This window comes from Parasteatoda tepidariorum, chromosome 9 (genome assembly GCF_982258835.1).
Source record: "Parasteatoda tepidariorum strain Cologne lab strain chromosome 9, Ptep-v5.0, whole genome shotgun sequence".
NCBI classification, from domain to species: domain Eukaryota; kingdom Metazoa; phylum Arthropoda; class Arachnida; order Araneae; family Theridiidae; genus Parasteatoda; species Parasteatoda tepidariorum.
The window spans coordinates 92,827,155-92,898,770 of NC_141763.1; the positions used below are offsets into that span (position 1 = coordinate 92,827,155).

The 71,616-nt window shown below is 31.6% G+C and overlaps 2 protein-coding genes across 2 annotated transcripts in view; both read right to left on the minus strand.

Annotated features, from left to right (window-relative positions):
• The window catches only part of LOC147804339 (uncharacterized), an 8,707-nt gene extending 4,807 nt beyond the window's left edge, over window positions 1-3,900 (minus strand). The window contains exon 1 of the mRNA XM_087152361.1: window positions 3,631-3,900. The gene's annotated coding sequence lies outside the window, so the exon portion shown is untranslated. The remainder of the gene's footprint in view (window positions 1-3,630) is intronic.
• A 24,900-nt stretch (window positions 3,901-28,800) lies between these two features.
• Window positions 28,801-56,181, minus strand: LOC107440138 (pancreatic lipase-related protein 2). The gene is made up of 7 exons (XM_087152362.1): window positions 55,900-56,181; window positions 47,927-48,183; window positions 44,317-44,463; window positions 39,872-39,980; window positions 35,950-36,066; window positions 33,329-33,421; window positions 28,801-29,118 (listed from the first exon to the last, which is right to left on the minus strand). Exons 1-7 carry the CDS (start codon window positions 56,006-56,008, stop codon window positions 28,868-28,870), a joined length of 1,083 nt encoding a protein of 360 aa, XP_087008488.1. The 5' UTR covers window positions 56,009-56,181; the 3' UTR covers window positions 28,801-28,867.
• Window positions 56,182-71,616: the final 15,435 nt, after the last annotated feature.

Consider the following 71,616-nt stretch of genomic DNA (forward strand, 5'->3'; position numbering starts at 1 on the left):
TTATTTGCTTTTCTGTAATCGTAAAAATGCATATTTAGATCCTAATGGAAAATAACATGCATTAGTTCCAATCGTAATGCCGGCCAGGTGGTCGAATGGTTGACTGCGAAGTCAATGGCTGAGGGTTCGAACCCCGCTCTGGGCATGGATGTTTCTCTCTGTGTGTTGTCTTCTGATGTGTGAATGTGACCCACCCTATGAACGGGTATCTGGGGCAGTGTGTCGTAGGTAATGTTGCTCGCCTCCGTTACTTTAATTCACAGGTGCCCACTGGGTATCGATAAAAGAGCAACACTTCCAGCATCTTCTAAGGCGAAGAACGAAAGTTCAGTGCCTGCAGTTATTTAAAAAAAAAGTTCTGATCATATTAGAATGCAAAATTTGTGAGCAATTACATTTCTCCAAAAACTAATGGTTTAAGCTTGCACTTAAAGAAAAAGAGAATAAAAGAACAGGATGACCTAAAAAACTGATTCCGACAGAAAAAAAAAAGACTTTTTAGCTTAATTTTTATATTTTTCATTAAATAATAATTAAATTAATCATAAATTCCATTAAATAATAATAAATAATTAAAACTGCACAGAAACTAAGTCATAAACTTTAATCCGTGAGCTATAGGTTGAGCATCCCTTTGGTAGGGTTTTTTTTTTAAGAAATCCTAGCAAAGATACATTTACGACAGAGAAAATGCATTAAGAAAAGTGAGTTTAATCTCTTTTTATGTGCTTATTTTTGTTCTATTTTTCACAAATACAGTAGCAAATATTACATTTTAGTTGACCTTTTATGAAGGAAGGTATTGAAAAGTTGAATAAAAACAAATTTAGCTGAATGCAATTAAAATAAATATATTTTAAGAAATGCTTTAAAAAAAAACCAGTGTCTTTCTCCAAATATTTTTCAACATTATAAATTATAACTTTCCACTCCGCTATTTTAGTTTATGAAGATCAGAAGAGACACTGATCGGAATTTTTCAAGGGATACTTTTTAATAATTTGGTATTGCACTCTACTCTTTCAAAAAGATGGTTTATCTCTCATTAACTAAAGCTATAAGATTCTATATCAATCTACCAAGACTCATGAACAAAACTCAAATTTTTCTTTCTCCACCTTTTCTCTAAAAAGTAAAGAAACAGACTTTATTTTGAATATTTCTTATTATTTTATACTACTTAAGTAACATTTGCGTGATAAAAGTCAATAACCTACAAGTACTCTTAATGTATAGGAATTCTTAAAAAAATTACACATTGCATGCACAAAAGTGCATTTATTTTGTAATTTAGGAATTTTATTTTGCATATTTCTTATTTTACACTACCTTTGTAACAATCAATCTAAATTTTTTTTTTTTAAATATGTATTTATTGCCCATGTATTTTAATTTGTTAATTTGGGCTTTCAACTACCTGTATTTAAATTTTTTTCTTCTTTTTTCATATCGAAAGAGGTGAGTCGTATGGAGCATTCACACGATAAACCTACAAATATTCTTAAAAGAATTGTTTTGTTTTTTTTTTAAAAAATACACGCAAAAATATACATTTACTTCATAATTTTTTGCTTATTTCCAAAAATTTTTTACTACTTTAGTAAAAATCAATCCATAAAAACCAGCAATTGGCAAGTACTTTTAATTTATAAGAATTTTAAATATATCTATATATATCAATCATCTTTTAAATTAATCTATTTTTATCAGATGTTAGTATGTGTTTTCAACTATCTTATTCTATTTTTTAAATGAAAGAGGCGAGTTGAATGAGGACAACGGTTGAAGTTTCTCAACCGCATTGATCAAAAAACTGCAAAATATCTATGTACTAAAGAAGTAGGACACTTATTTATATGAAATTATGTTTAAATGACAAATTACTTTATCCTGAAGAAGGAAAATAATTATTCTTCTGTGACAAATATTCAATGAGTTTCATAGCTTTTGATATGCTAATCAAGATGGCAGCAAACAAGCTCTTTCAGCAAAAATATAATTTCTTGTAACTTTCAAAGCTTTTTACTAATTCGAATATTATTGATATTTTGGAAATCAGCATTAAGAATCCTTTAGGTTTACAAATCTTCCTCAAACAGGGTTGCCACTCAAATCTGTAGAAAAAATTTCCTGTACTTATTATGCAGAATATATTAAGAGAAAAAACACAATCACTTTGCCAGAGCTCATTTTAGGCAGAAAAAAGGGCAGGGTGCAAAAGTTTAAAAAAAAAAAGGGCATTATTATTCTAAATAGGCAATAATTTCATTCTTTGGGCTTTGCACGTTCCGTTCTATTAAAAAACATTGTCAATTTTATTTTTTTACTTTACTAAAAGTACCAAACCAATCATATAAATTACTAATTTTTATTAATAAATTAACATATATATAAAGTCAATGAGCTAATTAGCTTAGTAATTTATTTAAAATGCATGCATATATTGATAAAATAATAAATGCATGTTTTTAAATGTCTGTAGTTGTGATTTAATAATTAAAATGATTAATAACAATAATTTTATAATAGTGAAGTAACTGCAAACTTTCAAAGACAAGTGCAACAAGGGGGTGTGATGGCTATTTTTCCTTTCCCATATAAATCTATGTATTGACAGCAATGACAAACTAAATAAAAAGAGTTGAAAATAATGAAGGGTTGGGGAAGGAAAGGGAAAAAAGGGTATGGAGTCTATTACATCAGGGCACTAATTTACTTCAGGGGCAACAGGGTGGATTCTTTTGACTAAAAGGGCAGCAGGGTGCTGCGCTATGTTTACCCTGCCTAGAATGAGCTCTGCACTGTGCAATTGTATGAGTCGTATTGGGCTAACTATACTATTTATAATTGCTGAAAAAACTTAAGAAAAAATGGAACAGCTGAACATACTTAAAACAAATATTGCTATAGTAAATGAACTAGTTTAATATAGTTGAAACATCATCGTTAAATTTCCCATAGATTGCACTGTCAGTGGTTACCCTTTCTTAAAGATGAAAATATGAAACAAAAATCCCTGCATTTTCCCAGTTTCTAAAGAAAAACTCAAAAGTCACATCATTTTCCCAGTTAATTGATTTTTAAATTCCCTGTATTTTTCAGGTATTCCCTGTGGAGTGGCAACCTTGTCAAAACCTGAGATGGAGGGTACCATTTTTGAAAAACTATCATTTGACGTGGAAAAAAACCAAAAGGAATCTTATTTTTGCTATGAATTTATTTTTATAATTTTTCTTAGTTTTAATGTAAGGGGAAAAATATTTAAAAAGTCAGTATGGGAAAAACAGTAATTCTTTATAAATAAAAATTCTTAGAGTTAATATATATACCTTGGCGATTGTAGCTGAGAAACATATATTACGAATGCATTTCTAAGGAATATAAAAACAAAATTTTCGTTTTACATGACACATAATGTACATATAACACTTGTAAAAATTTTACTAAATCATCACAAGCAAACTTGAAAAAGAGAGAATCAGACAACAAACTTTCAAGATGAGGGCTTTTAAAATAATTGACACACATTGCACGAATAACTTGTCATAACTTAAATGCTAAAAAGTACTCTTAAACTGTTTTTTTTTTTAATTTTCACATATAGAATTACACACATGCATGAATACTCACCCCTACTTTTATAATGTAGACGATATTGTTTCCTTATTTTAATTGCTTTTTTTCTTTACACATTAATGAGGTTTTCTTTCAGCACGAAGAAGATAAAGTCATTAATTAATTTGTGAAAATTTGCTTATTCCTCTACGGCTTAGGATGCTCCTTCAGATTGTAAGTTTTAAAATAAGATGATGGTTACTCTTGTTCAGTTTTCAGAGCTCTTTGCAGTATTTTGCTTATAGCTCGCTTATGAATTACGTAGAGTGAAGGATGAAGTTTATTTGTGATCACAACGCTCTAGTATGCCATCTGGGGAACACACCGGTTCCATGTCTTAACCCTCCCCCTTTTCCTCTCATCCTCTTCTTATATGTATTGGAATGTACTTCGATATTTTCCTTTTTCTTAATTTTTTTTGCATTTAATTTTCGCAAATAATTTTTAAAATTTCTTTGGTGCTTCTTTTAGAACTATGTTCAATATAGTTTTCAGTTCCATGATGTATCCTAACTTGAAAGTTCATAATCTATTTGTAAAGCAAGAGAGAAACTGACGTTTCTCCACACGCTAATTTATATAACATATCTTCTAATTTATCCAATCATCAAATTTATATTATATATATCTTCTAATTTAAAAGATTGATACATGAAAGTAAACAAGTGCAAACCCGTTTCAGTCGCGTAAAAACAATAAAGCTGTATAGTATCACATGACAATTGAGATTTCACATAGAATCTTATAGTCTAATAATTTGGCCATGGACTGTATACATACTTTAACAAAATTATTTATTGCGAATAATTTCTATTTCAAAAAACGCATGCAGGCGAAAAGAAAAATTACTTCTAAGTTCTTTTTAAAGTTCGCTTTAACGGTTATGATTATTGATCCATGATCAGTGGCGTATCTAGGGTATGGCAAGTATGGCGAATGCCATGGGCGCATTATTTCGAAAAGGCGCAAAATCAATCAACATCGACGATTATTTTTTTATTAAAAATTTCACAAATTTTTTTTTTTTTCAAGTTATGGCAGAATTTAAAAAAAAGAGCATACAACATTTAACCTTTCCTCGTGGGCTCGAAAAGAAGACATCGAGGTCTTTTGAGGAACTCTTTTTTGTAACTGGGGGAGTGAAGTATGAAAGGGAACCGCTAATAATAAAAACAAAGTAGGTGACGAGCGTTAAACAGTTTTAGTCTCCCACTGTTTTAATTTCTTTCATAACTTCGTTTAAAAACTCATGGACCATCTCAGTTAGGGATAATAGGAGGGCCAAGGTTTCCAGCTCTTTTGCATAACTCGAAAGGCGCGAGAAATCTCCTTCGGTTGTTATATTATATTCCCCTTAGGAAAATTTGCCATAGAGAAGCCTATGGTAATCTATGGTAATCTATGGCAACCTATGGCTACCATAGAAATTTGTATGGCAAGATATCATACGCCTATGGTTACCAGAGAGATTTGTATGGCACAACCCCATAAGCCTATGGCTACCATAGAAATTTATATGGCAAGATACCATACGCCTATGGTTACCATAGAGATTTGTATGGCAAAACCCCAAAAGCCTATGGCTACCATAAAGATTTGTATGGCAGTATACCATAGACCAATGGTAACCATAAGGATTTGTATGGCACGTCACCATTGGCCTATGGCAACCACAGAAATTTGTATGGCAGTATACCATAGGCCAATGGTAACCTTAAAGATTTGTATGGCAGTATACCATAGAGAAAAGCTGATCTAGATCTCCACCAACGAAACAACAACTTCTATGGAGTCCTCAAAAACATCTTCTAAAAGAAATAAATATCCATTATTTCACCCCGAAGTTAATTAAATTCAACATGTAATCCCGCAACGCATTCCTGGTGAGTCTTTTCCGGCTTCCGGGTGGCCAATTTTTCTATTTTTGAGTGTTTGAAATCCGATGTTCCATTCTTTTAGGCTTAGAGTATCAGACCGCCATGTTAACGTGTCATCCACTTCAAGTGGAATATTTCGCTAACTATGGCGACTTATTTTAATATTTTTTCAATCTCATTCTTGGTCAAAAACATTTTATTGCAAACGCCTATGCGATTATTTTTCTGAATTTATTAAGTTTTTAATTTCCGGCAGTCTGGTACTTTTATTATCTGTATCTTTTCAAAATATGTCGCGATTGGGTATAGGTTTTCGCTATGTTAAATTTTGCCATTTGTTGACTTTGTACACTTTAATTAATATCTTGCTGTTTATATTTTTATCTAAATTTTTTATATTTCTTTTCCCTCAACTGTTTCTGATTAAACGACATCTTTCTTTTTATTTTATCCCCTCCCTCTGATTTTATATAAATTTTTAAAGTCACATCACTTTTCCATTATTAATGGTGTTCTATTCCCCATAGCAATTTGTAAACTATCTTCATGATGAAAAACGCGGTTAAGTGCTTATGATCAAGCCAGATCATCATTTCTTTAATAATTAAAATTTTTTAATTCTTTTAACTTGTTCGGTGATAATTTCATTTTATTGCTGTCATATATCAATATCAAAGTCAGTGTTTACATTCTTATTAGTTTTTGATTTTAATTCCACTTTGGTTCTTGCAATGCTTTTTTACATTATCTTACATACGTTAGGGCTTTATATTTTTATTTTGGGTTTAATTTTTGCTTGCCATTAAATTGTTTTTATCATGTCTCTGTGCTTTACTATCTTACAACTAATATTTCTTAACTATCCACATATATTTGTACAATGTTCTGATACATATTTATACATGGCTTAGGGTCATCACTTAACTAGATTTGCTGGATTACTGGTTGAAAATTATTTTGCTTCAATATTATCAACCCTGGCCATATCATCTGCTGCTGTTACCAAAAATGCTTTTAACAATTTAATCGTTCCTTAAGTTTACAATTTTTTCGTCATAGCGATGCCCTATACCCAATAAATTTTTATTTACTATCCCTGACCAAGTGTCAATTTGTCAATGGCAATTATTAATTTTACCAATTTTAATCATGTCTTAAACATGTTTTGTATTTACCAATGTTTCTATATTGCGTTCTCTTTTCTAACCGTGCTTAACACAACTCAACATAAATTTTCTGAGTTTTATATCCCTCACTAGTAGGGGATCAACTAATTTAGCCTGTTTTCTATTCTTAGCTTTTCATAGTCTTATACCATCTTTTTTGTAGATAAAATTTTGTTCACATGCCACAACTGGTTGCACCGTTACATGTTCGGCTTTTTTCCCGTTTGGTCTATTTTAAAGTAATTTTGCTTCGACCACCAGCCCCACTCTTTATCTTTTGAGTTTTCATAATATTTTATTGTTTTAGTTGTCTGTTTAATTTTTAGCTTAGTGTAACATATCAAAATTTAAAACAATTTCATACTCGCTCCGACCATCGGGCCATTATTTTACTTCGCTTTCTTTTAGGTTCCTCTAATATCTGACGCTTATCTAACTAATTTTGATACCAATCGATCAAATTAACGTTTTTTATACTCGCTCCGACCTCCGGACTCACTTTCCATTTTCTTGTTTTTTACAGCTTTAACAAATATTGGTTGCCTGTACTCAATATATTTTGTTCCTAATCAATATAACCAATATTTTGCCCTCTCGCTCCGATCACCGGACCCATTTAATAACGGTTAGTACTAACCGTTTAAAATTTATTTGAATAAGAACAGCATTCAGAAAGGATTCTGCAAGTAAAACAGGGGAAGTTTATCAAAGAAATTTAAAAAAAAAAATCTTTCTGGATATATATTTATTCTACAATTATTAAGTTTTGCATTTTTAATATCCATTGAGAAAGATTTTTGTAAATAACTATTTTTTGATGTATGGTAAAATATCAACGAGAAATGTTGCCATAGCTGTATGGCAAAGGTGTACCATAGCCTATGGAAAAATATTTCGTCATAAGCTGTAGCACATCTTAGTTTTATGGCAAAAATTTGCCATATAAAAAAATGCCATAGGATATTCCTATGGGGTTTTGCCTATGGTAAAATTTTGCCATACTCTTTTGCCATATACGTATGGCAAAATTTTGCCATACATGTATGGCAAAAATTTGCCATAAAAAATGCCATAGGATATTCTTATGGGGTTTTGCCTATGACAAAATTTTGCCATACACTTTTGCCATATACGTATGGCAAAAATTTGCCATATAAAAAAATGCCATAGGATATTCCTATGGGGTTTTGCCTTTGGCAAAATTTTGCCATACATGTATGGCAATATTTTGCCATAGGCAAAACCCCATAGGAATATCCTATGTCATTTTTTATGGCAAACCTATGGCAAATTTTCCTAAGGGTCAACATTAAAAAAAATGGGGAAATAAGAAGAAAAAAACATTCCACATACCAACTCTTTTTGAACGACTTGACGTCTGTGTGATAACAATTCATACACGCTTCTGCATTCATTCACTAGACACTTTTTCTTTCATTATACTTTCAAGTTAAGCAACAGAGGATTCGCAATAAATAAAAAATTTTAATGTTCATGAATACATTCACGATAAATACTAAAATAAATCAGTAATAAAATGTAGTTTTTTCTTTTCTACTATTATATTTACGACGATTTCGGCAAAAGCCAAATTTTAATTATAATATCGTAATTTAAAGAATAATGCAGAGTTTTTAATAATTATAACTCTTACTCTCTTTACTAACTTTTTGATACACTCCAATAAAAATATTTTTAATATCAGAGAATTTCCTAAGCAATTATCATTTAATGTCCATCAAAATCCTTTGACAAAAAGACTTTTAACCCAGGGGTCTGTCCAGATATTTTGTGAAAGATCCGTTTTTCGTGAAATTGTGAAAAAATTACTCACATTCTTTCAATCAGGGTCCGCTTTTATGAATTTGTGCAAATAGGATCCGTTATTGCAAAAAAAAAACTTTTTCAAGGAGTTTTTAAATTGTAAAGACATACAAGATTATGCTCAACACTGTAAAATTATAATTAAAAAAATTAAATTTTAAAAAATAAACAACAATTGCTGCTTCTAAATTACAGATGCAACATACAAATATTTGGTATTTAGTCTATACTACTGAATGCAGAATATTAATTTCGGACGAATAATGGAAGAATCGTCTGCCGAAGACAAAACTTAATTCCTTTACATCCATCTTTCTTGTTTTCTGCCCTGGAAAGGGTTTATTCTATTAATTAAATAATAATGAAGATAAACAAATTTTTGAAGGGTCCGATTAAAAGAAAAATCATTTTGTGAAGGGTCCGTTTTTAAGTTAAAATATTTTGTGAAGGGTCCGTTTTTATGAAAAGATATTTTGTCAAGGGTCCGTTAACGGACCCAAATTTCTTTTAAACAGACCCTTGTAACCCCATAGTTAATTTTATAACCGTCGTTGAACAGCCGACCCAATTCCGCAGCCTTGTAATTTTGAACCCAATCCAGAAGACAAGGGAACTCCAGTATCGAGTAATGGGAGAAATTTGCCTTCGTGGAGGGATTTTTGGTGGAGCTAACGCGCATTTGCGTTGCATGGAGAGGAAGACCACGAGAACCTCCCACGGTTAGCCTAACGGCAAGAGGACTCTAACCCATGATCCGTCTACAATTGATGATATTTCACATCAGCACTGTGGTTGGTGCAAGCCGGTTGCGGAATTCGTATCAACTGGGATTCGAACCCGGTTTCCCTCATTGGAAGGCGAACGCTTTATCCCCTGAGTCATCGCGGCTCCCAAATTAAAAATTAAAAGGAATTTAATTTTTCTTCCCTCTAAAATGTAGCCTCTCATTGCTTCAGGATATGTCAAAGCTGTAGTATAAAAAATTCAAGCTATCGCTGATAAAATGAAGAGACAAAATGTAAGCTCATTATTCATTATAGTAAAATTACAGGGAATTTAATTTTTTTCTTTTTTTAGCGTATTATGAATTTCATTTTTTCTACTAAAAACGAAGAATAAAGCACAAACTTAAAGTAAAATTTATTGAGTAAAACGAAAAGAAAAATATTTTTTCCATGTATAAACGATGATAAAATAAACAGTTTAATAATGTTCATTCAAAAGGGTTATTCACGGGTAAGAGTTATAAATATTTAAGTTCCGAATCTTATAAACAAACAAGACATTATTTATAAGACTTAATTGAAACTGTAACTCAGAGTCAAACTATAATATTGCACAAATGAAGAAAAAAAAACACTAAAATAGCCACAAAAAATCATGGTTATATATAAAAATAAAATAATTAACTAAATAACATAATTTAGATTACAAAAGTATAGATTATGTACTAGCATTCAGAATGTATATTGTAGAATTGAGTTGAATGTGTATTGTAGTACTATGTATGATGTTATAGCTCTTTAGTAGCAAATATATTGATATAAGTCACTGCCTTTTTCCTCGGCAATACATAACGTATTTATTTAAAATCGTGTCCTTTTTTATAATAAGAACAGAAAACAAATCCTAAAAATAATATTTATTGATTTCGTTTATTTAAACTAGTTTACTTAGACATTCATTTAAATTTAAAATAATTTACTTGGAAAAAGTGCTTTTCTACTTAGGTTATTTGATATTATTTATGTATTTGAAAATGCTATCTGTAAAATTAAATTATAGTAATATAAGCTGAATCTTTAAATTTAAAATATTTATCTATATGAAAAAAATTAGTAGTACAACAGACTAAAAAATTGAAAGGCGAACGAAAGAAACTTTGGAAGTTCTAAAGTTGGTGAGAAATGTAAAGAAATTTTTCTCCCCTTGGGAGGAAATGGCTGGAACCCCTTCAGGCAGAAAAACCAGATGGCCAGATGGTGATGACCAGAGGGATGACTTGAGAGATGTGAAAACCATGGGGTGTTCCAGTCTAGCTTAGACTAATTATTCTGTAGTGAAATGCTTGTAAATCTTCAATTTTATCAGGGGTTAAAATCTCTTTGAAAAACGTTTTCGGAATCTGCTGAATAGATTTCAAATAGAACCCCTTCTATAAATTAGCGTAAATCCTTCCATAACAGGAGATTTTTGCCACCCATGGTGGGAATCACCTCCACTAAAGTGTGAAATACTGAAAATAGGAGGTTCCTCTGCCTCGCTCAACAAATAATTCAATGAAACGATTTCATAATGAATACACCCCACTATTTTGAAAAATAAAGGACAGGCGTTATAAGTAGTTAGGCGCTCATACAAAAAATTCTGCTCGTTTTAGTTAATGTTTCAAAATGTAAGACAAGAAAATCAAATATTTGAAGTCTTTAGATTTTTATAATCTATTTTGATGCTGCTCTGGGCTTTTATAGTTGATTCATTGATTTAAGTGAACAACGTGTACTACAAGGATTTTCTTTGATTGTAAGTAATTATTTCCTAAATATTTAAACTAATGCATTATACTTTCCCCTATATCTTTTATTTTATTTCAGATTATAATTTTCTTCCTTTAAAAAAAAAAAAAAAAAAAAAAAAAAAAAAAAAAAAAAAAGAGATTAAATAATTACTTTTTTTAAAATTTTATAAGTCTTTTACAATACATATCACTTACATTATATTTATATCACTACATATTATATTACTTGAAAAAAATTGTTATACTGTTTTTAAAACAATACAGTATTTTTCCTTGCAAAATTACCTTTTCTACAATATAGTATTTTTCCTTGTTAAATTACCTTTTTTTAAAACGATGTAAAAAATGTATACCTCACAATTAATTTTTTCACGATTATAAATAAAATAATAAATATTTACGAAAAGTTATTTTTTAACAAACGACCTTTATAATTCTGGGAATTTTTTTTAAATTCTATTGGAAAGCTCTCGAGTTACTTCTCCTATTGCGGCTACCCCCAATACTTAGGGGTACAGAAATCCAAATCAGTAGAAAAAATGGCATGTTTATTCAGAAAAAGTACGTTTTAGTGTCTGATTTCGTAACTTGAAATATTGTTCCTGCATTTATTAATTAGCATTGTCACCTCCTTGAACCATTGACATGAGAAGAACGTGAAGATCTGATTATTATATCAAAACTTATCAGGGTAGTCCGTTTATTTATTTTATTTTTTTGCGCACTGAACGTCTAAAAACTTATAATTCAAATCTGTTTAATTTTTTTCCTGCTTTTTCTCTTATTTGTTCCATTCTGATGCGAAGAGAATTTTTATATAATTTGATTTTTTTTTTTTTGGTCTATTTCTTAACTTTTTGCCTTTTTTTTTCCAATTATTTCTAGATATTCTTAAACTAAGACGACAACTTCCTCTATATTATTTCTCATTAAAGAATGTATTATTGTGGCTATTTTGTCTAGAGTTCTGTATTTAATTATATTTATATTTTTTCTTATTATCGGTTATTATATAATGTTTGTACTACAACTTAATTATATTAAGAGCATCGGTTTTTTGTAAATAAAAAACTAACCAAATTATAAAATTTGGTATTTTATTTGTAATTGTCATAACAAATCTCAATTATTTACACTGTGATCTTTAATGAATTTAGTATATCGCGATGATTTTATTGTTTTGGTATTAGCAAAGCATGATTATGTTTAAAAACAATCAATTTCATTCAGTTTAAATTTTGGAAATGGTGGGTAATAATCCGGTTATGTTACAGTTCTTCTTTAAACCAGAGACATTTGTTGCGTGTGAGTATTTTTGTTACCTAATTATATTTGTTGCTTAATTAAACAAATTGTTAGAATTTTTATTGATAGTTGAAGAAACGCAAGAGAATCTTCTTTAAATATGATAAAGGAGACTTTTTTTATTCCTAACTAATGCTAATTTCGAACACGCGTGAATGCATTACAATTAAAAAGAGATAATTTTATTGTTATAGTTAATTTTTATTTATTTATTAATCTATTAAAAAAAAAAGATCGATTTTCTGTCTAAGTTTGGGAATGAAATAATATTCTTCGATTTCCTTTTCCGTATATTTAATTCCTGAATGTCCTTTCTCATGAGCTGTTCTTATAATTTCGATTTGCATATTTTCTGGCACAACCACCAATTCTTTGCCATCAACAAATTTATACAAAATTCCATTTCTATTGCAATAATCTTCATAATTCGAAATTTTAAGTAGTTCTTTTATAGTCTTAATTCCAGTATCTTTATCTTGGGCTGATCTGAGTCTTGGTAGAATATTATCGACTGTAACACAAAATACATTAATTGGAGATCGACTAAGGGCGTCTACGTGAGCCATCTTATTTCCAGAACGATGCTCAATTAAATAGTTGAATTCTTGCAGCAAAAGTGCCCAACGAGCTACACGAGTTGACAAATCTCGTTTTGACATAGTCTTTTCAAAAGCAGCACAGTCAGTAATTATTTTGAATGGAATACCTAACAGATAGATGCGAAATTTTTTAAGGGCTTCTACGATAGCAAGAGCTTCAAGTTCGTAGCTGGAATACTTTTTTTCAGCATCAGTCGTTTTTCTACTCATATAGTAAGTGGGGTGAAAATGTTTTTCATCAGGGGGTTTTTGCATTAAAATGGCAGCATATCCTTCTAAGCTGGCGTCTGTGTGTAATTCAGTTTCATATTTAGGGTTATATATTGAAAGGACAGGATTTTGGGCTAACAAAGATTTTAATTGATTAAAGGCTTTCTTTTCTTCAATGCTAAATTTAAACTTACGATCTTTTTTTAGCAGGTCACTCAACGGTCTAGCTATTATAGAATAGTTCGGAATGAATTTTCTGAAGTATCCGGTCAATCCCAAAAAACTATGAATTTTTTTCAAATTTGTTGGCTCTGGAAAGTTGAGAACTGCTTTGGTTTTTAAGGTAGATGGGAATATTTTTCCATCCTCTATCACATGACCTAAAAATTCAATGCGCTTCTTTAAGAAATGGGACTTCTTAAAATTAATATCAAGTCCATATTCACTAGCAATATTCAACACCCGATTAAGCCGTTCAATACCTTCTTCAAGGGAGAAAGACAGAATTATAATGTCATCTAAATATGGTAAAACTATACCCTCATTAATCAAAGTTCGGAAGATGGTGTTTATGAATCTTTGAAATACGGCGGGAGAATTGCAAAGTCCAAACGGAACTTTAAGAAATTGATATTGTCCTTCATGTGTCACAAAAGAAGTGTATTTTCTGCTATCTTTATTTACATCGACATGTAGGAATCCGTTCTTAAGATCAATCGTACTGAAAATTTTCGAACCTTGTAGTCTATCTAATATGTCTTCAATCAATGGGAGGGGAAATCTATCTTTGACAATTATCTTATTCAATTTTCTATAATCTATACAAACACGAGGAGATCCGTCTTTTTTCTTAACAATTACAACGGGGCTACAATATTCGGAAGAACTAGGCTCTACTATTCCTTGTTTCAACCATTCAGCGACTTGAGCTTCGACAGTCTTTTTTTCAGAAAACGGCAATCTACGTGGCTGGTGAAATATCGGTTCCTGATTTTTAACCAAAATGTTCATTTCCACATTAGTTGTCTTAAGTTTATCTGGCGCATAATCTAAAACTAATTGTTGTAACTTATTTTTTAAAACATTAGGAACACAAGGATCTATGTTAATTTCAACCTCATCAGATATAGTAAGATCAATTGATAAAATAGGCAAATAGTTTTCTTCATCAAAACACTGAATTTTATTTTTAATTGTGATACCCTTTTCATTGATAATTGTTTCACCCTGCATTAAAACATTAAGGCCTATAATAGCGTCATAAGGCATCATATCATTTTCTACAACACATATTTCAGAAAAACAATTGAAATCATCAATTTTAATACTTTCTTTAAAATAACCTAATGGAGTCACTATTGATTTACCAAATCCGTTTAGAGTAGAATTAAATGGAAATAGTTCTTTAGAGTTTAATTTATTGAAAATTGATCTTTTGATTAAAGTGGCTTGACTTCCTGTATCAATCAAAGATTTCACATTTAAGTTATCAATTATTACCATTTTAAACAACTTTGGCTCTACGCTAACATTTAAAGTAGCAACTTCCGTTTTAGCATTTGATTTTGGACATTGCGAAGCTTTGTGTCCAAACGCTTCACATTTAAAACACTTTAAACCCTTATCTTTATGTATGCAATATTTTGAAATATGATTTTTTGAACCACAATTGTAACACAATTTATTATTAAAAGTTTCAACATCAGTATTATACCTTATCTTTCCATTATTATTTTCATATTTATTTTTATTCCTATTTGAAACATCTTTTCTTACATTATACCTATCATCATATTTTGCTTTTGTTCTATCATAAGAATTATATTTACTATCAAAGTCATGTTTTGTTTTGATTTTATCGAAAGCACTTTTACTCTTTGCAGAATCACTTTTTATTATTTCATAGACTTTAAGTTTCTCTTTAAATTCCGACAAATTTTTGCAGCCATACAAAACAATTTTGTTTTCATGTTTATCATTAATCCCTTTAATTACATAATGCATAAAAGCAGCATCATCTATTTTTCCGAAATTACAGATCTCTTTCATCTTTAAATAATATTCTAGAGCGGATTCAGAATCCTTCATTCTACGTCGATTCAAAAGATCATGCAAATTAGCAGAATTAATTTCAAAAGAAAATTCATCAATCAAAGCTTCTTTTAATTTTTGCCATGAATTTATTTCCGGGACAGTTCTGACAAATAAAGAGGCGTTACCACCAAGAGATCGTTTCGCAAAAATAAATTTTTGTAAATCAGACAAATTAAACAATTTTGAAATATTTTCAAAATGTTCGATCCAATGAACAATATTTTCATGCGATTCTGCATTATACTTAGAAATAGTACTTTCGATATCAGAATAATTAATAGCAACATTTTGAAATTCAAAATTTCTACTGGCATTATTTTTATCTCTTAAACAAGAATCAATGTTTTTATTTTCATTATTGCACAGCATTGAAAAATCATTCTCTTTCTTCTTAGTTAAAGTTTCACTTTCGTTTTGATTGTTTATGTGTTCCATGGAGTCTTCGTCTGACTCACAGGAGCTAGACGCGTAGGCGTCGTCATTAACGATCTGAGAGAGTTCATTCAAATCAATTAACAAGGTCAAAATGTTTGTTGCAATTTCTGTTTTATTGCCTTCATATGAAATATTTAGAATATTGGAAACAGTTATTAACTGATTAAGAGTGAATTCTTTTTCGATATTTTTCAATTTATTTTTAAATTCTTCGCTATCCAAAATAAAACTGAAACCATTAAAATTTCTTAATCGTTTTCTGTTTGACCGATCGCCTTCTACATCGAAAATAAACTTATGTAGAAGTTTTATTTTGTCAGTCTTAAAATTCTTCAATGCTTTGCTTACTTGCTTAATATCGTTAAGAATCATTTTAAATCAATGAAAAAAATGTACATACCCCAATTGTTGTTGCAGATATGAGCTTAAACAAGAAACGAAAGTTTCATCACAACGTCATTCGGTTAGAACGAAAAGCATTTGTTTCGAGGAAAATGAAAATTGTTTTCAATTCAAATTGAAATTTCTTCACAGTTCAATTTTTTCACTATCTATTTATTCACAATCCAGTTTTTTCATCACCAATTTTTTCATTCATCAATTTTTTCCTGAATCTCACTTTTTCATAATCCATTCTTCATCAATTTTTTTTAGAATCCAATTTTTCGTGAATCAATTTTTTCGCGAATCCCACTTCTGATAATTGTGGGGACGGCATGAGTGGACGTCTTAAATAAAAGACACGTTCTTAAACAAAAACATATATATTGAAGATTAAATTTACACACGGAAGGACGATTAACAATTAACGATTAAATAACAAAAAAATAATAAATGAGAGTTCGTCTTTAAAAGTTTTGTATAATATGACTTCTCTTTGAAGTGCATATCCACACGTCTTTTTCGGTTCGTTGACCATCCCGCTCTTTCTCTGGGAAATCCCTACTGCTTCCTCGTCGTGCACAGGGATGAGTTTTTAGCTTGCATTGACTTGCGGGACTTCTAGCTTAAGGCGACTTCTAACTGACGGATCTGAGAACTGATATCGGGTTACAGCACAGGAACTGACACCACAGATAGGAACTGGCACCACAGAGAACTGAGATCGGCTTTGTGTACAGGAGCTGGCACCACACATATATATATATATATATATATATATATACATGAACATACAAATCAACAAAGTTGTAGGTAATAAACCGACAAAATTAGTAATTAATAAAATATGAGCTTCTGGAACTGAGGCAGAAAATAAATAATTATTTTCTATTCTATAATACAAAATGTACATAATTGTTTATTAATAAAATACAGTGAGACATTTAAATGAATTTGTGAACTCTGTGGTAAATTATGTTTACAAATTAGTAATGATCATTATTTAATTATATTATCCTGGAGTTATTAAATAATAAGTGAAGGAAGCTGTCGAATAAATATTTATTATCAACTTCATAAATACACTAAAATCAAAATTGATATACATTTTTTGTTTAATTCTATTTTTCTCATTTTCGATATTATTTCCTACTTTAACTGTTTTATTCCTTCTTTTAAGAGGCCTCTACCCTTGCCATCTTGGATTTTAGGTCAAATTTTTCGTTTTTATGATATTTTTGCAACTTAACTTTTGATGATATACAAGGCATGGTGAGAAAACCCGGACAATCACTTTTTAATGTAACTTTATTAAAAATAAAAAATTAACAAAGTATAAAAAAATTTTAGCGAAGTGAATTTTTATTTATAAATAATAATTTTTATTTATAGTGCGGCGTAGATTGAATGTATGTCCGAGGGAGTTATCTGTTATCTTCTTGTAATATATTTGTAAGTTTTTAGAATTTAATTTTATCACAGTTTAGAGTTAATACAAAACAATTTGGAAGGTGCTAAATATTTCATATACATAAATTACACAAAAAGAAATATTCTTATCAAAAAAAAAAATTACAACAGACATATTGCAGAAGTGGATTAATGAAATTTTGTCTGAAAAAATCTACACTGCATGCTTTATATCTCAAATTTCTGATTTGCAGACGGCCTTGTATCTTACGTGTATGAGAAGATGCTACCAAATGGAGAAAAAACCGACAATCAGCTTATTTTCGAAAATTAAATAAAGAGGATTAAAATTATATTTAGAATTTTCTCTTTCCATCTCCACGTCCCGCAGAAGACACGGTTCCCAGCAGATCACCGCCAGAAGTCCAACATCCCTTAGGAAAATTTGCCATAGGTTTGCCATAAAAAATGCCATAGGATATTCCTATGGGGTTTTGCCTATGGCAAAAATTTTGCCATATACGTATGGCAGAATTTTGCCATACATGTATGGCAAATTTTTGCCATAGGCAAAACCCCATAGGAATATTCTATGGCATTTTTTTGAATAGCAAAATTTTGCCATAGGCAAAACCCCATAGGAATATCCTATGGCATTTTTTTGTATGGCAAAGTTTTGCCATAAGTGTATGGCAAAAGTGTATGGCAAAATTTTGCCATAGGCAAAACCCCATAGGAATATCCTATGGCATTTTTTTATATGGCAAATTTTTGCCATAAAACTAAGATGTGCTACAGTTTATGAAGAAATATTTTTCCATAGGTTATGGTATACCTTTGCCATACAGCTATGGCAACATTTCTCGTTGATATTTTACCATACGTCAAAAAATAATTACTTACAAGAATCTTTCGCAATGGATATTAAAAATGCAAAACTTAATAATTGTAGAATAAATATATATCCAGAAAGCTTTTTCTTAAATTTCTTTGATAAACTTCTCCTGTTTTACTTGCAGAATCCTTTTTGTATGCGGTTCTTATTCAAATAAATTTCAAACAGTTAGTACTAACAGCTAGAAAATGGGTCCTGTGGACGGAGCGAGTGGGGAAAATATTGGTTATGTTGATTAGGAACAAAATATATTGAGTACAGGTAACTAATATTTGTTAAAGCTGTAAAAACAAGAAAATAGAAAGTGGGTCCGGAGGTCGGAGCGAGTATAAAAGACGTTAATTTGATTGATTGGTATCATAATTAGTTAGATAAGCCTCAGATATTAGAGGAACCTAAAAGAACGCGAAGCAAAATAACGGTCCGATGGTCGGAGCGAGTATGAAAATTCTTTAAATTTTGATATGTGATACTAAACTAAAAATTAAACAGACTACTAAAACAATAAAATACTATTAAAACTCAAAAGATAAAGAGTGGGGCCGGTGGTCGAAGCGAAATTAGTTTAAAATAGATCAAACGGGACAAAAGCTGAATATGTAGCGGTGCAACCAGTGGTGGCATGTGAACAAAATTTTAACCATAAAAAAGATGGTATTAGACTATGAAAAGCTAAGAATAGAAAACAGGCTAAATTAGTTGATCCCCTACTAGTGAGGGATAAAAAAACTCAGAAAATTTATGTTGAGTTGTGTTAAGCACATTTAGAAAAGAGAACACAATATGGAAACATTGGTAAATACAAAACATGTTTAAGACATGATTAAAATTGGTGAAATTAATAATTGTTATTGACAAATTTACACTTGGTCAGGGATAGTAAATAAAAATTAATTGGGTATAGGGAATCACTATGACGAAAAAGTTGTAAACTTAAGGAAAGATTAAATTGTTAGAAGCATTTTTGGTTATAGCAGCAGATGATATGGCCAGGGACTGTTCAGTTGATGATATTGAAGCAAAACAATTGTCAACCAGTAATCCAGCAAATCTAGTTAAGTGATGACCCTAAGCTATGTATAAACATGTAACAGAACATTGTACAAATATATGTGGATACTTAAGAAATATTAGTTGTAAAATAGTAAAACACAGAGACATGATAAAAAACAATTTAATGGCAAGTAAAAATTAAACACAAAAAATAAATATAAAGCCCTAACATATGTAAGGTAATGTAAAAAAGCATTGCAAGAACCTAAGTGGAATTAAAATAAAAAACTAATGAGAATGTAAACGCCGATAAAAGTACCAGACAGCCGGAAATTAAAAAACTTAATAAATTCAGATAGATAATCGCATAGGCGTTTGCAATAAATTGTTTTTGACCAAGAATGAGATCGAAAAAATATTAAAATAAGTAGCCAAAGTTTGCGAAAGATTCCACTTGTAGTGGATGACACGTTAATATGGCGGTCTGATACTCTAAGCCTAATTCAATGGAACATCTGATTTTAAACACTCAAAAATGGAAAAATTGGCCACCCGGAGGCCGGAAAAGACTCACCAGGAATGCCTTGTGGGTTTACATGTTGAATTTAATTAACTTCGGGGTGAAATAATGGATATTTATTTCTTTTAGAAGATGTTTTTGAGGACTCCATAGAAGTTGTTGTTTCGTTGGTGGAGATCTAGATCAACTTTTCTCTATGGTATACTGCCATACAAATCTTTAAGGTTACCATTGGCCTATGGTATACTGCCATACAAATTTCTGTGGTTGCCATAGGCCAATGGTGACGTGCCATACAAATCTTTAAGGTTACCATTGGCCTATGGTATACTGCCATACAAATTTCTGTGGTTGCCATAGGCCAATGGTGACGTGCCATACAAATCCTTATGGTTACCATTAGTCTATGGTATACTGCCATACAAATATTTATGGTAGCCATAGGCTTTTGGGGTTTTGCCATACAAATCTCTATGGTAACCATAGGCGTATGGTATCTTGCCATATAAATTTCTATGGTAGCCATAGGCTTATGGGGTTGTGCCATACAAATCTCTATGGTAGCCATAGGCTTATGGTGTTGTGCCATACAAATCTCTATGGTAACCATAGGCGTATGGTATCTTGCCATACAAATTTCTATGGTAGCCATAGGTTGCCATAGATTACCATAGGCTTCTCTATGGCAAATTTTCCTAAGGGATCACTGTCTGCGGTCAGTGTGCGGGTGGGTGACCACTTGGATTAGTCTGAGCAGGGAACGAGGGAGGGTGTGCGGTATTGGTCCTCGTTTAACTGTTCGACCGTAAAGTGCTTGACTTCGCGTGCAGCTCGTCACGCTACCGAAGCGGGGATGCCATCCCCTCTGTAGAGAATCAAAATTGTGATGCCATATTTTCGGATCATTCTCGGGGATGCTTCCCAGACCGTCGCCAATAGCCCATTGTGGAGTTCTAGTGAAACGTAAATGAACTACAAGAACAACTTTTCATCTTCACCACTTTGACAGTTGAGTTCAATTGAGAGAAGAAAAAAAAGCCTCTCTCGGTATCCTCATTCTTTTTATCTCTCTTATCGTTTGCCTTTCTCTTATTTGCAGAAAATATCCATAAAAATAGTTCACGAACTGTCCACTTCTGAGATGTTTTTTTTTCCTTCTCTTTCTACTACCTGATGACAGAAGGCATGTTCATGATAAAACAAATAGATTTTCAAATTTTAAAAATGATTTGTTAATAAGTTGATAACAGTATTAAGAATCCTCTTAATCGTTAGTCATTTTCCTATTTGCTGAAAATATCCATAAAAATAGTTCACGAACTGTCCACTTCTGAGATGTTTTTTCTTCTTCTCTTTCTACTACCTGATGACAGAAGGCATGTTCATGATAAAACAAATAGATTTTCAAATTTTGAAAATGATTTGTTAATAAGTTGATAACAGTATTAAGAATCCTCTTAATCGTTAGTCTTTTTCCTATTTGCAGAAAATATCCATAAAAATAGTTCACGAACTGTCCACTTCTGAGATGTTTTTTCTTCTTCTCTTTCTACTACCTGATGACAGAAGGCATGTTCATGATGAAACAAATAGATTTTAAAATTTTAAAAATGATTTGTTAATAAGTTGATAACAGTATTAAGAATCCTCTTAATCGTTAGTCTTTTTCCTATTTGCAGAAAATATCCATAAAAATAGTTCACGAACTGCCCACTTCTGAGATGTTTTTTCTTCTTCTCTTTCTACTACCTGATGACAGAAGGCATGTTCATGATGAAACAAATAGATTTTAAAATTTTAAAAATGATTTGTTAATAAGTTGATAACAGTATTAAGAATCCTCTTAATCGTTAGTCTTTTTCCTATTTGCAGAAAATATCCATAAAAATAGTTCACGAACTGTCCACTTCTGAGATGTTTTTTCTTCTTCTCTTTCTACTACCTGATGACAGAAGGCATGTTCATGATGAAACAAATAGATTTTAAAATTTTAAAAATGATTTGTTAATAAGTTGATAACAGTATTAAGAATCCTCTTAATCGTTAGTCTTTTTCCTATTTGCAGAAAATATCCATAAAAATAGTTCACGAACTGCCCACTTCTGAGATGTTTTTTCTTCTTCTCTTTCTACTACCTGATGACAGAAGGCATGTTCATGATGAAACAAATAGATTTTAAAATTTTAAAAATGATTTGTTAATAAGTTGATAACAGTATTAAGAATCCTCTTAATCGTTAGTCTTTTTCCTATTTGCAGAAAATATCCATAAAAATAGTTCACGAACTGTCCACTTCTGAGATGTTTTTTCTTCTTCTCTTTCTACTACCTGATGACAGAAGGCATGTTCATGATGAAACAAATAGATTTTAAAATTTTAAAAATGATTTGTTAATAAGTTGATAACAGTATTAAGAATCCTCTTAATCGTTAGTCTTTTTCCTATTTGCAGAAAATATCCATAAAAATAGTTCACGAACTGCCCACTTCTGAGATGTTTTTTCTTCTTCTCTTTCTACTACCTGATGACAGAAGGCATGTTCATGATAAAACAAATAGATTTGCAAATTTTAAAAATGATTTGTTAACAAGTTGATCCAATCCCTAAACATAGTTCACCAACTGTCCACTTCCTGAGATGTTATTTTGCTATCTTATGACGGAAGACATGTTTACTATAAAACAAATAGATTTGCAAATTTTGATAATGATTTGTTAAAAACAATATTAAGAAAGCGTTGATAACAAATATTTAAATTATGGCCGTTATCTGGATTTTCATGCAATGGCAGAGTTACGTTAGACTATGACAAATAGCTATTTTCGTCTGTAAGACTTAAGAATCCTTTGTGAATTTGACCTCTAAAACTTGAATAATCATATCAAAATAATCTATGTATCAGACAATTAAAATTTTAAGATATTTGTGATCCGTTCCATTTTAACGGTATTTTTTTTATTTTTTATATTACCATAATAATATAATATTTTGATAATGACTAATAGACTAATAAAAATTAATATTTATCTCTTTGATATATTTATTTACATACTAGCTAAATACCCGTTTTTCGCAAGGGGGCGGGGAGACAAAAAAATAAGTTAAGAATCAATTAATCATTACTGAGGAAACCCTACGAAATCATGACTCAAAACTGAAAAGCACATACCGACACAATTAAAGAACTTAATAGGAGAACCAGTGACATTTTTAGGGGATTAATGAATTTTAAAAAAATAACTAAAAGTGGTTGCATTATTATGAGTTTCTTTAATGTACTAGAATTATGTTTGCCTTCACTAAAATCTTAACATAACTAATGCACATCAGTTTTTAGTATGTTTGCATTGATTTTTTTTTTTCAAATAAGGCTGTGGTAAATAAATTAAGCAAAGAATTATAAGTTCCGCATCCTAATAATTTTGTAATTAGTTCAGATACAACTTTTTTTCGTTCTGAAATCGTCACTTACTTGGTTTTTAGGTTGGTTTAGTTAGGAGTTTTAAAATGTAGAAATTGAAGAATTTCATCATTTTCAGGACTAGGGTGTTTCATTTTTGGTAATTCTTTTTACTTTATGGAGCAACGTCTATAAGTTTTTAATAATTTTTTTTTATTTAGATTTTTTCCCTTTTTTTAATCAATTTTGATTAATAATTTTCATAATAAGAGCCTTTTGCCTACTGAATAATTTTTTTTACAAATTACTGCAAATTTTACATTGAATTTTGTATTCTAATTTATGCTCCAATAACGAGTGTTAATTTCATCTGAGTTATACAAGATATAAAGACTTACTTTCAAACGAAACATGTTCTTTCCATTTTAAATATGTTATATAAAACCTTTAAAATATAATCCAATTCTGATGCTCTTAAATATTGTAACTGAAGACTAATAAATTACTATTTATCCTTATGATATATTTATTTACATTCTTGCTAAATCCCACTTCTTCGCACGGGGTGATCAAAAAATAAGTTAAGAATCAATTAATCAGTACTGAGAAGCACTACGAAATCATGTTTAAAACTGAAAAGCACATACCGACACAATTAAAGAACTTGATGGAGGAACCAGATGACTGAAATTTTTAAGGGATTAATTAATGAAAAAAAAATAACTAAAAGTGAATGCATCGTTATGAGTTTCTTACTAGAATTATGCTTGCCTTCGCTTAAATCTCATCATAACTAGTCCACATCAGTTTTGAGTATGTTTGCATTGATTTTTTTTCTTTCAAATTAGGTGGTGGTAAATAAAATAAAGCAAAGAATTATGAGTTCTGCATCCTAATAATTCGGTTATTGGTTCGGTAATTAGTTTGTAATTGGTTCAGATGCAACTTTTTTTCGTCCTGAAATTGTCACTTACTTAGTTTTTCCACTAAGTCTATAAATTTAGAAGAATGTCTAACGTTTTTAACCAATCAGAAAATTCTATTTCATTATCCCACTCGAACGGTTCGTCCTAGAATGTTCTAATGTCAGCAGTGACATTCCTTGTGCTTCAAACTATCTGTATATTGAATTTCCTCGATTTCTGTTTAATGGCTTATATGCGTCTATAACGGACACATCCACACACAGATAGACATTCATTTTTATGTATATAAATTATTTCATTCGTAAATTGTATATTTATTTTAATTACTACAATGCTTTTTATTAAATTTATCAACAGATCTGAATCTACCGATTCGAATCAGTATTAGTGATTCTTTTCATATCCGATATTCACCTCGATAATTCGCTTTACCCAACTCTAATAAAATTGTTGCAACGATATTTTGTTCATATTATATCAGTCTGTGTTTATATGATATAACCTAGGTGTGGATAAAAACCCAATGAAGCTGTTAACTTTCAGCAGGCCAGTATATGGCAAAATTAAGAAATTTTGCTTCTGCCCAATGTCCACTTGCCGTATATTTTACAGTGGCTACTTTTTCAAAAAGTAAAAATTTTAACTGATTAAAAAATTATTGATATTAATAATGTAAGACATTTCTTTTGAAACATATGGCCATTTTTAAGACGATTAAAAAAATTTTGATATTTATAAAGTAAGGCATTTGTTTGAAATCATATGGCCACTTTTCCAAAAATTTTAAACTATTAAAAAATATATATAAACTATTAAAAATATTGATATTAATAACGTAAGGCATTACTTTTGAAACATATGGCCACTTTTTTAAAATTTTAAACGAATAAAAAATCGTCGATGTAAGGCATTTCCTTTGAAGCATATGGCCTTTTTTTTTCAAAATTTAAAAGTATAAGCTATTCAAAAGATGTTGAAATCTCTAATGTAGGCAAGGGTGTCAAACCAATACCTCCTAGAAGTAGAAAGGCCTCAGCACGGATCAATTTAGTAGTCCGATGTGATGAAGTTAACTGAGCAGTAGACGAAAAATAAGAAATATGTCATTACGTTAGGGGTACTAAGCTGCGCAGTGGTTGAAAATACAAAATATGTCTACGCTTGGACTACTAAGGGATATTTATGGTAACCCGTGCTGAGGCCTGTTCTTTCTAGGAGGTGTTGGTCAAACTCTAGGACTGCCACTAATATTAGGGAAAGAGAGAAAAGATTGGCCGACTTGTGCCAAGCTAAGATCATTACATAACTAGTCATTTTCACTCCACACCCCTATCAGAAGTGACTTATCCTCGTAATCATAGTTCCCGCCACGACGCGAGACAGGTGTCTGAAGATCTTCTCCTGAAAGTCGTACTATACTTTAATTATTTATTTATAATTTTTATTTAATTTCTATTTTAACTGAAAAACTAGTAAATATTTCAATAACTAGAGGGCGCCTTCAATAAACACATTTATATTTAGAACTTAGTAGCTATTTTCATTGACTAGATGGGGCTACGGGTAATAAATGACGTAGTTAAAACTGAACCACCTATTTCGCCTGTATATTTTCAAAACCCGAAACCTAATTGAGTGTTGTCATCTCTAAATAACTAATCTAAACTAATGAGTTTTGCCACCGCTGAGCATATAATACTAAAATTAAAGCTAAAATCATACATTCAAGAGGGTAGAAATAGGAGACATGTAACTTGTTTTAAAACTAAAATTGATTTAGGTGTTGCCACCGGAATTCAAAAATCTTGGAAACTGAAACCAAAACTAAATTAGGTGTTGCCACTAGAATTTAGAAATCTTCGGTACCGAAACCAGAACTAAAGCAGGGTAATCAACTAAACTCGAGCACCACCTAAGCCGCCTGTGCAGCTCCTATCGTGAACTCGGGGGGAAAGTAGGGAAAACTTTTAATCTTTATACAAATAAAGTGAGGAATGTGAGTTTGCTTTTCCTCATTTATATTTTCCTAAGTAGCAAGAAAATTCTTGCCTAAAATAATAATTTTACTCATAACAATAAATAACAGCTCACCAAAGAAAGGAAGAAAATGTTTTTCCAAAATCTTTCATTCACAGAAAATAAAGTTAACCATTAAAATATTCATGTTTTCAGTTGTGTAATAAGGAAATTTACATATATAAAAATTGTGTTAAGCTAGGTTTTGTTTTTAGTTAGTTATACTACAGTTATGTTTTCAGTTAATTATCAGTTAATTATTAGTTATTAGTAATTATCACTTTCAGTTAATTATTAGTTAGGGTTTTTTTATTTTATAACCGCCGTTGAACAGCCGACCCAATTTTGGGTTTACGACTACTAATGTTCAATTCCCTAGTCTTGTTATTTTGAACCAACCCAGCAGACACGAAAACTCCTGCATCTCTATTCCCAGAGGTATTGATTTGTTATGGAAACTTGGAGAACTCGACAGTTTAAACGTGCATCTGTCACCATTTACTACACGGGAGGTCTTCAGCCTGTCTGGGATCGAACGCACGAACTCTTGGACATGGGCCCAGTGCCCTAACAACAAGGCTATCCCGTTCCACTTAATGAGTGGTTGACCGTGTAGCAGATGGCGCTACCGGTTAAAATTCGCCGTGAGACTTTCTGGTTACTACTTCCGGCTGATTTTTAAGCCTTAGCTTGAAAAAAAAAAACTTACCATCCACGATTATTATGCTTGTAGTGTTTTCAATATAACACGATCTTTCAACGAAGCAGATAACAAATGAATTTGAAAGATTTCGCATGCTTGCTATGATAATACCCCCCAAAAAACGGCTAGCTACTTCCTAGAATATTAAGCCTGTTCAAATGCTGCAGCATGACATTAGCGGAGGGATACAGCGGAAGTTTTTAAAATTTCTTCCAGTCTTACGAAGCATGTTTTTGTTATATATAGTCAACAATCGATAAGAATATTCTTACCTTTGATTTCTGTAAACTGCATTAAATATATTTGCAATCTAAAATTTCAATCCACTCCTGTTCTGTTAAGCCTAGTTCTAATTTGTCTTAATATTCTCTCTGTGCTGAGTGTATGTCTGATTTACTAATTAATTTTATTTAAAGAATTAGTGTCTGCAACCTAAATTACTGATTCGTATTTTATATTGTCTCTCAAAAATTATTGAACTGGTTCTTATGTTTATGATATCTTACTGTAATTATGAATTTCAGTGTTGTTGAATAAAACAGGGTGGTTGGTGGCGACTACTCTACACATCGAGTAGCGTAAAAGAACATTCTAAGTCTCTCCTTTGCCTCCGAAAGCAAAAATTATTTGAACAAACTCGAGCTCTGGATTGTACATCAGAAACTAATTCTATGCCTGAAATGTGTAATAGAGGATTTGGGTGCAAAAAACGGTGTCTTGGGATATTCATCCACTTTTAAATGCACCTGGATAATTTTTTTTTTAATTTTTTTCCGCACATGCGCTGTATAAAGCAACTACTTCAATTACTCTAATCTGGCACAGTTTTTATTATTTTTTTTTTATTATTAAAGCAATAATTTCGTTATCAGTTTAAAACTGATTCAAACGCTTTGTTTCATTTTTTTTTTTTTAAATATTTAAGTTATAGCAAAAGTGGCACTAGACCTAGTATATATTTCGGACATTCACCAAAGGTCTAGTCATACTAAGTCTGGTTAAGTGCCTTTGCCCGGTAAATCCGACACTGATGTTTTTTAAGGTTCAGTGCCACTGCCCGGTATACCCTACACTGATGTTTTTTTAAGGTCAAGTGCCACTGCCCGGTGTACATTTGCCCGGTATACCCTACACTGATGTTTTTTTAAGGTCAAGTGCCACTGCCCGGTATACCCTACACTGATGTTTTTTAAGGTCAAGTGCCACTGCCCGGTATACTCTACACTGATGTTTCTTTAAGGTCAAGTGCCACTGCCCGGTATACCCTACACTGATGTTTTTTTTAAGGTCAAGTGCCATTGCCCGGTATATATTTGCCCGATACTCCAAACACTGATGTTTGTTCTAATCTATCGTCAGTAAGTAATAAAATATCGAATAAATGTAATTATATCCACGAATAAATTAATATCAAATCGGACGTAATAAATATTTCGGACTTTCACCAAAGCAACTAATTTGATTGTCAACACATTCACTGGTGAAAGTCAACAACCACTGATTTCGGTCATTCACAGTAACATGCACATCATTTACATGATAACCTCATCAGGACGATTATTTCATACTTTGCCTAAATAGCATCCGGCATTTCTAAAAATAAAAATAATTGGTTTTGTTGGCGATGATCTCGTTAGGCGATAAAGAATCATGCATAGTACAGGTAAGGAAGATATTAACCTCGAAGGAAAAGTGGATGAATGCCCCAAGGAACCGCAAAAAACTGTCTTGATCCTTTTTTTTTTTTTTTTTTTTTTGGTTTTTGTTTATCTAATTTTCAAAAGTTCATGATTCAGCTTTGAGATTTCTGAATTTCGAACAAAAAGACAAAATAATCAGAGATTTTCAAAATATTGTTTAGATTTAGTGGTGTGACAGCTGGCCGTATAAATTAAGGAAGAATGCTACTGAAATAAATGCAATCTACTTCATAATTTAATGAGGATTCATAACTACATAACAATCAGAGGATTACAGAAATTATTTGGCTTCACAGTAGGGAGCCTTACCGGTGGTGTCCAAGAAATAATTGAGCTGATAAGGTGGTTTGACAGCGTGGAATCCCATCCTGTTCGTGAATGGAGTATGATTACAGGCATCTTCCCTAAATGCTTGGTAGGCGATGCATGCATATGAAGTGTAGCGACAAGTATTGATGGAAGACTGAAAATATTCTATAGATTTTCTGTGGCTGCATAGTTTTCCAACCGTTTGAGCAAAACAGCCACGAGCTATAAATGAATAATAAAAAAAAAATTCTGATTAACTTTTGTATTCGCCATATATCAAACAAATAAAAAATATTGAAAAAAAAAACTTCCGAAAGTCGTGAGATCCTCTTCTGACGTCACAGCATTGACGTAAGTACTTGGAATATTCAGTTGTTCTAAATTTAATTTTGATGTCGTATTTTCGCAAAAAAATATTTTCTTCGTATTTTAAAATATCAGATGACGGTATGAAAAAAAAAGTACTTTGGGATATTATCCTATATTGATATGCAATTACCAGATCGTTGAGTTGTGGATTTACGCAATTTAGTTTATATCAGAGGAAATTCTTCTACCTTAGACTGCAACAGAAAGTTGAAAAAGCTGCCCCCTACCGTTGAAGACGTGCAACACAGTCGGGAATAAGGTGAATCATACTCCGTGGCAAGTTAAGGAAAGATCATTGCGGTATAATCATCCACCACTACATATAGTTCCGTTTTATTTAGTTATCAAATTATACAACTGTGCTTCCGAAAACAGTATAAAAACTTTTAAAAGTTAAAAACGTCAGCCAAATTTAATCTTTTACGATATATATATAATACAAAAATTATAGAAATTACTTTTGTATTAATAAAAGCATTAAAACTCTTTTCATAAAATGTCTGTGGTAAAGAATAGGTGTAGAGATATTCTATTGTGGGACTTCAAGGCTAAAAACATACCAATGAATTATAATTAGATTTATATTTCAAAGGAGGAGTTATTTTTAAAATCTTCTCCCTCTTTCACTTCCATATTAGGAAGCATTAAATGATTTTCTATGATGCGTAGGGTTACAAGGTATGCAGCGACTGAGCCTTTTTTCCTCCTTTGCTGTTAGTAAATAATGCAGGAGCGATAGTTTTTGCGTGTTTCTTTCAACATGATGTGATCCTGAAAACTATGTCGGAATTGTCCGAGAGTGCTGTCCACCCCCCTCCAGTGTGGAGAAATGGGTGCGAACTATTACCACCAACAGCCTATGTTTAAATAAAACTATTGAAGAAGTATTTTGGTTCATGACTGAATTATTTGAGCTAAATACTACCCATAATATCAGGGATGTAGCCCTGATATTATGTATATATATAAGTTCAAAATGAAGATAAAACAAAGGAAAATTACAGACACATGAAAAAATAAAAATGAACAGAAAAATAAAAATGACAAAAAACTGGAAAATAATAATAATAATGAAAATCCGAAGAAATGAAATTGTTTTTTAAAAATCCGGAAAATAAAAAATATATTCTTTTCATCAGCCCACACGATTATATCCGCAAAAAGGAGTGCTTTCTAATATTGTATCAATATAGCCAAAGCAAAATATATCAATACAGTAGTGTGAGGAGCACTCAAAAACTTTTTGCAAAAATTACAACAAATAAATAAAATAGAACACAATAAATAAAAATAACACGTAAAAAGAGAAAATAAAATAAAATAAAAAAGAGCATAAAACATAATCTATAAAGCGAGTAGCGAATTCAAATGTACTTACATGAACAGGAAATTTTTCAAGAATGATTTAAAATATTTTCGTAACAAGATTGCCAGATTGCAAAATATGAAAACAAAAGCGCAAATTGTGCGTAACCAAAGGAGTTCTGTTTTAAAGTACGTTCTTACTGAAGTGCGTTTGATTGTTTTTCTTAATTTTTTTTTGTATTTATTTATTTTGCTATATATATATATAGCAAAATTAATACAAAAAAACACGAAGAAAATTAAGAAAAACAATAAGTTTCATTTATTGTGCATAAGTTGCAAGTAAACAGAACTCATAAGATAAGTTCAAAATAAAGATATAACAAAGGAAAATAACAGACATGTGGGAAAAAAGGGGGGGGGGGAAGAAAATATTAGAAGAAATAACAAACAACTGGGAGAAAAAAATGATTAAATTTTTTTAAAAAACCGGAAAATTAAAGATATAATCTTTTCATCAGCCCACACGATTATATCCGCAAAAAAGAGTGCTTTCTAATATTGTATCAATATAGCCAAAGCAAAATTAAATTATTTCCTGTTTTTACGCGTTATTTTTACTTATTGTGTTCTATTTTATTTGTTCTAATTTTTGTAAAAAAAATTTTTTTGATTGCTCCTTACACTATTGTATTGATATATTTTGCTTTGGCTATATTGATACAATATCAGAAAGCACTCTTTTTGCGTATATAATCGTGTGGGCTGATGAAAAGACTATATCTTTAATTTTCCGGATTTTTAATTTTTTTTATTATTTTCCTTTGTTTTATCTACATTTTTAACTTATATATATATATATTTTACGCGTTATCTTTTACAATATATGTCGTAGATTTATTAAAAAAGGGTTATTTTTTCGTAGTCATACTAGACTCGGCGATATATTTTCATAAATGAGGAGAACATTCGTACTTGGAAAGGAAACAACTATATGACATTACAAAAGCACTGGATTTGATTGGTTCACTAAAAATAGTGTGTCTAACGCTGACATACCCTTAACAAATGAAATACAAAATAAAAAATTTTTACTTTTTTTACACTGCAGAAGAAAATTGTCTGCAAGAAACAACATTTATTATTCTTTAATTTAGAGTTGACAATGTTTATATATGTTCGAGCCGGGATCTTGGCATATATTTGGAGTTCAAACAGGTTCTCCTCATAAGGATAATGGTTCTTTTTAACCTTGCAACAGAGTATAATTTAGATATTCGTACAGACATTTTTTTTAAAAATTTTCTTAGAAGCTTTTAATCCACATTCATTACCAGCTAAGGAAGAAACTATGTTTTCTACCGATTTAAGATACTTTTGTATGGCTGTGATTGGCCATAAAAGTAACAAAAAGAAATACAGTAGGAAACCGATTATCCGGGACCATCGATATTTCGGATAACTGATTTTTCCGGTTTTCTGAATCGCTACAAAATGCCGTTTTTTTATAGTTAAACCCAACTAAAAAAAAATATGAAAAATAATCTTAAAAAGAAGAAAAAACGATTAAGTAATACACTAATGATTATTTCCAAAATGATGGTAAGGTAAACATCTTTCAAAAAATCCTAAAATCTTATGAGGAAAAAAAATAATTTTTTTTTAAAATGGTGGGAAAATTAATCGAATTTCGTTCCGGTTTTTTGGTTTTCTGATTTCCGGATAACGGGTTCTGTACTGTAAAATAAATTAAAATAAGAAAGTAGTTACAAATTTGTGACTAAGTTAAATGATGACATTTATTTCTTGCATTTAAGTCTTTTTGACTTGTGACTTGGAAATAATTGATATTGATATTGGAAAAAAAATTGCTTAAAAGGTAGTTTTTCTTTCTAACTGCCAAATAAGATAACCAATAAACTTCAATATAACATGTTTTAATGTAACATAACACAAATATTTTTTATATCACTTTTTCCTTTAAATAGTGTATTGAATTCCTTCACTGAAATATAATTTTTAAATGAAGAAATTGAATCCCCACTTCCTTCATTTTTCATGTTACAAATAACTTTTAAAAAATTGACTCCTCATTGTTTCGGAATAAACACTTTCAATAATTTTTTAGTTTGTTTGTGGATAAAATGGCTCTTTAAAGAGATAAGATAATTTATATGCATTGAAGGGAAAATATTATTTCCTAAAGTTTGAAGTTATGTACAAAATTGTGGAGTACATTCACTAGAAAATATTGAAATGGTTAATATAGGAAAATGTTCGCAAACAAGAAACAAAATAAATGTATGCATCATCCAATAATTATAACCGTCATAGAACAGTCGATTCAATTCTGAGCTCACCAATATCAATATTCAACTCCGTAGCCTTGTAATTTTGAGCCTATTCCAGAAGACAAGGACATCCCTGTATCAAATACTGGGAGAAATTTGTCTTCGTGGAGGACTTTATGATTGAAATAACACCAGGTGAAAACCTCTTACGATGAGCCTGACTGCAAGCGGACTCTAGTCCATGATCCGTTTACCACTGAGAATATTTTTACGTAATCACTGTGGTCGGTGCAAGCCTGGGGCGAAATTCGTATCGATCAGCAAATTGCTGGGATTTGAACCCGCTTCACCTCATTGGAAGGCGAACCCTCTGACTCATGTGCCAACATGGCTCATTCACTACTTATCATACAAATTCCAAACAGAATGAAATTGATTAACCAATAAGTATTAAATTGAAAACTTACGACGTGTGGTCGGTGTGTAATGGCAGCCTGGTTGACGATTACCACCGTTGGGGGAGAAGACGGCATGTCCAACCATTTCATCTAAGCTAGCACCTTCAAAAGCAAAATTAATATATAATAGAATAGTTTAGCACCACGTGATATGGAAGAATTTACCCCGACCCGCCCTTATTTAAGGCATGCGGGTAAATGTTTATTAAAATCAAAAAAAATCCAGAGAGCAGTACAAATATAAATTACATAAAATGCACATCAGACATGGCAACAGCCCATGAACATGGCGGGCGTAGAACAGCTAAAATCATGTAAGGTGAAAAGCATTAAAACAGCAATATATTAAAAGTGTCAATTAAAAGAATAATTTAAAAGAGCAATTTAAAAGATAAACGTGCAAAATTTACAAGATAACAATATTGTAAAACATTTAAAAACATTACTCTTAAAACCAATTAAATAGTACAAAAGTAAATAACAATAAAATTGGAGCAAGTAAAAGAAGAAGAGTTTATAAAAGAGATAGTAAAAAAAATGAGACACCCAAGCTGTAAGGAACAAGTTCCGAGACATTAAAGACCGTCCCCCAATACATCCTCTAAAGTTTGTTTAATAATCTTTTTTATGATATTTCTACAAGTCAGGTTAGCATAGCATTGATGTTGGCCAATATTATTAAAATTATTGCCCCGGATTGTCTGGAATTGAGAACAATTCATTAACAAGTGATCAATAGATTGATATTCACCACAGTAATTGCATTCTGGAGTTTTGTGGAATAATTTATATTGGTGTTCTCCAAACACTCCGTGGCCTGTTAAAAATTGATTCAGATAGAAGTTTGCTTGTAGTCTATTTAATTTCGGGTCTTTGAAAAATTTGAATGTCTGTCTCCCTTTCTCGGAACTCCGCCATTCCAGCCCCCAGCGCTTCATGCTATATAATTTAACCTGAGTATTAATTTGGGCGATGGAGCTTGGGACCTCAAGGGCAACTTGGCAGAGATCGGTGGCTTTCTTAGCTGCTCGATCCGCCTCCTCGTTGCCTTGAGTACCTATATGAGCTTTAACCCAATTGCAGAGTATATTAGATAGCCATAATTGTTTAGTGTTTTCAACAATTTTTGAGCTTGATACTGGGTTTTGTAAGGCTTGCAACGAGGAAAGCGAATCAGTATAGATAGTGGCGTCTGGATATTCTTTTTTAGAGAGCCAGAGAAAAGCATTATTAATTGCCACCAATTCTGCCATGTAAACACTACTATTGTTTGAGATCCTGGTGGAGGTTGCCTCGATTAAAGTACCTTGCATTTTAGTAACAATGCCGAAGCCAGTTCTATATTCTGTGGTATCAGTAGCGGAGTCGGTAACCTCCATCCTTGATCCATCAGTAAAAATTTCAAGGCCGCTGTTTGTTGGGAGTGATATATAGGAAAAACAATCAACATTTTTAGAGCAGTTTATTTTTGCTAAACAATTGAGTAAATCACTTTGAAATTGGGTACCAGGATCAGTAGTGACTGTTTTAAGTACATGGATATCAAACAACTATATAATAAAACTTCGTAAAAAATCACCATAAAAAAGGTGATCGTAAAAAAAAACTATCAATACAAATTAGACATTGTGTAAAACCATTCGATCACGTCATCCCCTTTAATCGATTCTTGTATGATTAAAGGAATTTTAAGGTTTAGTATACACGTCCAGTTACTTTATTCTTTTGACTTGGAGATGCAACCTCTAGCTCTTTCGAGATAATAGTTGCAAACTCGCATTTATCGCTGAGGCAAGGAAACTCTGGTCAGAGCAGGATGGTTTTTACTGTTTAGTTCAAATCCCTGAAATTAGCGAAAGATGAATGCCTATGTAAATATAACGCTCTGTAAAGTGGATAAGCGACATATACCTGCATATATTTTTTATTTACATTATTTATATATTACATTATCTATATTTTTTATTACATTTATTTATATACTTAAGTTTTTTTTAAATACGTTTTCCCAGCTCATGTAACAACCGTGGAAGAGGAATTAACCAGCACGGTTGTCTAAATTATTCTCAACTGAGATGCACGACTAATGGGTCCTTCAGATCTCCAGACCTGAATTCAATAGAAAACGGTTGTCACCTTAAGACTAGCTTTATTGAAGGATTTTTTTTTCACGCTTGAAAACCCTATGACAACCTCGTTTTAAGGTTGTTAGGTAGAAGGTTGTTTTCCAAGGTTTTGGATGAGGGTAATGTGCGTAGATTGTCACAGATCTCGTTTTAAGATTCGAAGGTTTACACGTAAACCGCATATAAACCCATTTTAGGTTTACATTAAAAGGTTTTTGCTGAGGGAAAATAAACCTTATTTCGCTATTTGGGATAGGTGTTGCTTAAAAAATATATATTTTCCCCATGCAAACACAGGCAGTCCTGAGATACCTAACCGAATTTTCCTCTTCGACGTCGTATTCACTTTTCTTCAATACAACTCAACTCGTCTCAAGCAAGGAGGGAAAATCTAATCTTTCAGGGTAAATGAAATCTCATTTGGGGTAAAACATCAGCGGTTTAATTTGTACTTCTGGATTACTTGTGACGTAGGAAGTAAAATCTGAATTTATGGTACTTTACCCTCAAAAAAACTTCTTCCACGGTTCGTCTGTATAATATCAACAAAGATAGCATCACTCCTATCTAAACGAACTTCTTTGGGTGCATTATCATAGTATGGACCTGCTATATCCAAGCCTACAAAAAGGTATTAAAACAAGTCATAAAATTTTATGTAAGTGTTCGAAGTTACCAATTTTTATGAAAGTGTAAGAGCAATTGTTTTAATAAAGGTCGTGAACGCATCAAACTGAATTGAAAAATAAAAAATTGACAAATTTTAAAATATAAGAATTTATTAATTTTTGTTTTTAAAAATGCATGAAATTATCAATTTATAAAGTGCACAGATCTTATCAAAATTTATTAAATTATAGAAATACAACAAATTCAATAGAAGGGCAGGAATTTTTATAGTTTTCTTAAAACTTACGAATAGACCTAAAAAATTTAAATTTTCTGTTAGAAACCGGAGGCCGGTAGACTCTAATAACTTAGTTGTCACTTTTTCCTCAAGCCCAATGACTTAAGTCACTTTTTCCATAGGTCAATACCGATTCCTATGGGGTCTTTTTACGTAATAGTCAATTTTGGTTTTCCTTTACTTGGATTAAATTATATTTTCTTAAAAATTTCCATTGGAAATAATCAGTTATAAAATGTAAATTCAAACATAAAAACGCAATGAATATGTGACAAAATTTAGTTAAACATACTGAATTGACTTCTCCAAACTAGAAAGTACGATGAGCAACTGAAAAGAAAAATATCGAAAAAGAAGTGACTGGCTGTTCATTTAATTTAAATCGCCACTTTTATCAAACTGAGTCGCCACGTGATAAGTAGTTCTTTCCAGGTCTATCTACGAACTATCTATGAAGGCCGATTAAAAATTGTGCATTTTTTGAAGAAATTCCTTACGATTTTTTTTTATTTCCAATGAGCTGCACAATCGGTCTTGCCGATAAGCAGACCTAGTGCGTTCTCCAGAGGTGGTATGCACTCTTTCAGGACCACCACAATGGGTGAGATACCGTTGGTCATGTTAATTTGGACGTCTAGTTTCTGCCACACTAGATGGCAGCACCAATTCCTTACGATGTCAGAAGATTTCATACGGAGTGGTGGTGGCTTAGGTGATAGGGTATTCGCCTTCCAATGAGGTGAACCGTGTTCGAATCCCAGCGATGGCTGGTCGGCTCCCACCGACCACAGTGCTTACATAAAATATATTCAGTGAAAGACAGATAATGGGTTAGAGTCCCTTTGCAGTCAGACTCACCGTGGGAGGTTTTCGTAGTTTCCTTTTTCATGTAATGCAAATGCGGTTTAGTTCCACCGAAAAGTCCTTCATGAACTCAAGTTTCTTTTAATACTCGATCCAGGAGTTTCTTTGTCTTCTTGATTCAGTACAAAATTATAAGGCTACAGAATTGAGGATTAGTAGTCGCAAACACAAAAATCGGGTCGGCACAGTTCGACAAGGATTATAAAGATTTCATACCAACAACTGTTCTGTTTGAAATCTCATGAAAACTAATTTTTCGATGCAAGCAACTATTAGAGCAACTTTTTTCCAAATATATTTTCCTAAACGTTGACGCCTTGATGATCAAACCAGGACATTGCTTTCATTGAAACAGTGGGTGAGAATTAGTTTAATGTGGGGTGTCCATGTCTTGTCCACAGAAAACAATGGAAATAGACAAAAAAAATCGGATTTTCGTTGTTGCTGAACTTTGAATTTATTCTCTCTTCAATCACTCTAACCAGTAATGTTTTTTTTTTCTTTTTATTTTATAACCGTCGTTGAACAGACGTCCCAATTTTATGAGTTTACAATTACTAATGTTAAGCTCCGTTGCCTTTTAATTGGATTCGTGTGTTCTGGATTGAACTCAATCCAGAACACAAGGGAAATACTAAATCAAGTATTGGGAGAAATTTTTCTTCGTGGAGGTCTATTTTAATTAAACAAGACTGCATTTAGTGAACATGGAGAGAAAAACCGTATCTGGAACGACTCTAACCCATAATAGGTCTACCACTGCGGATATTTTATATTTTACGTTAGTACTGTGATCGGTTGAAGCCGAATGCTGACTTTGTATCACCCCGCCATCACTTAGATTCGAACCCAGTCACCTCATTGGAAAGCGAATGCTCTATCCCAGTGGTTTCCAACTGGCGGCCCGCAAAGCCTTTTTTTGTGGCCCGCAAACTGAAATATACGAGTTAGTATTAGTAATAGTATCAGTTGTCTCGTATTAGTTGTAGTAGTCTCGTATTAGTTGTCTCGTATTAGTATGTAGGTTTAAAATACTTTTCTCGTTAATAAAAACCTAATTTCTTCGTTTCTGTGAGATTTATCATACCAACGGTGCAAAAAAAATTATTTCTCAGGTTTTGCATCCAAGAAAATATTTATTCAAATACAAAATTAATCGTGTATGTTGCTTTTTTTTATTTCATTTTTTTGTATTTTGTGAATATAATTTAGCATGCGTGTATGAGAAATTTTCTCGAAGAAATTCTCCGATTTAACTTTTTGAAACCACTGATTTTGGGCGAAAATATTTACACACACATTTGTAAATTTTAAATTTAAAATGTAAATATCTATTCTCTGGTGGTTGCAGCAGACAAACCTCAATTTTGTCATTGAACATTTTGTGCGCTACTATGTAAGTTTTATACCAACCTTTTTAAAGTTTTATATCTTAACAATTAGATATCTGCACATTAATTGTTTAATACATGGGTGCACATTAAAGTTATTGTAGCCCGAATTTCTTAATATGCAATTAAATATTTTTAAAAATCTACTTCTTATTTTAATTTGTAATTCAATACTTTTGTTTTGTACAACTTGGTAAAAATCAGACAGTAATATTTAATGTTCCTTCAAACATAAGAGTCCTACATAAAATTTTGATAAAGTTGCAGCCCGCCATTTGATTTGTGTTTTTAATTGTGGCGCTTGGCCTGATGTAAGTTGGAAGCCCCTGCTCTTTCCCCTAAGACAGTGTTTCCCAAACTTATGACTTTTGTGTACCCTTTCTAAATTTTTCGTAGCGCGATATACCACTAATAGAAAAATGAATGCATTTTTTACTCTAAAAAATTGCACAAAAGTGAAAAATCTCAACTGGCTGTTGACACCAAAAATTATTAACTGTTGATTCTGCAAAAAAATAACCAATAGAAAATTACGTCATCGTAAATTTTCATGGCTAGCTTTGTTTTTAAATAAAAATTTCTGAAATTTTCGTTTGTTGCAAGATATTTCGCATAAGAACGAGTACCCCTTCTAAACTGTTCCCGTACCCCTGGGGGTACGCGTACCACACTTTGGGAAACACTGCCCTAAGAGATCACGGCCAAACCAGTAACATTTTTTCCTTGTCAGAATTCATGGCTTTCATGCCACTGTTAGGGTGATGTCACTGTTCTCTAAATAGGACCCACGCTAAGGATTTCAAATTACTTGCTAGTAAACTAGCCAAATAGCAAAAGTATTCGACAATTTTCAAAGGTCTTCGCTCAACGCTAATCTTAACAAATTTTTATAATAAATTTTTTGCCGATAGAAAACTATTTCAGGGTAGTTTGTGTTAGGCTTATATTATTTGGACAGAATTCTGATTGGTTATACGGCGCATCTGCACTGTGACAGAATAAAAAATTACTGATTTGTTTAGAAAAATTCATTTTGACGTAATTTTAATTTCTTTCAAATGGAAAAAATCATTCGCCAGTACTTTCACCCCAAGACAATTTTATTCCAAAAATTTACTATTTTATCGCATTTGGCAAGGTGACGTTAGCACGGGCACTTACAGTTATGAGGTGTTTCAATTCTTAATTATTTTTTTTGTCTTTCTGGAGTACTTTCTTAAACAGAATCAAAATATCTTTTCTAAAGCAGTTTTAAATTCCTTACCTGTGATTCTGCCCAAATTGTTAATTCTCTCTCCAACGTAACTAATCAGGTGACCACCAAGGCTGTGACCAATCAGATGGATGTCTTCTGGTTTCAATCCAGTATGCTCCTATACGAAAAGAAAGGATGAACTTAACACTTTGTTGACTGGCATTTTTTTCACATAAACTATATCATGCCACCGGCTATTTTTGTAACTGAATATGGAAGTAAAGTGAAACATTCTATAAGATGCGCGAAGTTTTACAACATTCTATATCGTCCTAGATTTCATAAGTTGAAGTGGATAATGCAAGTGCAAAGACGAGTTTAGTCGTTATAGGTCAACAACATTTAGGCATGAGAAGACGAGTTAACTCGTCAGTGGTTGTTAATAATGTGCTATGTTTAAGAATGTGTTATTTAACATTTTAGTGAGTTTTAGAAAAATCAATTTATTAGAGAATCTTGTATTCTTTAGGCAAACACTGGCTCCACGGCCAATTCAGTGATTTTTCTTTCTTTTTCGAATCAGACTTAGTTTACTATACCGCTTGATTTCTTTACATTAAAATTGTTTATCTAGGGCTAATTTAAAATAATGCCATTCAGTGAATTATATTTTTATAAATGTTCTTATACAGACTGTTAGGTTAAAGTCTTGTGCATCTGTGAAAAAATTAAGATATGAACAAATATGATATGATGGAACAAAGTTAAAATATGAAAAATGTATGATCTATTATTTTAATAAAGTTGTTTCTTTATTAAGACTCAGAAAAAATTTTCGAAAATATTCACTGACTTTAGTGTTTTTTTATTTCAATAAAAACAATTCTTGGCGTATAAAAATAAATAAGCGATCGTGAATAAATTTGGTTCTTGCTTTCAAAAATTAACTATCTTTAGAAAATGAATATCTGTCATCATTAGAGTTCTGTTCTTTTTATTCTGATGAAATTTGTATTCATGGAATAAAAATAAAGATTTATATTAATTTTGACACCTCAACTATGGGTTTTTACTTTTGATACAGTATGAAAAATACGCCATACATTCCAATATTTAAAAACATCGACTTCATAAGTATAGAAACAAGAAACAATGATTTACACAACTTCTTTTGTATCGTTGAAAAACGTCTTATTAATAAGATAAATTAATTATTCTGTGCTTACAACCATATATGGCAATATATTTACTCACGCTATTTGTAACGGAATTAAAAGTAAAAGGAACGTACTTTTACTTGTACTTTGTTACTTTTTAAATTTAGTACTTTTACTTGTTTTTCCTTAACTTTTTTGAGAAACAAGTACAGGTATTTGTAACGTAAATGTCAAAATTAAGCGTTACTTTCTTTTGAAAATTTTTAAAACTTTTCCTCGAAAAAAAATTTTTTTCGATGTTTTTGGCATATTTTTTTTTAAAAATTTTACAAATTCTAGTTAACTTTTTTTCCAAACTCAAATAACTAGATTTCCCATTTCAAAATTTCCCAGTACCCAACTAAACTAACTAGATTTTTTTCTCCAAACTAATGTAAGTTAGGTATTGCAATTTCCTGATAGGAAGAGGGTTTCTCTTTTGAACACTCGATAACCTTTTTGTAAAAGTCACTGCAAATTACTACAAAAATCTGCTAGAAAAAGATAGTTTTGAAATTAACATAATTTTAAACTCTTTTTTATCTATGCAAACTTTGAATTTTGTTTTTCTGGTTTAGTGTTTAGATATTTTCATTCGCTATTTCAATGAATTTTGTATGACATTTTCTTACATTTTAGAGTTTTAGACATTAAAATTTAATGCTTTTTAAATTTAGAACAAACATTTTTTCTTAGATATTTTTTCGTCAAAATTAAGATTAATCTAAATTTTTGATTTCCTCAAAATGTTATTTAAAATCGTTACTTATTTTTGTTAAATTATGTTACCTATTTTTGTTACTTATATTATTTTATTAACTTTTGATCTAATGATCGGATCTTCACTTTCTCGGGAACAATCTTAATGATTCGAGGGTTGACTTCCAATATGCTAATTAGTACAGACACTAATTTAAGTTATAAAACAAACCTAAAAACGTACTTCTCTTATTAAACATATCTTTTTTTTTCATGGGATTTGGATTTCTATGTCCAAAATATAGGGAATAGCTCCAATCTGGGAGGTATAATCTTCATAGCTTAGTCAGGAGTGAGATCCAAAAATGTTAATTTTACTTTTTGCGCATTTCGCTGTTCCTCGAGAATTTTTTCAGCGAATTGAAACATTTTTGTATACAATTAAACAATTCATTTTTTTGTTTAATATTTATTATATAATTACAAAATTATTTATAATTAATAAAATAATTATTAATTCTTGAAATTATAATTATAATTATAAAATTGTAATTATAAAACTATTATTCATTTTGTTAAATATTTATTCATTTTTTTCATTTTATTCAAAAAGAGTTGAAAAAATTTTGAGTTGTATTGTAAAAACTTTTTGCTTGGATTTATCTTTGGATAAACGAATTTTATAATTGTGAGCAAAAGTTTTTCCATTGGCTAAAAAATTTCTCGAGATACAGCGGAACATGTAAAAAGTAAAATTCAGAAATCCGAATTCATTGAAAACAAGGTATGTTTAGTCAGAGAAAGTACGTTTTCGTGCCTGAATTCGTAACTTAAAATATCGTCTGCACTAACAAATTAGCATATGTGAAGTCATCGCTCGGTCTTGTAAGATTGAGTTTTCTGGAGTAAAGATACGATTATTAGATAAAAAGTTTTTCGGCATTGGCCCGATTCTGTTTGGCGCACTGTTCTTATGCAGGAAAGAAAAAAATCTCCCAAAGAATGAGAGCGATTTGACAAAATCCACTTTTTTGTAAAAATGAGCGTCCCGTATCAATAATATAATATATAGAGAAAAGTGTTTACAACCAACTGCTACTCAGAAAATTCAATAATATCAAAAATAATTTAATTAAATTTAAATATATGGGTCATTCTCAGAAAAACAGTCATTTTCATGTCCCCAGTATATTTTATGTTTGTTTTACAGCTTACGAAAAAAAAAAAATTCAGGGAAAGTGTCCTTCAGAATGCAAGCTAACAAAAGAATAAAAATAAAATTATCATTTTTTTTTTATTTTTTTTTATTTTAGGTAATTAAAATATACCAATATGTCATTCCCTCACTTGTCCCCACTGCTGATTTAAAAAAAGAAAAAAATTGTTTCTGAAATAATTTTTTTTTTTTTTTTTTACAAATTCGTGTTTTTTATTTCAGAATACTGAAATATAGAATTCAGAAAATCAATTTTAAATTTAATTTCTGATAAAAATATTAACACAGCACTATTTTAAACATTGTCCCCAGTGTTTCGCGTCATTCCCTCACAACAATGTTCTTATCACCTGCAATCTTCTTAGAATAAAAATATTTTAATAAAAACTTCAGAAGTTAACAACTGGCATCATAGAACAAAATTGCAGTATGTTTCCATCTTCAACTTAAAGAAGCTTTGCTGTGGAATAAATTTGAATGAATCAAACCAGGTAAAATTTTTTACATTTGTCATTCCCTCATGTCATTTTTTAGAGTAAAATAAAATACAACTTCATCGAGAAAGTGGATAATTATATGTTGCTTTCTTGTATGAATATAATTGTATGTGATTGACTTCAGAAATTAATTAGGCCCAACTGTTATTTTTAAATTTTATTGAATTCGTCATTCCCTCACTAGTGTATAAAATGAGGGAATGACGCTGAAGTGAGGGAATGATTCAAGATGAGTATATTATTAAATTTGTTTTTGTTCAATCGTGCCAGCCAATTTTATTTCCCAAACCTGTAAAAACTATTAAATATATAAGACTAAATTATAATAAATATTAGATATACTTAGTATGTTATCATTTTCAAACTTTAAGTAGATGTAACTTAGAAAAAAACATGTATTAAAATAAAATATCATTCCCTCACTATTAGTGTCATTCCCTCACTTTTTAAATAGTGAAAATAATTAATTTACTTATTAATTAATTTGAAAAATAAATTGAAAAATTAATAAGTTAATTTATTAAATTAACTAATTTATTAATTAAATTAATTAAATTATTATTAATTATTATAAATTAATTAATTATAAATTAATTATTTTAAAAATTAATTAATCTAAATATTAAGTATAATTTATAGGACATATACTTTCTTTACAATGCCATTACATATTTCTATTAATATAAAAAGTTTCAGAGCTTTTTATTCACTTCACTTTTTTGGGATTTTATGAACTGAAAAATGACAGTTTTCGTGAGAATGACCCATATATGATTTTGTTTATTTCTCTAACTTTTCCAGATAGAAGTGTTCGTGAATTGAATACGTTGAAATAAAGACATTAAAAAAATATGGATAATATTCATCTTATACTAAACCATTATGAATGTTCAACTTATATCAAACCATTATGAAAAGAAGAAGTTTAGCTGTATACGCTCCGACCAATCTGGTGTTGGCAGTTGCCTGAGGTGGAGTACCGCTTGCTTCACGTGACCAGTCGACTAAGATTACATTGTAAGAGGAATACTTCAGGAGCTCTTGCATTGTACCCTGTAGGAATGGAGAAAGAACTGTTACATTCTCAAAGTGCAACGGGCTACGATTTTCCAATCCGGTGACTTTTAGCAACTCGCTCTTCTGCTTGGCATTTTCGTAAATAACTTGATTCGTGACTTCTTTTTACAGTTTAGGTCACAAATTTTTACAGAAATAAAAACTTGCATTATAATTTGATCCAACTGCTGCCAAGTGGAAAGCCTCCAAAAAAGAGAGCGAGTCGTTAAAAGTGGCTGGATTGTAAGTTAGCAACCCGTCTCATCTTCTCCATAAAAAGCGGTACTTTTGATTGTATTCGAGTCATAAATAGCTATCCACAAACATGAAATTAGACGTCAATCTCCCTCTTACTTATGCTCCATAAAATATACCGTCGTCAATACCTTATGTTAAGTAATTAAAACTTAAAATTAAGCGATGAGTAGGAACCGAAAATTTTGCCTGATATTTGGTGGAAATTAAGCCCTATCCAGTTTTACCCTATCCAGTTCAGGATACACAGCAAAAATTTTATTTGTTTCATTACCTGCTCCGGGTACTTGGTAAGATTTGGATTTATTATAAGGCAGGGTACTATTGTATTTATGCAAAATAATATAAAAATTGTACAATTTTCTGCCTAGCAAATATTGTACAAAATATACTTTTAACCCTTTGGTTCATTCGAGAACTCTCAGCTATATTCTAGAACTCTCAGAGACATAACTCTCAGTTCTGACGATCCAGCAATCCTTGAGCTGTATTAAGTTAATTTTTTGAATCATTTCGTCACAAAATCACTATATTTGAAATGAAACGCGAACTCTAAAATATTTGGAATACAAATTAGTTCGGTTCGTCTTTAAGAGATTGCTCTGCTGTTATGAATGTTTCATAATGACATCTTTATTCGGTGGTTTCAGAGAGGTTAAACATCTGTCAATAATATTCAGTTTCTACAAAACGCTTTGAGTGTCATACAAAGACCCTATTTTTTTTACTTTGTTGAGTTGTTGGTAACGTAGCACCATTTGCGGCAGGTTTTATCTTTCTGCTTTAATTGGAAGAAAAGTGCAGCTGAAGAGCACCGAATTCTTGTAGAAGTATATGGTGACAATGCTCCAATGGTGAGTGAAGAATGGTGAATAGTTTTGTATACTATGAGCTGCTACAACCTGGTGATTCCATTACGGGCGATCGGTATGGGCTACAATTGATTCGTTTGAGCTATGCATTACGAGAAAAACGGCCGGAATACGAGCAAAGACATGACAAAGTTCTTCTTCTGCCTAATAACGGCCAGCCTGATGTCGCAAAAGTCTTAAAAAATTATTTGGAAACGCTCAAGTGGGATATTTTACCGCACCCGCTGTGTTCGCTGGACATTGCTGCTTCTGATTACTGGTTGTTCCGGCGGATGCAGCACGATTTGTCAGGTCAACAGTTCACTTCTTTCGCAGAAATCGAAAATTGGCTCCTAACTTGGATCGCCTCAAAAGACGACATATTTTTTTCGAGATGGAATTCGAATATTGCCTGAAAGGTGGAAAAAAGCAGTAACCAGCGATGGACAATACTTTGATTAATCTGTTCATTCATTTTGTTCTGAAATAAATGCATTTTTGATCACACAAGAAATGGACCGAACTAATTTGTACGCCCAATATATGAACGAAAATGTTTCACCTACTGGAAACTTAATCATATCGCATTGTGGGAGATTGTGAACTAGAATAACGAAACTAGAATGAAGAGTGGACTGTCAAAAATAAAGTGTCTAAACTAGTCGGTCAAAGTGTTGGTCTTCTACCAGGGAGATCTCGGGCTCGAATCCCACCAAGGGCATAAATGTAATTCATTTCTCGGTTCTATTTGTCCTTCTTGTGTTGTTTTGTCGGGGGGGAGCCACGAGTTACCTAAGCATGACGTCGCTTGTAGGTATCGATTTGCAGAAACTTTGGAAACGTCAGGCTGAACCAGATTAGATGACTTTCAGCAAACAACGAAACTTTGATGTCATTTTGTCTGTAATTACTTAATTTTATAGCATTTCAATTTATTAATAACATTTTATGACAAAGGACGTATGAATTACCTTCTCTTATCTGCAAGATATTGTATTTCACTCGATGTGTGAAACTCACTACCAATAAATTGTTCTTCTTTTTGCAAGGTGTTCAGGACTATACATATACAGCCTATACTGGCTCCTTTATTGCATTATATCCAACGAATTCATCGCGAAAAATAATATTGATTGCCCAGAATAACTTTTAATCTAAAAATCGGATTTTTAGGTTCAATCTTAGTGGCTCGAGGGGATCACCTCAAATATGCAAATTTATAAGTGCGTATAATATTTTAAGCTACAAAATCATGCTCGAAAACGCACTTTCTCTGAATTCTCGTATTTTCTTCAATAGATTCGGATTTTTGACCCAAAAAACAGAGAATATTCGCTATCTGGGAAATATTTTCCAAATAGTTTGGGTAGGAGTGCAATCCAAAAATTGGACACATTAATGTTTTTTTTTTTTTTTTTTTGCGTATTTCGCCTTATCAGGAGAACTTCTGAATTGAAATTTTTTGCATGGAATTATCTTGGGATAAACGAATTTATTAATTGCGTGAATTTTTGAAAAAAAAAATTCGCTAAGAAAGTTTGGAAGATATGGCGAAATATGCAAAAAATATAACTAACATTAAGGGGTTCAAACTTTGAACTACTTCTCCGGCCAAACTATGTTGACCATATTTTCCAGATTGTAGACCCCCTATATTTTGCGAGTCAGAAATTAGAAGGTATTTTTATTCAGAGTCTGATTTCATATTATCGTTTATTTAAAAACATCGACTGCAGTACTTTATAAGCATTACTATTAAGAATGAATCCTAGAACGCGAAGATCCGATCATTAGATCAAACGTTGTTGGGGTGGTCCGTTTTTCATTGGAAAACTGCACACGATAGGATGGTGTATTAATTTATATAATCTTTAGCTGCACAATTGGCTATTGGGGACATTCTGGGAAGCATCCTTGAGGATAAACCGGAGACAACATGCGTACGTCACATCCCGTTTTACAGGGAGAGTACTTTCACACACCATCCATCTTCGAATCGTAATTTACACCTGAACCAGAGCACGATCCATCTCCGATCCAGTACCTCCAGATGTATTGATTTGTCATGCCACGTAAATGAAAAGAGCGTTGCTGCCTGTCGCATCGTTACCAAGGCAACGAAGGTAGAAAGTGCAGTTCAAAGTGAACAAGAATATGGTGTAATTAACATCAAGATGCATTAATATCATTGTAAAATCGTGAGGCTTTCTACTGCATTTGTTTTGCAATGTGCCCCATTTTTAATTGTATTTATTAAATAGACTTAATTAAAAGAAAGTTAAAAATCTGCTAACTTTATTATGAAAAAAATCTGTAAAGATAATAAAAATAATAAAATTTCAAAGTTTCCTTACTATAAATTTATCTGGGTGAGCTCCCAATCCGTGAGCCAGTACTTTTATTGGTAAATTATCTTTGAAAGGAGACTTTAGCAGTGATTCAAGTGTTGGTTCCAGATAATAGGGCTCCTCTTTATTGGAGCGTGTATACAACAGAAACTTCGTCTGCAGTTCTTGCGGTGGTACACTTATTGGTCTGTACAGAGGATGGTACCAAGGAGGACCGGTATAGAAACATCCCAAATCACCGAAACATTTTGTCGTGAAATTTACTGGAGAAAAGAAATGACATAATTTATCATTTGGAGTAAGACTTTCTCTTTTTTTCATTTATATTTCATTAAATTGTTTTTCAAAAAGTCATTATTTCTATGAATCAAACATTCATATTGACACATTATTTAATAAATTGCAACATTGTTTTGAAAAATGGAGGTCTTTTGAATAAAATGAAATTATCTACAATACAATATATCATATTGATTACAACACGTGATACATCCGGATATACTACATAATAAAAGTATGAAAGTGATTGTTAAATAATAAATGCGAAAATGCATAGCTGTGTTACGAAAACGTTGTTTAAAAAATAAGAATTTTGATATTTGTTGCTTTATAACTTTCCTTGCATGCAGCATTTAAATCTTTTAAGACCTCGATGAGGCAATTATTTTTCATGGAGCATGGTATCCCTATATGAAGTGACTCTTTCCGACACCATCAGCTCATGATCACACGACTTTCCCTTCATGGCGCATGGTATTCCTATATGAAGTGACTCTTTCCGACGCCATCAGCTCATGATCGCACGAGTTTCTCTTCATGGCGCATGGTATCCCCATATGAAGTAACTCTTTCCGACGCCATCAGCTCATGATCACACGACTTTCCCTTCATGGCGCTTGGTATTCCTATATGAAGTGACTCTTTCCGACGCCATCAGCTCATGATCACACAACTTTCCCTTCATGGCGCATGGTATTCCTATATGAAGTGACTCTTTCCGACACCATCAGCTCATGATCACACGATTTTACTTTCATGGCGCATGATATTTCTAAATGAAGGACTCTTTCCGACGCCATCAGCTCGTGATCACACGACTTTCCCTTCATGGCGCATGGTATTCCAATATGAAGTGACTCTTTCCGACACCATCAGCTCATGATCACACGACTTTCCCTGCATGGCGCATGGTATTCCTATGTGAAGTGACTCTTTCCGACACCATCAGCTCATGATCACACGATTTTACTTTCATGGCGCATGGTATTCCTATATGAAGTGACTCTTTCCGACGCCATCAGCTCGTGATCAAACGATTTTCGTTTCATGGCGCATGGTATGCCGATATGAAGTGACTTTCCGACACCATCAGCTCATGATCACACGACTTTCCCTGCATGGTATCCCTATGTGAAGTGACTCTTTCCGACACCATCAGCTCGTGATCACACGACTTTCCCTTCATGGCGCATGGTATTCCTATATGAAGTGACTCTTTCCGACACCATCAGCTCATGATCACACGATTTTACTTTCATGGCGCATGATATTTCTAAATGAAGGACTCTTTCCGACGCCATCAGCTCGTGATCAAACGATTTTCGTTTCATGGCGCATGGTATGCCGATATGAAGTGACTTTCCGACACCATCAGCTCATGATCACACGACTTTCCCTGCATGGCGCATGGTATTCCTATATGAAGTGACTCTTTCCGACACCATCAGCTCATGATCACACGATTTTACTTTCATGGTGCATGATATTTCTAAATGAAGGACTCTTTCCGACGCCATCAGCTCGTGATCAAACGATTTTCGTTTCATGGCGCATGGTATGCCGATATGAAGTGACTTTCCGACACCATCAGCTCATGATCACACGACTTTCCCTGCATGGCGCATGGTATCCCTATGTGAAGTGACTCTTTCCGACACCATCAGCTCGTGATCACACGATTTTACTTTCATGGCGCATGATATTTCTAAATGAAGGACTCTTTCCGACGCCATCAGCTCATGATCAAACGATTTTCGTTTCATGGCGCATGGTATGCCGATATGAAGTGACTTTCCGACACCATCAGCTCGTGATCACACGACTTTCCCTTCATGGCGCATGGTATTCCTATGTGAAGTGACTGTTTCCGACACCATCAGCTCATGATCACACGATTTTACTTTCATGGCGCATGATATTTCTAAATGAAGGACTCTTTCCGACGCCATCAGCTCGTGATCAAACGATTTTCGTTTCATGGCGCATGGTATGCCGATATAAAGTGACTTTCCGACACCATCAGCTCATGATCACACGACTTTCCCTGCATGGCGCATGGTATCCCTATGTGAAGTGACTCTTTCCGACACCATCAGCTCATGATCACACGATTTTACTTTCATGGCGCATGATATTTCTAAATGAAGGACTCTTTCCGACGCCATCAGCTCGTGATCAAACGATTTTCGTTTCATGGCGCATGGTATGCCGATATGAAGTGACTTTCCGACACCATCAGCTCATGATCACACGACTTTCCCTGCATGGCGCATGGTATCCCTATGTGAAGTGACTCTTTCCGACACCATCAGCTCATGATCACACGATTTTACTTTCATGGCGCATGATATTTCTAAATGAAGGACTCTTTCCGACGCCATCAGCTCGTGATCAAACGATTTTCGTTTCATGGCACATGGTATGCCGATATGAAGTGACTTTTCGACGCCATCAGCTCATGATCACACGACTTTCCCTGCATGGCGCATGGTATCCCTATGTGAAGTGACTCTTTCCGACACCATCAGCTCATGATCACACGACTTTCCCTGCATGGCGCATGGTATCCCTATGTGAAGTGACTCTTTCCGACACCATCAGCTCATGATCACACGATTTTACTTTCATGGCGCATGATATTTCTAAATGAAGGACTCTTTCCGACGCCATCAGCTCGTGATCAAACGATTTTCGTTTCATGGCGCATGGTATGCCGATATGAAGTGACTTTCCGACACCATCAGCTCATGATCACACGACTTTCCCTGCATGGCGCATGGTATCCCTATGTGAAGTGACTCTTTCCGACACCATCAGCTCATGATCACACGATTTTACTTTCATGGCGCATGATATTTCTAAATGAAGGACTCTTTCCGACGCCATCAGCTCGTGATCAAACGATTTTCGTTTCATGGCACATGGTATGCCGATATGAAGTGACTTTTCGACGCCATCAGCTCATGATCACACGACTTTCCCTGCATGGCGCATGGTATCCCTATGTGAAGTGACTCTTTCCGACACCATCAGCTCATGATCACACGACTTTCCCTGCATGGCGCATGGTATCCCTATGTGAAGTGACTCTTTCCGACACCATCAGCTCATGATCACACGATTTTACTTTCATGGCGCATGATATTTCTAAATGAAGGACTCTTTCCGACGCCATCAGCTCGTGATCAAACGATTTTCGTTTCATGGCGCATGGTATGCCGATATGAAGTGACTTTCCGACACCATCAGCTCATGATCACACGACTTTCCCTGCATGGCGCATGGTATCCCTATGTGAAGTGACTCTTTCCGACACCATCAGCTCATGATCACACGATTTTACTTTCATGGCGCATGATATTTCTAAATGAAGGACTCTTTCCGACGTCATCAGCTCGTGATCAAACGATTTTCGTTTCATGGCACATGGTATGCCGATATGAAGTGACTTTTCGACGCCATCAGCTCATGATCACACGACTTTCCCTGCATGGCGCATGGTATCCCTATGTGAAGTGACTCTTTCCGACACCATCAGCTCATGATCACACGATTTTACTTTCATGGCGCATGATATTTCTTAATGAAGGACTCTTTCCGACGCCATCAGCTCGTGATCAAACGATTTTCGTTTCATGGCGCATGGTATGCCGATATGAAGTGACTTTCCGACACCAGCAGCTCATGATCCCAAGGGCGTGATTTTAATTTGGAACATTTTATTTTGAATTTTTAAGTAACTTTAGAAAATGGTAGTTGAGTCGTTATAATTTCGAGTAATGTCTCTCAGAGGATAAATCTTCAAAATGCCACTTCAAATCTAAATTCATTATCATTATTTTATTTGATCTGGGGTATTTAAATACGTAAGCAACTGCACGTGGTCAGATTTTCGAAGGGATTGACCACGTGAATTACACGTGTACTGGTTTTCTGTTTTGATTTTGAGGAAGTGGGAAAAAGATGAAACTCTTTTGTTCACGTGGGAGTAGACTTGTTGCATGTATTTTCGGCTTCGGTAGATATCATTTTGTATGTTTTTTTCAGCTTTGTAATTGTTTTTTTAAATATACGGAACTTTCTATTACAGTATATTCATGTACTATCCATGATATTAAACTGCAATTTTCAACTCATTTAATTGAAATAATAACTTCAGGTGAATTTTTAAATGAAATTAGACTTAACAGAAAAATTTTCCGTCCATTTGCGCATGCAGTAAGCCTTCTAAGCTATTGTGCCAGAGGAAACATTCCCCCCCCCCTCTCTTTTTATCAGTCTTTAACAGATTACAGAATTATTCTTTTCGAAATTATTTTCTCATGTGACTGAGAAATAAATATTTGTTTTCATTCCTTAGCGATAACCTTAAGCATCGGTTTATTGGTAAGATGTTATGGCATTTTTGTATATTAAAAAAGTAAAAAAAGGAACCACCATTATTTCTATTTCCAAAAAAGGTATTAAATGAAAAAGTATGAAATTCCAAACATTTTCTGAGAAATGTTAAGAAGAAAATTGAAAAGCAATGAGAGTTTTTTATTTAAGATGGAAATATAATACAGTCAAACAAAATACAATACAAATGGAAACAAATCAATGGAATCAAACAAAATCAAATATAATACAATGGAAATATAATATCGTGAACACGGCTTATAGTGAACTCCCGGATATAGTGAACCAAATGTTCGGTCCCGTGCCTTGCTATACACGCATAATGTTATTTTTTGTGGATATAGTGAACCAAAAAAGTGAGGAAGTTGGATATAATGAACTTTTTTCTGTCCTCCACTGATTTTTTTCTTCATTTTATTTTTGTTGATATTTTCATGGAATATAAACTATCCAAATCTGAAGTTTGTAACACATGGAAAAATAGGCAACTAATAATTTCTGCTCATGAAAAAAATTTAGATGGCAGAAAAAAGTTGAGAAAAGCAGATCACAAGGATGTTGAAGAAGCATTACTGAAGTGGTTCACCATTCGAAGAAGCCGCAATCTGGACAAATGTGAATAAATTTGCTAAGTGATTTTATGAGACTACTTTCATGTGCTCGAATGGCTGGTTAGACAGGTTTAAAAAACGCATTAACAGAAATTCAGGAAAAATTATCTGAGAGTCGGGAAGTGTTTCCATAACTGATGTTGAGGATTGCTCATCAGCCAAAGATTACTAATTTTTTTTGTACGGAAGACGAAGAGTAATGAAAAATAAATCATTTTTTGCTACTACATAATATTTTTCAGTCATTTATTTGAATAATGTGTAATAAAAGAGAGGAGTTTGGGAACCATTAGTTAAATTGCCTGTGTTGCGGATATAGTGAACACCCGGTTATAGTGAACTGAAATTTCGGTCCCTTGAAGGTTCACTGTAGCGGGGTTTGACTGTATTAATATTTTTTGGTTAATGTCAAAGTAGAATCATTATTTTTGTTTCAGTTTCTTGGGACAGGTAATTAAGTTAAGTAAAAAATAATAATTATAGAATTATTATTATATTTTTTTTTGCACTTTGTTGGGAGCATTTTTTTCCATCAAATATTCCATAAATCAATTGGAAGAAGCCGCCATGTTTCATTTATAAAGCAAGTCGATAACTAAGCAGTAAATGTAGTCAACAATGTAAATCTATAACTCGAATATTAAGCAATATTTTGCAAATTATTTCATAATAACTATTAAGAGTAAAGGTAGTCAAACAATGTAAATATATAGTTCGAGTTCTAAGCAGTGGCTTGCTAATTATTTTATGACAACTTTTTAGAGAGTGAAAGTAGTCAAATAAAGTAAATCTGTTTTTCAAATTCTAAGCAGTGTCTTGCAAATTATTTTATAATAACTAAAGAGTAAATGTGGTCAAATAATGTAAATCTATAACTCAATTATTAAGCAGTTGTTTGCAGATTTTTTTTTCAGGAAAAGAAATAGAAAATAGAGCACTTAGAACATTTAGAAAATTGTCATTTGACTGGCAAAAATCAAAATTAGTTCCCCTTCTCTTCTCTAGTTGCCCGTCTTCTAAACATTTTACCCAAAAATTTTTATTTTATTCCGTATTTGTTTTTAGACACAGCGTAGTTTCTTGTAAATATTTATTTTTTTGAAAAGTTTTTTTGCAAAAAATAGAATATTTGATAGTCTGAATTAAGATTATGTTTTTGGATGCGGAGTTTTTCTCTTCACAGTTTTGGTAATATCTGTTGGGCGACAAGTGGTGAAAATAAAGTTTTTTTTTTTGTTGTTAATTGAATTTTAACGGTTTGCTTAAATCTCAACATTAAAATAAATAAGTCCTACTCTTCAAGTATTTGCTGGTCATAATCTTCTTCGATTTCAACACTTCAGTTTTTTATTGACTTTAATTGGGATATTAACTCTTGCAATCACATAGATGATCGTAAATGTATTTTGTTTTCTAGAAAATCCTTCAATTGGTAAATTCTTCAAATTGTAATGTGATGTAACTTAAATGTCATTTAAATCTTATATGGTCGTATTTGAAAAGATAGTTTTATATTTAAACTGAATAATTTTGTATGTTATAATTGTGATTTACACTTTCAAACTACCATAAGCATGGGAGGGGCTTAAATTTTTTTTTTGTTTAAACCCTCGACTTTTTTAGAATACTTTAAGACTGTTAGAGTTTGTAGAGACTGTAGAGTTAAGATACTGTTAGAGTTTTTAAAGTTCAAATTTCGATACTTAAGTTTGATCACATTTTTTTTTATGTTTTCAAATTGATTTTGAACTGAAAAAAAATTTAATTATTTAAATTTTTAAGATGATTGAAACAAATCAAAAATGAATTGAAGATTAGTGCATCAAACCTGATCAGCAAAGTTCAGTGTAAAAAAAAGATAATTACTTTATTCAATTAAAAAAATGTAATAAATAAATAAAACTAGCTAAAAATTATTAATAAGTAAAACATTGTAAAAAACATCAATTGTGTCTCCAACAAGTAGTAGACTTCTTTTAATTTTTAAAGAAACTTAACTTTAATTTTTGCCCCAAAATGGGTTTTAAAACCTTAAAATTATGCAATGCTCAGAAAGTAAATTAATTACATGAATTTATTATACTTTCATTTTGTTCTCATCTTCATGATGTTGTAGTTAATTTACGTCGCACTAGAGCTTCACGATGGGCTATTGGCGACGGTCTGGGAAGCACCCCTGATGATGATCCGAAGACATGCCATCACAATTTTGATCCTCTACAGAGGGGATGGCACTCCCGCTTCGGTAACCCGACGACCTGCACGCGAAGTCGAGCACTTTACGGTGGAACAGTTTAACGAAGACCAATACTGCACACCCTCGGTCGCTACGCAGACTGATCCAAGTGGTCACCCACCCGCACATTGACCGCAGCCAGTGATGCTTGACTTCGGTGATCTGCTGGGAACCGTGTCTTAACGATCACTCCACTGCGGGACATCTTCATCTTTATGAAAACGCGTGTTTATAACTGTAGTTGCTTTGAAGTTTCGAAATGCATTGTGTATACTAACTCATATTATTGCTATAAATTTAATCAACATGATAGTTATCTTAAATTTTCACAAATTAACTTATATCATTCATACAAAAGCTAGTTTAAGCATCTGCATAACTATAATTTAAGTATTTTTGACCTAATAATCATGCAATAAATATGGTTTACATTCAAATTTTTTGAATTTACTTACTGTGGTTATAATCATCGTCCGGATACATAGATTCTATGGGTACAACAATTACGTTCTTACTTAAAGCTGTACTAACTAATGATGCTGCTATAAATGCACTCAGCCACATTTTATTAAACTTTTAATATTCAAAACTAAAACTGAAAAATTTGTTTAATATTGCCAAACAATAATATCTCGTTCTAGACTCTTACCAAAAAAAAAAAACGTCTTTCATTCCCAATCACGAACGCCCCACATATTTATACTCACTTCATATTTATACAAATTTCATCTACCCTTGATCTGAGCGTCATAACAACGTGGAGGCATGACAATTGGATTATAGTGGAATTTAAATTAAGCTATACGGCTCAAAGATAATTGATGATAACCTCTGCATACAGTTACAGTTTATTGGTCATTCTATGTACTAACTGAAAATATTTTTCAAAAACATCATTAATTTATATGATTGTCAATGCGTTTTCATTGCTTTTAACTCATATGAGACGATTGATAAGAAGAGATGAAATTATATCAAAACATGGGATAATATCGATTAATATCGTAATGAAAAATAATATTGATTGATATCATAAAGAGATATTAACAGAAGAGATGAAATAATGTAATTTCATATAATATAGTTTGAATAGTATTTTTTATTTTGAATAATATTAATTTTCTATAAATCGATATAGAACTATATTTAATTTTTAATGTATACATAGTGGTGAAAAATAATTCTGCTTATAACTGAAATAGTATTCATATCAAAAATAAGCGACAACGTGAGCGAGTGTATAGTGAATCAGAAAAATCTAATAATATTATGTGAAAATTTAAAAATACTAAACTTTTGAAGTTTTGTATTTCTGGAAATATTATTCGACCTATGTGCTTCAAAGTTTGCAATATTTGATTTAAAATTAAATAGTTTCATATTGTGTCGAAATTTGTAAGTCATAGAATTCACAAGCTTTTCAACCGGTAGTATAAAAAAATTATGAAAACTAATAACAATTATTAAAAAATTATTTTTTTACATGGATGAACAGATTTTATATTTGTACGCATAAATGGATTGATTTCCCCAGGGAAAAGGCCGAAGAACATGAAAAAACTCTCCAGAATATTAGTAAATCTTTCAGAAACAGAACGCGGCCAACATTTGAAGAAAAATTCCTCAATAATTTTTAACTTCTATTATCAACAAACTTGCAACTGATAACTTCCGATTTCGGGATCGCATACTGTTACAGATGTGTGTATTAAGGTAAAATACATTTTTGCTGCCTTCAGTTCATTACAAATTAAAGTGAAGTCAACATTGATTTCCTTACTCCAATGAATAAATGTGAATTCAGAACGTGCAGAACTGTAATATAGTTATAGAATATTCTTCTTCTTTATAGAATAGTATATATTTCTGTATCTATATAATTCGGAAAACAACAATAAAGAATCATCCGAATTACTTGAAATAGTATCATTTGTGATGATTATTAATAAATTTTTGTCATTTTCTTGGTAAGTGTTTTTTAGTTTTGAAAGAATAATTTCAACCAGAATTCAGCTATTCTGTTATTGAAATTCATATCGAGACATACAATTATAAAATTTTGCTGTGTGGTGTGTTATCTAAAAGTAATGAAGGGATAATCTAAGTATATATTATTTGAAACTAAAATTTTCAAACGAAGAACATTTTGTTTTGGAAATCTCCGGATTTATGAATCAGGTAAGTGTTATGATTTTTATAATAAAAGATTTACTTGTAAATAATTTTTCCTTTCCTATTTGATGATAGTTCTCTACAGAATGGTTTTTTACGTCTGATTAACATTATAAGAAAAACGAAACAATATGGAAGTTTTTTTATTTCAATATGAGGAATTTTTAAAATCGTTTTTTTATCCTAAGAATTCTTTATTTTGCGTTTTTTATTTTATAATTTTTTGATAAAAATTGTTGTTAAAATAATTGTTTTGAAAAATTAAATGGTATAACATTATGTGTTTATGTATACCTCTCGCATGTTCTAATGTTTGAAGTAATATGATTCAGAAAAGTATGGAATAAAAATTCGGTACTTGCGTATTAACGCCACCGCAACTACAGATTTGGCGGTTTTTAAGTGCCGCCAATCTACACCTAAAATTTTTGGGACAAATCATAAAATGAAACACTTTATTTAAAATCAAAAAACTTTCAAAATTCTAAACACTTTATTTAAAATCAAAGTAGTTTATCGGATTTCGGTGGAAAATGGGCCGATATAGAGTTTAACATAGATTCAAAACAATCTCTATCTTCTTTCACCTGATGCTGTCGCCATATGAAATCTAATAAATAAGATTACAAATGTAATTACATTTCCAAAACGTACGTTTGCCGTAATAAAGCTTCATGTCATGAGAATTGGTAATATTTTCGTTTTTTTTTTTTTTTTTTTGAAGAATTTTTCGCTCTTGAAAAAATAAAATTGAATCTAATTCTATTTTTGGCAAATCCCAAAGACGCATTTTCGTATCACTAAAAAATGGTGCCGAAAATTGAAGAACATATCAGAATGGTTTTCTACGTCCGATTATGAATAAAAAAAAAAGCATGAAAAATTTTTATTTTAATGTAAGGAATTTTTAGAATTTTTTTGTTTCGCAAGCATTTTTTATTTTACGTTTTTCAGTTTCTAAATAATGATTTTTATTGAAACTTAAAATTTTCTGATAAAAATTTTTGTCAAAAAACTCCTTTTACAAAATTAAATTATATAAAATTATGAGGCTTATGTATACTTCTTGCATATTTTAATGTTTGAAGTAATATGATTTAAAACCACAGAATGTAAAGTTTAAATAGGCCTTTCATGTTATATCGTTAAATTTTGTGAAACTATTTCTCAAGCATTACGTTTTAACTCTAATAAGAAGATACATGTTTTTTTTCTTCTGTTTATTTACAAATATTTTTCCGATGTGTTTTGGATGTTCCTTTTCTAAAAAAAAAGAAAAAGACATACCATTTTGTTTTCGTTTATATAAGAAAGAATATCAAACATTTTTCTTTTTAAAGTTGATAAGTCACAATAAAGAAGGAATGTTACAATGCTACACGCTACATTAAAGACGATTCCAGAGTAACTGAATGGCTGTTCCTATAGAAATCGCAGGTATTCGTCGCATGCAACAACGCCCCCTATAATTCGTTGCGATAGCGAATTTAGATCACAGAACAAAACAATTTTATTTAGATTTATTATCGCTTGCTTTTTAAAATAAAACGATAGAAATTCTAGCTTAATGCTCGCACACAATTAAATAAATAAATCACTCAAGTTTGTGCGAAGAACACTCAAATATTGCTTAAATAAATACCACTCAGGTTTGAGTGAACGCAAAGCAAGAATATCACTCAAATAACCGTGTATTTCACTCAAGTTGAGATTGAAAATTTTCACTTTTTTTTTAGTAGGGGAAGTCACTCTTTCACTTTAAGAGAGTAGTTGCGCAACAATTCGAATCATTTGAACTACATGGTTCAGATAACTGATTCAAATCAAGTTAGGTTATTCAAATCACTATTCAAGCCAAGTGAATTCAAATTATTGTTTTAATCAAGTAATTCAGATTACTATCGAATGATTTGGATCATTATTCGAATCACAATCTCTGATTCAAATCAATTTATTGGAACAGTGGCCCGCATCCCTCCCAAGCTCTTGGGCGCATTCTTGGGCAAATTCTAAAATCCCCCCCCCCAAAAAAAAACTATTCGTTTTATTTAGTGTAAAAATCCCCCCCCCCCAAGCTTTAAGTGGGCGCATCGTGCGCTCACCTTCCCCCCTGATGGGGGCCCCTGTATTGGAATGTAAGGTACAAAAGTGACAATAACTAAAAAGGGGTTTTCATTGAAAATGAGGAAAGAAGGAGGGATAACAAACCACGTGTACTTTAAAGAAATTTGCTGCCACTTTTGTAGCAATTTCATAAACTTTACTAAAAAATATTTTTTATACATTTTTAATTATATCATTTACGATAAAGTGAAAGATGTTATGTAAAATTGATCAATAATTTTTAATTCAGATACAGCTATTAATAAAGTACTTAAATGTGAATTAAAAATCAAAAAATTAGAACTTTTAGATAAAAAAAAAACTATTGGTTTTTAACCAAAACAAATGATCTATTAAAAACACAATTTTTTTTTTTAATGATCTAAAATAACTTATGTATAATTTGTTTTAAATAATATTCTGTCCAGGAACTTTGAAACTAAAAACTTACTGTAATAAAGCATAATTTTTTTCTAATTTTCAGTTTTTTGAAACTTTAATGCATATTGCAAAAGTTTTGATATATATTCTAAAAATAAAACTACAATTTATTAACTGTTTTCTTTTTATACAGAATTTTTATTAAAGAAACTTTCAATTTCGAATACATTAAACACTAATGCATTCGTCGAGAAAGATATGTCTATATATATTTATGGTTCTATATTACAATTTTTATAATCTCTTTTGCTATTCCGAATCTGTTAAGATTCCGAATCAACAAATCTGAATCTACCGATTCAAATTAGTATAATTGATTATTTTCATGTCTGATATTAAGCTCGATTATTCGACATACCCAACTCAAATGTACAATAAAACTGTAGCAACAATAATTTGTTTATATTATATCAATCTGCGTTTATATAATACAACTTACGTGTGGATAAAAACCCAATGAAGCTGTTAACTTTTAAAAGGCCAGGTATATGGCAAAATTATGAAATTTTGCTTTTAGCCAATGTCCACCTATCGCATCTTTAACAGTGTCTACTTTTTAAAGCATGTGGCCACTTTCATAAAATTGTTATTGACCATTTTACAACATAAAAGGAGTGAATTATTCATTATTTCCCAAATTTAGACATTAAAAAAATTTGATTGGGTTCTTAATATATGTGATAATGAATACTTCTGTATTTGTGATAATGAATACTTCTGTATTTGGATTAACTTTGAGAGAAGAGGAAGAATTAATTTCGCTTTCTAACAATCGAGATTTAATTTTAAAATATTCGGAAGAACCAATTAGTTAATTTTGGATTAACATTAGATGCGATTATCTCATGATAGTCAAGAAAACTTTAAAAATATTATTACAATTTTCTGCACCTTATTTGTGTGAATTCAGATTTTCAGTATTAATCAACATAAAAACGAAAAAAAGATCGAGACTGTTAAATGTAGAAGACGATGTGAGAGTAGCATTGTCATTTTTGCGACCCAATATAAATGAAATTATCAAAAAACATCAATCTCAAATTTCTCATTAAAAGTATTCTTATTATTCATTTGTAATTAATCCCTTCATAAACGTACTGTTGTTTTTATAGTACATTTTATTTTATTTTATTTTACATTCCAAATTATTATCATAAATAATTTTACAGTGTATTATAGGTAAGTAAACAACTTTTAAACTTATTTTTTTCTTTTTGTGCAGCCAAATTTTGAAATCGTAAAAGTGTGCTGCGACAAAAAATAAAGTTGAGAATCACTGTTCTAACAAAACAACATATATTTTTTTTTCTAGACACCAACATCAAGGTGAGTCGATTTCTACTTTCGTTTCTCCATTGAAAGATTTATCAAAAAATGCTGAATTCAAATCTGAATATAATTCTAATAACTGTTCTAAATCTATGTTAAACTTATTATTACGATGACAACTTATCGGAGGTTTAGCTGATGCTGATATTCCTGAAAAATTATTGCAGCATTTTACATTTGATAAAACTATTGATATTGCCTTAGCAATTGAAGCTGCTAAAATCGAAAATAAAGAAGTTTATAAGAGTAATTATCCTAATTCCATTAATAAAATATTAAGTTGCAATGTAAAGAAAAAATACAATAGTAATTTAAGAAATTCCGAAAACGAAAGTTAACCTCAAAACAGAAGTAGATCAAAATCGCCAATGAAAAATAAAAACAATATTAATTTAAAAGAACTTGGATTAAAGGGATTATGTTTACATTGTGGAAAGACTAATCATAAAACTCACGATTGCTCTCATAAAAATAAATTGCGATGTAAATCTTGCACGAAACGAGGTCAGTTAGCTAACGTGTGTATATCAAAACAGTTCAGAAATAGATCTAGAAATCGAAATATATATCAAATAACAGGTGATTCTAATGAAATGAGTTCTAATGTAAATCAAATTTTTGATGTATTTTTGAACGATTTCAATCATGATGACAAAATGTATGTCTCAGTTAAATTGAATAGTATTGAACATCGCTTCCAAGGCCGGATTTGCGTATAAGCTAAATAAGCTGCAGCTTGGGGCCCCGAGATGGCAAGGGCCCCCAGATCTCACTTTTTTTTTTCTTTTTAAGAAAAGTTTCATTTGGAGCTGGGGCCCTCTGAAGCTCAAAATACATTTTTGTTTCTTTTTTACATTGTCGGACGCTTTTCAAAATCTAATCGAAGTGTTTATAAATATAAAATATTTGTTACTCTTCACTTTTGTAACCAAAAAAGCAATAAAACACTCTTTTGGCTGATGAAATATCCCCGCTTTCGCAAGTGCCACCCACAAAGTTGTCAAATAGTCGCTTAAAATATCTCAAAAAATAATTAAATAATAAAACTCTTAAATAATTAAAAAAATAATTAAACTCTTAAAATATCTCATTAAAATGACTCAAATTGTCAATTCAAAAAACAATTAACTAATATTTTTGAATATGAATTTAAATAACTCCACACGTTTCTTTCTTTCTTTTGCCATCTCATTTTATATTATCGCATTATTTAGAGCAGCATGTGGTTGTGCGATGCTGTAAATAAAAGAGGCATACAAAAAAGCCAATTTAATCTCAGTTGATGCCCTCAATATATTATATTTTTAAACTCCTCGCAGAAATGTAGTAAAAAAGGTATACAAATTAACTGTCGCAAACAAATTAATATTAAGTAAGAACGAAAAAAAAAATTATATCGAAATATATTGAATCACTAATGAGACAGGTGGGATGAACGACATCAAAACCAATTTGATTGAATACTAAGAGTAGAAGGTGTTTCTAAAATTCGGATATCTATCAGGCTTTTAATTTATGATTTTTTTTTGTCACAAAATTTATCCGGGGCAATTCGTTAGATTTCAATATGGGTAATGCTTCTTCGTTGATTAAATATTAAACTTAAACAAATATTTGTCTTTTAAAACATTTCATTCTATAATAAAAATAATTATTCTATAATTTAATTACTTAAAACTAATTGCTAATTGATATAAAGCTTTAGTGCTAATTGATATAAAGCTATTAATATTTTGAATGCTCGTTTTGGCTGGATGCCCGGGACTATTGCTCTTTCACATCCTAGCCACTGTACACTATCAAGAGCAATGCTGATACTTCAAACCCGTTTCACATTTATTCTTTCTGATTATTTAGTAGACTCTTTAATAAATCCTTAAAAATTAAAGCCTAAAATTTACATAAATAATGATAATTTTTATTCTTATGTAAACATTTAACAAATGTGCTAAAAAAATTTTAAAAAATGCAAAAATAATGAAGAAATAATTCTTAACATAAACATCAATTGAATAATATTAGCTTACGAAATATTATTATTATTTACAAGCAGTATTAATATCAATTTTAATGGAGCCCTCATCTGTTCCAGAGTGTGGGGTCTAGAAGAAGAATTTAAAAATTTTTTTTTTATATTTCATAAGATTCAAAAATTTGCTTCGATTATAAACGAGGATAAGGAGGTATTAAACAGCTCGGGGGTGTAGTGATATGATACTTAAATCATTCATTTAGTAATTTTTCCGTTCGCATTGCAACAATTTATCGAAAATTCCGGTTTTAAAAATTATAGCTCTTATTACTAATCATTTAATGAAAATGCAAAATTGATAAAATAAACCGATTAGTGATTATTATGCCTAAGACAGTCGCTCCCAATTATTATTTAGGCTTCTTTCTATGGAACCCCAAACTTAATAACTTAAAACAAAAAGACTATTTTTAAAATATTTAATAAGAGGAATAACGATTTTTCATCGTTTTATCATTGACAATCATTATATTATTAATAAGGTTTTATATCCGACAGTTAAATTTGCAGTCCTTGTGCTATATCTAGTCTAGTTTTGAATTTATTTCTGGTGTATATACATAAGCAGAAAATGAATAAAATGAGCCGAATTATGGTTTACTTCTAAATGAACTGAAGAGACTTGTTATAAACGTTAAGAATTATAATTTTGAAAGCATTTCCTTTTATAAAAGAATTTGGTTATTTTATTTCGATTTGAAAAGTGCGATACTAATGTAATATTTTGCAAATGATTATTCCTTTCCAAATTAGGGAAAGGTAGGTTGTTCAACATTCAACATATTGTTTTTAGAAGTATATTTTCATTTAAAAAGTGCCATTGCTATGTAATTGGTATTTTACTTTAGGTAATTTAATAAAGAAGACCAAACTATTATATAAGATATAATTTATAAGTTTGGTCTAATTATAATCAGAGATTATAAGAAGTACTAACTAGAAGTTATAAAAGCATTCATCCCTGGTTATGAAAAGTATTAATTCGCGAAACCTCTTCAACTCTCCCTGGAACACTAAAGCTCCATAAAAAACAGTTTGAACTCCTTTTCTAAAGAATCACGATGAATTTTCCAAATTTTACCGCATTTACTACCGAACAGCATGGTAAAAAAACTATATTTTTACTATGTTAATTTCATGAGAAGCCATGACCAAATCGCTACGGAAAAAAATTTCCCTGTTTTTTGGTGTTCCCATAAATACCATAAATTTTACTATTCTGATAGTTTTGACCATTCTTTTTTTTTTTCTCAGTGCGGTCAGTGCCATGGTTCGCATTTCATAAAAGGCACTGTATTGCCGCATGCAAACAGATGATATTTTTCTCAAAATTTCAGAAGGTCTACTTTGGCCCCTCAAGTTTTAAAAAAAGTATTTTTTCGCAGAATTGAAGAACTCCCCCCCCCCCCCCCGCAAGAAGAAAAAAAACGTATCTAATAGTTTTACTCAAAGTTCACATCCGAAAATTTTCAACAAAATAATGTCAAGTATCCAAAAGATTCTTAGTTTATTAAATTTAAAAAAATATAGATATTTTAAAAATACCTCGTAAGGCAAGTGTGTATATTTGGTGCTGATGATTATGAAATCTGAGGCAAAACTGAGAGATCGTGGGCTCTATTTCAACTGATGACAGTTTTAAATTTTTATTTTTTAATACTGAAAAATATTTTTCTTATTTTTTTAAAAAATATGCATGTTAAAAAACTAACAATTTAATAATTACTTAAAAAACTAGAAGGCTCTATAATGATGAAGGGAACGGACTTTGCTGCTTCCTTCATTAGCCGTATCGGGTTGTATAGTGGAATGTATATATGTTCATTTAGGCCAATATTGAATGAATAAAACAATAACAGTTGAGTTTCCAGGAAATAATGTACAAATCGTTGAATGTGAATTTTAGGTTTTATTAATCATAACTTAAGATTTCGATAGTGGCCACTTCATCAAAAAATAAGAAATCCCTTAAAGGGATCAAAAAATAATACTCTCTATTGAGAGATCATAAAGCCAGAACATTTCTGACCGTTAGAAAATTAAGACTGGGGAGGCCCCCCAAAAGGGGTCTCAGTCTCACCAATTTAGAAATTCAAAGTGAATATATTTATTCTCAACGGACAGAGAAAGAGTATGGGTAGGAGATCCAAAATTTGGCGATTTATCATAATATATCATAGCCAAAAACAAAGCCAACTAGCATATCCACATGGGTTTAAAAGAACACCTTGGCGATCACGAGTCGCCAACAAATTTATGTGAATTAATATAACCATGCAACCGAAACATTTAGCCGTTGGAAAATTAGAATGAAAAGTTATAAATAGATTTTTGTTTTCGGTTAGAGGCGACAGTGAATTTGTATGTCTGCATAATAATGAAATAAAAAGAAAGTATCCGTTACATTGATCTGGAAGAGAAGAAAAATATTTTATGTTCGTTTAAAAAGATTAAGTTGATTTATTTTAAAAAAATTCTTCCATTAATAAAAATAAGTTTAAGTAATTAAGGATATTTTAAAGGATAGAAAATAAATATGTGTATGCCAATTCTGGCATCACAGGCTCCGTCCCTTGTTCACTTTCTTCACCAACCCTTGTGGTTGCTCCTCATTAATCGTTGCAGAAACAGTGCAGAAAAACGGTCCTTTTCCATTTTTTTTTTGTTGCAAAAATTACGATTGAATTGCCATTTACAAGTTAGGCCAATCAATAAAATTGGTAGCAATCAGTAAAATTCAAAAATTGGCACCTTCCACAGAGTTATTACTGAGTGAAGATGGGCTCAAGAGTTAGAGCATTCGCCTCCGAATCGAACCGGATTCGAATCCCAGTGATGGCTGGTCGATAAGAATTCGACACCCGGCTCGCACCGACCACAGTGCTGACGTTAAATATCCTCAGTGGTAGACAGATCATGGGTTAGAGTCCCCTTGCTGCCAGACTAACCGTGGGAGGTTTTCCTCCCCATGTAACTCAAATATGGGTTAGTTCTATCAAAACGACCTCCTCCACGAAGACAAAAATTCATTCCACTACTTGATCCTGGAGTTTCCTTGTCCACTGGATTGGATTCAAAATTACAAGGCTACGGAGTTGAACATTAGTAGTCAAACTCGAAATTGGGTCAGCTGTACAATGACTAATAGGAAATAAAATAATAATTTGGCCCGGATAGACTGGTAGGCAGCGCGCTGGGCTCTCGTTCGTGAGAATGGGAGTTCGAATCCAATCGGCCGAACAATATACCCATGTATAAAATGGTTACTGGTGCATGTTAAATCGTCTGGGGTCACAAAGTCCTCATATCGCATCTATACCTCTGGGTACTGATACAGGAATTCTCCTGTCTTCTAGATTGGGTTCAAAATTACAAGGCTACGGTGTTAACTCGAAATTGAGTCGGTTGTTCACAGGCGGTTATAAAAATAATAAAATCATCAATCAAATTGTATTTTCTTCTTTTCTTTCTAACTCCTTGCATATTTTCTGCACACCTTCATAATTTGATGTTTCTAAGTCTTATAGATTTTGAGCAGCAAAGCAGAATGTAACGTAAAGAAAAAAAACCAATTGAGAAAAAAATTCGCAAAAAATCATTTAAAATTGCAAATAACATGTATTCAGAATTTAAACAAAGAAAAAAAACTCTGTTAAATATAAAATGGCCCTTCCAGCATGCCAAATTGTTACTCTCTGCTTAAAATGTGCTTATGATGCTCTTAAAATGTGTTTCTGTTATAACTTTTTCTCCTCCTTCCAAAAATATATGCAGTAAAGGAAGGGTTCCACATTATGCCCTTCCAACACAATAAAATTTAACAATCAAGTAATATTATCAAATGTTTTAGAAATTTAAAGTTAATACTCAACAATAAAAAATAATAGCAGTTTACTTAGGTGTATAGAAATAAAATTGAACTTATAAGGGTCCCATCATTTTCAGTAGCTTAGGGCCCCGCCAAGCTTAAATCCGGCCCTGCCAAGACCTCTCAATCCTAATGCTGAGACTTTCATTCCTATGACAGAGGTTTCCCAACCTGTGAAATTGACTCGTAGAGGTCGAAAAATAGTTCCACGCCAACGTTTGGACTTGTAGACTGCATATATTTTGAGCTAGGATAACTGACTTTAAAATACTTGTTTTTCATAGAGTGTTTATTAATATGTTTACTTGCTAATTTATATTTGTGGTTAGTGAATTGTAAGTTTTGTATTCGCGATCGCAACGAACTATAGGGGGCGTTGTTGTATGAGACGCTTACCTGCGATTTCTATATGAACCGTCATTCAGTTACTCTGGAGACGTCGTTAATGTAGCGTGTAGCATTGCAACGTTCCTTCTTTAATGTGGCTTATTAAATTTAAAAAAGAAAAATGCTTGATCTTCTTTCTTGTACAACCGAAAACAAAATGGTATCTCTTTTTATTAGAGAAGGAACATCCAAAACACATCGGAAAAATATTTGTACATTAACAGAAAAAAATATGTATATTCTTATAAGAGTATAAATATGTATACCTAATGCCCGAGAAATAGTATTACTAAATTTAATGATATAACATGAAAGGCCCATTTAAACTTTACATTCTATAGTTTTAAGAATCATATTAGTTCAAAAATTAAAATGAACAAAAAGTATACATAATTTTATGAAATTTAATTTTGTAAACAACGTTTTTTGACAACAATTTTTATCAAAAAATTTCTAGTTTCAATAAAAATCATTATTTAGAAACTAAGAAACGTAAAATAAAGAATGCTGACGAAACAAAAACAAAAAAAAAAAACAATTCTTTTTTGTCGCCATTTTTAGTGCTACGAATATTCGTCTTTGGGATTTGCCAAAAACAAAACAAGATGCAATTTTATTTTTTCAGGAGGGAAATATTTTACCGAAAAAACGAAAATGTACCAATTCCCACAACATAAAACTTTATCTTGGTAAACGTATGTTTTGGAAATGTTATTTCATTTGGAATCTTATTTATCAGAGTTCATATGGCGATATGATTGTTTTGAATCTATGCTAAACTCTATATCGGCTCATTTTCCACCGAAATCCGATTAACTATTTTGATTTTAAATAAAGTGTTTTATTTTATGAATTGTCGCAAAAATTTTAAGTGTAGATTGGCGGCACTTAAAAACCGCCAAATCTGTAGCGGCGGTGGCGTTAATATGTAAGTACCGAATTTTTATTCCATACTTTTCTGAATCATATTATTTCAAACATTGGAATATACAAGAAGTATACATAAACACATAATGTTATACCATTTAATTTTTCAAAAGTATTTTGAGAACAATTTTTATCAAAAAATTATAAACTAAAAAACGGAAAATAAAGAATTCTTAGGATAAAAAAAACGATTTTAAGAATTCTTAACATTGAAATAAAAACTTTCATATTGTTTCTTTTTTTATTATTCTTATAGTTCTTAATCAGACGTAAAAAACTATTCTGTAGAGAACCATCATCAAATGAAAAAAAAAATATTTACAAGCAAATTTTTTATTGTAAAAATCATTGCACTTACCTGATTTGTGATTCCCGGAGAATTCCAAAATGATAAGTTTCTTGTTTGAAAACTTTATTCTCAAATAATAGATACATAGTTTATACCTTCATTACTTTTAGATAACATACTACACAGCAAAATTTTATAATTGATATGAATTTGAATATGTAGCTAAAAACAGAATAGCTGAATTCTAGTTGAACTTATTCTTTCAAAATTAAAAAAAACTTACCAAGAAAACGATTTAAATTAATTAAGAATCAGCACAAATGGCACTATTTCAAGTAACTTGGATAATTTTTTATTGTTGTTTTCCGAATTATATGGATACAGAAATATATACTATTCTATAACGAAGAAGAATATGCTATAACTATTACAATTCTGTATGTTCTGAATTCATATTTATTCACTGGAATGACGAAAGCAATGTTGACTTCACTTTAATTCGTAATGAATTGAAGACAGAAGAAATGCATTTTACCTTAATACACACATCTGTAACAGTATCCGAAAGCGGAAGTCATCAGTTGCAAGTTTGTTGATAATAGAAATTAAAAATTATTGAGGAATTTTTCTTCAAATGTTTGGCGTGTTCTGTTCCTGAAAGATTTACTAATATTCTGGAGATTTTTTTCAAGTTCTTCGGCCTTTTCCTTAGGGAAATTTTGTTTCTTATTTGCTGCTAAAAAATGGCGTCTGATTCAGTCAATGACTTTGATGGAACTAAATGAAAACGTGATAAATTAATGTCCGATATTTACAGGCTCCCGCTAGACGGCGTACTCGAGCGTTGCGATCGCGAATTGTGTCTGAGTTTGTTTGCAATACAAAAGGTGAGAGTATGTTGGAACTTGTATTATTACTGAAGTTAGCATAAGCAGATCTGGCAACAGATCTGAGAGATGATTTGTGTTCTATTAATTTTGTTGGCATGTTATACGATTTTAAGAATACGAAATAAAGTTTAATTATTATTGTACGTTTATATTACGTTTTAGTTACTTAAGATTACGATAAATTAGATCCTGTATAAGCAGCGATTAAGAATCTTTATTGAGTAACAACACAGGCATTGAGCTCCAGTTAACTAAGAAGAGGAGGAGAGGAAAAGAGGGAAGGTTAAGACATGGAACATGGCTTTTCCCCAGATGGAATACTAGAGCCAAAGAATATATAAGAGAGAAGAAATCTAGCTTCTCCGATACGTAACAGGGGCCAGCAAGGTTCCTCTGTATGACTAGAAAAGTGCCAAAGGTTTTGAGCCGACGCATGCTCACATCTTTCATCCATTATAGCGTCTTTAAACTTGTTTAACAACAAATTTTTCGCCATCTTTAAAGTGACGGTCACGATATCTATTTAAATTATGGATGGGTGGTCTAATGTAAACAATAACAAGCATCCTTAAACCGGAAGAAATTTAGAAAATTTCCGGTGTATTCCTCCGCTTATGTTATGACTACGAGGCGATGTGTGAACAAGCCTAATATTCTATGTAGTTTTGTTATTGTAATTTGGGTTCAAATCTAAACATAATTGTACCACTCATAAGAGCTTTCAGAAATGTATTGATTCTCAGAGGTCGTAAGGCCAAAAAAATTTTGGAAAGTTAATATCTCATTGTGAATAATTCTTAAGGTTTGCCATGCTTTGTATTTTATCCCTTATTTGGCTACATTTGAATAAGATGTCGCCAAAAATATCTTTTTAAGTTAGCCTAATTAGAAAATATTCGAATGATTATAATATTAATATGATAATGCTGAAGTTTAAAGGCTGAAAGAAAGAACTTGGTACATGCGAAATACTGCAAAAGATATGATGCAATAATATGATGGCGCGTTTTTTCAATCTGCGGCGTAAAAATATATCGGAAGCAGTAACCCGGAAGTCTTGAAAGAGCAATTTTACCACTAGCGCCACCACCCTTAGCTTTACACGATCACCCATCCATACACCTATGTTAAAATAATAAATTACATTTATTTTTTAATGAATTCTTTTTAAGTAAATATTTTCTTCGTTTAATAAGTAAACCTTTTTCAAAACCATATGGATGGTGTTTTCTACACTAGGGAACGCTGCAAGCTCGGGACTGCCTAAATTTCCGGGTTACAGTTTCAGTTGTATTTTAAAGGCATTTGGCATCATTGTGTTTTGAGATTCTTGCAAACAATGTATTTGATTACTTATTACTTATGTTTACAATGCTAACAATACTTGTGTTTACAATACTAAAAGTGTTAACACCAACGTAAAATGGTGCACAGCTTGAAACGCGAACAGACAGTAATATACATATGGAAAGAGGCCTTATCAAGACTGCCAAAAAAGCGAGATATTCAAACTCTAGCAACCATGTCACCTTTTTTAATAATGAATAACAAAATAACTAAAACAAATTTTCACTCCAAACTCCCCAGAATTACATTGATATCTTATGAAATACGGCAGATTTGAGCTCAGAAATTATCTAATTTATTTATTTTATTGAAAACAAAATTATCCGACGGGAATTGTACAATATCGTACACACAATTTCGATTTTCGCCAATATTGACAATGTCGGT

Coding starts and splice junctions, on each gene's coding strand:
- LOC107440138 (XM_087152362.1), bottom strand. CDS start 56,008: ATGTGGCTGAGTGCATTTATAGCAGCATCATTAGTTAGTACAGCTTTA. Junction 44,464..47,926: donor CTCACCCAGATAAATTTATA/GTAAGGAAACTT, acceptor CCATTCCTACAG/GGTACAATGCAAGAGCTCCT. Junction 39,981..44,316: donor AACTTCTTCTTTTCATAATG/GTTTGATATAAG, acceptor CTTTTCGTATAG/GAGCATACTGGATTGAAACC.